The sequence below is a fragment of the Magnolia sinica genome, chromosome 2 (genome assembly GCF_029962835.1).
Source record: "Magnolia sinica isolate HGM2019 chromosome 2, MsV1, whole genome shotgun sequence".
Classification (NCBI taxonomy): Eukaryota; Viridiplantae; Streptophyta; class Magnoliopsida; order Magnoliales; family Magnoliaceae; genus Magnolia; species Magnolia sinica.
Window position 1 is genome coordinate 105,501,935 of NC_080574.1, and position 72,089 is coordinate 105,574,023.

The window sequence follows — 72,089 nt, forward strand, 5'->3', positions numbered from 1 at the left end:
GATCCCACCGTCCTTGCTCGATGGTGTGTGCCCCACATCTGATGGTCCCACTGTCACATGTGCTGACAGTGGATAACACGTATATATGAAGTAAGGTGGGTCCCACGTCCACACACAGATGGACGGTTGGATACAGCACACGCATCATGGTGGGGCCGTACATGGCATGCCAGACCCACATGATATTTATTAATATATAATATCATATTATAAATATATATATACACACACACACACGTGTGAGAGAGGGAGTGAGATGTGGGCTCATTCACGTGTGAGAGAGAGGGAGTGAGATGCTGGGCTCATACACGTGTGAGAGAGAGGGAGTGAGACGCTGGGCGCTGTCAGCGTGATGGTAGGCCCCATGTTTGGATGGTTTTGATGTATACATCATATAGTGGGGCCCACATATGACAGCATCCAGTTGCATGGATGGTTGGACAAAATGCACACATCAGGTGGCCCGTCCAGATCCACGGTCCTGATTCACCTGGGTCTCACATAGGAGTGGCTGCCCACTATATCTTTTAATATAAAATATTATATTTATATAATAACATCGTAATATAATATTATATGCATATGTGAGTGTGCGGGAGGGTGAGGCTATCAGCGCTGTCAACGTCCAGCGCCTCTCTCTGGATGGACAACCTGATGGTAGGCCCCACCTGATGGACGGTCTGGATGTACATCCATCGTGGTAGACCCCACACGCTGTTGTGGTAGGGTCCACGTCCATTCAATGGATGGCTAGGACGTTTACATATATCATGGGGTTTCCAATCGGCACCGTCCAAATGGATGATACTAATGAATTACATACAGCAAAGTGAGCCCCACCATGACAGCGTGGATACAACTCATTCCTCAGGTGGGCCACAAAAATCTAAGAGAGAGAGAAATAAACGATGATGGGGGGACCCTGCCACTATGGGCCCCTCCTTGATACAAAATATACATCAAGATGGGTCCCACCACATGTGGGTCCTCAAATCATCAAAATCAACAAATAAAATCACCCACCTCAAGATCTCTCTTTCCTTCTTCCTCCAATGCATGCTAGAGCTCCAAATGAACAATTTCAACGGTTGGGATCAAACTTGGATGGTGGAGATGGGAGATAGAAGTGGGCCACATAAAGCTTCTCCCATGGAGAGCCATGGACGTGGGTTGCTTGGGAGGAAAAAAATGAGAGAGAGAGATGAGAGAGAGAGGTGTAAGAGAGAGAGAGAGATGGGTGTGATGGGTGAAAAGGTGAGTGATGGGTGTACTTTGTGTAAGAGAGTGTTGACTTAAGGGGTTACTTGGGGATGGGGTGATGTGTACTTGACATGAGGTGTGATTGATGGGATTGATGGGACATGATTTGAAATCTTTCTTGGGTTTGCAAATGCGCGATGTTTTCTCGAACTAAATGCGGGCCCACATCTCTTAGCATGGGTATCGCCTCGACGCGCGAGACATGGCATTGGAACCGCGACGATGGTGCGGTTGCTAGAGTACAAGTCTCAGGTTGAGCCGACTCTGGTTTACAGGACTCGGCTTAGGATTGCATGCAAACATCGAATAAGGGTCGAAGGTAACTGAAATTTGATCGAGAGGATCGCGGGAACCTACGGAACGGTATGGAGTACGATACAACCCACTTGATGGGAAAATAGAAAATATCAACTTAATCTAGAATTTTTTTGGTGGGCCACACTCACCGTCCCTTGCTGTACGTGTGGTGCATGCACACCTTCCATCCCGCCCAAGCCATGGGCCTGTAATGAGGTAGATAAAAATCTCAGGAGGAGCCCACCGTACTGTATCCAGCACGTGGGACGCCCATGGTATGTGTTTAATCCACGCCATCCGTCTATAGGATGTGAGGCCCTGATGTAGTGTTTTGTCCACACCACCCGTGCATGGGACATGGGCCCCACCCAAGATATATGTGTTGACTCTCCACCGTCCAGCAACTGGATGGTGGGACATACCATGATGTATGTATTGCTCCCACACGTCCACCAAAGGACGATGGGACCCACCTTCCTCCACCGTCCATTCACAAGATGTGTTGTGTGGGGTTGCCTTTATGTATGGGTACGATCAGCACCATCCAACAGCTACTGGATGGTGGGGCCCACCTTAGTATATGTGTTGTATATCCCTGCCGTTCGTCCATTTTGTGGGACGTGGGACCCACCCCACACATGTTGCATGTGTGAGGGTGGGGCCCACCACGATGTATACATTCGTACCCCACTGTCCATCCAATTGGTGAGCCTGTCTTAAGGCTTGAGATTAAAAATGAAGTAGATCTGATGATCAAGTGGACCACAATGCAGAAAACAGTGTTGAGTGAACGTCCACCATTGAAACCCTTTTTAGGGTCACGAAAGTTTGGATCAATATGAAATTTATTTTTCCTCTTATTCCCGGTCTTTATGACCTTATGATCAGGTTGGACGGACAATAAAGTGGTGGGCCCTGCAAATTTAAACGGTGAAAATCATTATCTCCACTATTATTTGTGGTATGGTCCAGATCATCTTTTGATATGATTGGCTAATGCTCTATAATGATCTTTAAAAAACAGATGAATGGTGTAGATATAATATAGTGTATGAGTCCCACCTTGATGTGGTGTGCATTAGGCCCGTAAGAGAGACCCATCATGATGTACTTGGGGCCCATGGATGTGGCCCATTATAATGTATATTAGGCCCATCATGATGTATTTTTAGCCCATGTGAGGGGCCCACCTATTTGTATTTTGACCCATGTGATGGGGCCCACCTGCTTTGTATTTAAAGCCCATATGATGAGGCACGACTTAATGTGCTCGAAGGCCCATTGTGATATGTTGGAGGCCCATGGGATGCGGCCCATTGTGATGTTATTTTGGCCCATTAGTGCGGCCCATTGATGCAACCCACTTGATGTGTATGAGGCCCATTAGTGCGGCCCATTGATGCAGCTCACTTGATGTATATGAAGCCCATTGGTGAGACCCATGTGTAGGGCCCACATGTTATGTATGGAGGTCCATGAGCGAGGTCCAATGTGATGCATAAGCTACCTATGAGTGAGGCCCTTAGTGATGTGTATTAGGTCCTTGTGTGAGGCCATAGGCCCATGATAGGTTTGGCTCTATGTGGGCCACTCTTTGGGAGTATTGTTGGTTAAATGTCTATATTGATGGGTAATGATGGTTAAATGTCCTCATTGTGACCTTCCCTTAGGCCAATTGTTGAAGTCGATTCTGAATCCATTCATCGAGGCCGATTCTGATTCCGTTCATCGAGGCCGATTCTGATTGTTGAGGCCGATTATCGATTGTCGAGGTTAAGTATCGAGGCCAATTCCGATTGTCGAGGCCGATTCCGATTGTCGAGGTGATAGTTGAGGCCGATTCTGATTATCGAGGCCGATTGCTAAGTCTGATTCTGATTGTCGAGGCTGATTCCGTTTATCAAGGCTAATTTCTATTGTCGAGGCCGATTTCAATTGTCGAGGCCGATTCCGTTCATCGAGGCCGATTCTGATTGTCGAGGCTGAGTATCGAGGCCAATTCCAATTGTCGAGGCCGATTCCATTCATCGAGGCCGATTCTAATTGTCGAGGCCGATCCCGATTATTGAGGCCGATTCCGATTGTTGAGGCCAAATGTCGAAGTTGATTCTAATTGTCGAGGCCAATTTCGATTAACGAGGCCAATTATGATTGTCGAGGCTGATTGTTGAGGTCGATTCTGATTATCGAGGCCGGATATCGAGGACGATTATCGAGGCTGATCGTCGAGGCCCAATGTGATGTATATGCAGCCCATACTTGAGACCCATTGTGATGTATATTCAGCCTGTGTTTAAGGCCCAATGTGATGTACATGAGGCCTATGTGATGAGGCCCATTGTGGTGCATTTGAGGGCCAGGTGATGGAGCCCATTATGATGTATATTAGGCCTATGTGAGAGGCTCATCGTGATGTGTATTAAGCTCTTGAGTGAGGCCCATGGTGTTGTATATTAGGTTCTTGTGTGAGGCCATGGGTTCACTATATGTTAGGCTCTATCAAGGCTATTACTTGGGGGCAATGTTGGTTAAATGTCCATAATATCGAGGCTGATTGTTGATGCCAATTATTTGTACCGATTATGAGTATGTGACAGTATAGTATCATGATACATACCCATACGCATCATCTACATGTTTGTTATGAGATGTGGTTGACCATTGCATATGTCATTGGGCAGATTGTTATGAGACTCCCTAAAAGGCGGAGATCGTCTCACATTAGCGCACGGTATGCGCAGGATTGATGCATGACTGGATTGTATGACTCATGCATCTTACATTGTATGTTGTGATTACTGTAAGCCCTAGTAACATTAGGGTTGTAGCTTCCACGGCATGTTGTGATGGCCAGATGGGACACCGAAAATCTGTTACTAGCATCGGGCTGCCATAGATGGCCCTGGGTGAAAATCTCTAAAGGACACCCCAATGTCAAGACCGAGTGGATGTATATGAGCGTATGAGGGCCGTATACCAGTAGGCCTCATCTCCCACTATGTCGTGATCGGTTGGGAGGGGGTGTGACCTTACCTACTTGAGTGAGGGGAAAATATCTAGGTTGAGTCTGACCAGCTTGAGGAATGGGTCCACTATCGATGAGCCGGGCCCGATATTGGCAGGCAAATAGTGAGATCTCTTCTACTTACCTAATTGTGCGCTCGGATAGGGGCGACAAACTGGCGTAGAGTGTAATAGACCCTTGTGATAATCCCAAAGATGAAAAGTACTGATATGTAGATTTATTGAGCAGGAGTTGCATACACATTCATTCATTTATTTACTATCCACTCGGGCTGGTGGTGCGCAACTATTTGTTATGTGTACCTTCACAATGGCAAGGATTTTGGTTGGGGCATACGACTAACCTGAGATCAGGAGTTTACCACATTGAGTCTGACTATTCAAATTAAGTATGAGACTGGTTTGGATAGAAGTCCCTTGTGATAGACCCCATAGCCTGCAATACTACGTACTATCATCCCGACTTAACACTCCAACATAGTTATTCTATTCGCATCGCATATTGCATTACATTCACAGCATATGCCATTTTGGATTACTGTGTTTCTGTATTTATATGGTCTAGATACGGCTGATGATATTCGTGAACTCATTAGGAATTGTATATTACATTGCATCCTCGGCTTTTGATATTTGGCTCTTTATGACTCTTCATTTACATAACTGATCTATATTGAGTACTCTGATATTGTTTGACTCATGGAGTTGTCAGAATTTTTGCTTACTCTCATATCGTATGATTCATGATCTTACCAGTATTTTCGATATTATTATGACGTTGTATTTGTATGCTTGGCACTTATCTTGCATACACACTCATACCACCCTCTAAGCGTTCTATAAGCTTATGACGATAGATACGTGTAAGTGATGTTAGGTTGCAGCAGCATGGAGCTTAGAGCATATATTTGACTTCTAGAGCTTTAATTTTGACATATGTATTTCCCTTTTAGCATTGTATTCAAATGTTTATATTAGCGGATATGTGATGATGATGTTGCCTTTGTGATTTGGGTAAACTTGTGGTTATGCTTCCTACGAGATAAATGTACATAAAAAAATTTAAAAATAAAAAAAAAAAAGAAAAAAATCCTCCTTGTAGGATTATAGGATTGGAACTTGACATACGGGCATTGGGATTCGAGAATGGGGTACTGCGGAGGCTGTCGGCACTGGATTTGACGATCGAGATTCCTGTGAATCTGATTTCTGGGTTTGAGACATGACAAAAGATGGTATCAGAGCATAACTTGAGAATACCTGAGGATAACATCACATATCTGCTTATAAGCTACCCTGCAATCTATAATTGTTGAGAATTTAGAATGGTTAGATCCCCGAGTTCGAATAACTCAAAGATTTTCTGATATAGCTCCCTACCGTTGAGATTATGGGGCTGTATAGTATTCCTGTTTCGATCGTTTTTGATCCGAGATCCGAGGATTAGTATCGTTCACCATTCTGTTAAGGAGGCATCTTGGGAGCGCAAGGCTCAGATTAGAGAACACTATCTCCATTTGTTTATAGATTTATTATGCCTTGTACATGTTTATACCGATGAATCTCTACCCTTACGTTGTCCTGTGTGGTAGTAAATTTCTAGGATAAAATTTTTATTAAGAGGGGAGAGCTGTGAGACCCGTATCCTAGCCCGTATCGTTCCTTAGGCTTTCGTGATCCTCCCGGTAGAATTTCGGTGACCCGCAATCTGTTATCGACAGTTGCGCGTGACCTTAAGTTGTATCCTGTCGATCTAAGTCGGCTCGGCTCGAGACTTTTATCATTGCGACCATACCGTCGCTGCGGTTCCGACGCTGCGCCTCGCGCACCGAGGCGATACCCGCGCCAGGAGATGTGGCCTGCATTTAGTTCAAGGAAAACGTCGCGCGATTGCAATCCCAATAGAATGTCCCATCAATTACTTTAATCAAGTACACATCTATCACTTCACATGTCAAGTATAAGCAACCATCCTCTCTCTTATACAAGTACTCCAAAGTTAACTCTCTCCCATACACACGTACACCCATCCATCACTCACCATCCCTCTCTCCCATCACTTCTCTTACATTACTCTCTCTCATCTCTCTCTCATTACTCCGAAGCAACCCCAAGGGAGAGCCAACGTCCATGGCCTCCCAAGGGAGAGAGGAGGCTATCTGTGGCCCACTTCTTATTCCTCTCATCCTAGCCACTTAATTTTCATCTTCAACCATCAAAAGGAAGCCAAGGAGAAGGTCGATCGGTGGGTGATCTATCGTTGATTATCAATTTGATGGCCCACTTGTGATAGGACCCACTTTGATGTATGTGTTGAAATCAAGAGGGGCCCATAGTGGCAGGGTCCCTCCCCTACACCGATTCTCCGCCTCACATCTCTCTCTCTCTAGCTCTCTTTTTCTTTGTTGATGGCCCACCATGACAATGTAGATATTTATTCATGCTGTCCATTTAGTAGACCACACCGCTATCCCAAAGCGGGGCCCACCTTACTGCCATATTCGGGGGCCCACCAATTCTATCCATTTGGGGTGGCCTGGACCATCGGCAAAACACAAATATCACGTTGATCTAAACCTGGAGGGCCACGTGTGTGTGGGACCCACATGTGATGTGAGGGTTTTGTCCAGATCGTCCATCCATGGACCCCACTTTGATATATATATATATATTATCCACACAGTCCAGCATCCAGATCATCCATCCATGGACCCCACTTTGATATATATATTTTATCCACACAGTCTAGCAAGTGGATTGTGTTGCTGGCCATTGTGGGCCTGTATGATCGGTTGGTCATGTAGGTCCATTGGATGATGGGAAAACAGAAAATATCAGCTTGATCTAGAATTTTTTTTAGTGGGCCACACTCACTGTCCTTTGTTGTACGTGTGGTGCATCCACACCTTCCATCTAGCCCAAGCCATGGGCCTGTAATGAGGCAGATAAAAATCTCAGGAGGAGCCCACCGTACTGTATCCAGCACATGGGACCCCCGCCGTATGTGTTTAATCCACGCCATCCGTCTGTAGGATGTGGGGCCTTGATGTAGTGTTTTGTCCACACCGCCCGTGCATGGGACGTGGGCCACACCCAAGATATATGTGTTGAATCTCCACCGTCCAACAACCAGATGGTGAGACCTACCATGATGTATGTATTGCTCCCACACGTCCACCAAAGGACGATGGGACCCACCTTCCTCCACCGTCCATTCACAGGACATGTTGTGTGGGGCTGCCTTTATGTATGGGTACGATCAGCACTGTCTAGTAGCTGCTGGACGGTGGGGCCCACCTTAGTATGTGCTGTATATCCCTGTCGTTCGTCCATTTGGTGGGACGTGGGACCCACTCCACACATGTTACACGTGTGAGGGTGGGGCCCACCTCGATGTATGCATTCGTACCCACACCATCCATCCAATTGGTGAGCTCATCATAAGGCTTGAGATTAAAAATGAAGCAGATCTGATGATCAAGTGGACCACACTGTAGAAAACAGTGTTGAGTGAACGTCCACCATTGAAACCCTTTTTAGGGTCATGGAAGTTTGGATCAATATGAAATTTATCTTTCCTCTTAATCCAGGTCTTTGTGACCCTATGATCAGGTTGGACGGAGAATAAAGTGGAGGGCCCTGCAAATTTAAATGGTGTAAATCATTATCTCCATTGTTATTTGTGGTATGGTCCAGATGATCTTTTGCTATGATTGGGTAATTCTCTATGATGATCTCTTCAAAATAGATGAATGGTGTAGATAGTAGCTGCTGGATTTCATTTGCTAAATGAGAAAAAAAAATGAGAATGATGAATAGGACATGAAGTTTGGGAGATGCCACTTTCCACGGAACATGTCCAACCAGGTAGCCTTTGCTGTCGTAGAAAAGTACATCCAATATTTCTCTATTTTATTAGATGATGCTCTGCAATATATCCTGGAAACTATTTTAGCTATACTAGAGTATTAATATTACATTTAAGATGGTTGCATGCATTTAGTTCTTTAACCTAGAGTATTATTATCTATTGTAGTTCACTAATCAATGTGCTCTGTGTTGTTGATGCAGTTACATCTAAAGCAAAGTCCATGCAAAAAACCCAAATGCATGCATGCACAGAAGCAGCCTCTACTCTTTGTTGAACATGACCTAACCATCTCAATCTATTCTTCTTGAGACTACTCCTAGGCTGTTTTGAATGACCTTGTTCTTAATTCCATCCTTCATATTCTTTCCACGCATCCATCTCAACATCCTTATCTTTGCAACAATCATCCTTGTCTTCACAACAATCAATCTCTACTCATCTTGCTTTCTAACCGTCCTACCCAATTCAGCATGCCTGGTCGAATGATTGTTCTATAAAACTTTCCCTTGAGTTTCATATTGCTTCAAGGCCACCCAATCATTTGGTTGAGGCCTAAATATCGCAGATTGTGTGATCAGGCCCATTTATGGATTCATATTGCAAATTATGCTCACATTAGAGCTATCCAAGGATCCAAATACATATTAGGCCTATCAAACCATCCAAATTGAATATTTGGCCATCCAACCATTTAGATTGAGGAGCTGGAGTACATCAATGATTTATACCAACCTGATTGACCATTTGGATCAGATCAAAGGTCCTGATGGTTATTTAGGGCCAGATCAATGGTCCAATAAGATTGTGGGACCAAAAATAATAGGATGGCACTAACTGAAGGCTGGTTGGACAATGGGACGCAAGTACAACCACTACACTGCTCGACTTTATATACTAACCATATAAGTGAAAAGGGTGTTTTGTATGACCACACAGGCCACTACATTCATGCAATTGTTATAGATACTAATACAAGTTGGAATCTTTAATCTGGTTTCCTTATTTTTAGTTTCTTTCTTGTATTATAACATTATCAAGATAAGGTAAACTATGCAGTTTAAAGTGAGAGCCAATATGAATTAAGCCCCGGTAATTGATGAAAGAAAAGAACAAGGAATTAGGGTCTCTACTCATGGCTTGGTGGTAGACTCACGAGAGTTTCAACACAGAGGTCATGGGTTCGAGTACCCATTCTTTTCCTTTTCTGAGAGATATATCCTTACAAATGGAAAGTAAATGGATGCCATCATAAACATATATTCTAAAAATTGCATTCAACTTTTGACGCTCCCCTTCATGCTAATAAGCATTCCTTTATCATTCAAAGATTCGCTTATGAATGATTGAAAAATTTCCTGCCTGGTGGTAATGTCAGCCTCCATTGCTTCATACCAATAAATGGTCTCACTCAATAAACAAAAAGTAAGACTGAAAAATTTACTTCTTAGAAAATGTCTTGCTCAGTACTTCTGTCACCTTCTTTCTCACTAAATGGCAGATGACCTGACCTTTAATGGTTGGGTTCTTTCATTAAAGATATGTTTTTTGAAGCTGTGTGTGTGATGTTCTGACATTGTAATTAGCACAGAATTAGGCTCGTTGTTCATCTACACCTGCAATTAGCTTCTCCCATGACCATGAGGCCTTAAAACCATTTTACCAACTGCAGAAGGAAACGTGAAATTTCTTCATAAAGAGATTCAGAACGCTGTTGGCGTTCAATGGAGCAGTTGGTGATCTGATTCTTGAGTGTTTCAAGGGGCCATTCAAAGGTTATAAGAAGACAATGTGGATGCTTTCTCTTTTTGGCATTCTTTGGGGAATTTAGAAAGAGAGAAACAACAGGGTGTTTGAGGATAAGTCTGCTCCTAATGTAATTTTGAAGAGAAACATATTGGCAATGATTATTAATTGGGCCTTGGTGAGGCATGATTTCAATGGCTGCTAATTTTGAAGCCTGTTGAGAGATTGGGATGGAGATTTTGGTGATTCTAGCTGATGTTTCTGTCAGTAGCAGGGCCCCTTTCTGTTTTTCTTGTTTTTGTGTTTGCTTCCTTTTATCCAGATTAGTGTAGGGTCAAGTTTTCATATTGTACAAGTTTTCATGTGTTGGATAATGTGTAAAAATTGGAAGTGGGATTACTAGTTCTATTTGATTGATGATGTTTGTATCAATATGCTTTTCATTGATTTATTAAGATTTTCATCAACTTGACATCTTCTTTCTTTTGAGTAAGAGCCAGCCATTCTGCATGTGATAGGTTCTCTCACTATTTCCCCTTCTTCAACCCTTAGTAGCTGTTGTGGGTTGGGATCTATTGTCTGGTAAAACAGAAGCACGAAAGAAGTTAATGCGACTTCTGTGGATAAGTAAATCACAGGTACTAAGGCAGGAAGAGTTTTCTCTGTATGGGAAGCAATCAGATGAGGTATCTTCCTTGTTTTGGACATAACATAGAAATATCAGGATCATTCTGCTACATTGCCTTGGTCTTATTTGTAGTCTGCATAACAATTGGGCTATCACTCACATCTTTTATTGACAAGTATCTTGTGTGGAGCATCTTTGCGATGTTTTATGCTATCAACTAGATGTTGCTTCTTTTGCGGCTTGCTTCAATTCAGGTCGACCATGGAATTCAAAATTTTCATTGCGATTTTCCAGAAAGGAACATAAAGCAGATGAAAATGGGGACGAGCATGCAGACTCTTTTGTTGAAAACTCACTACAAAAAATATAGTTATTAGGGGCGTTTTCATCACAGGTGGCCACAGCAAACCGCTATTGTAGATGAAATGTGGGGCATTTTTAAGTGGCCGCCCGTGTACAAAACGGGCCACCGCCGCTGGTTTCAAAAAAAAAAAAAAAAAACCCAAAAGCCCGTCCTCGAATCCAAAACACCCGCGCGCCCTATCCCCAAATCTCCAAAATGCCCGCGTGCCTAATCCCCAAATCCATCGCACCTTCTTCTTCCACCTTTTTCTACCAAAACCCTTCTCCTCTCTTCTCTCCTCCCCTGCAATAACCTACCGAAAGTCTCTCTCTCTCTCTCTCTCTCTCTCTCTCTCTCTCTCTCTCTCTCTCCAAAGTCTCTCGATCTCCATTTCCCAGTCCAGCCTGTCTTGATCTGCCTTCCAATTCCGTTACTGGTTGACGATGCTGATCATACAGGCTTTGTAACGACCTTGGAAATTTTTGTGCTAATCTTTCCTTAAGTAGTTGTTTTTGGGGTAATTAGCGCTTTACTTGATTGCTTGTGAAATTCGCATCAATCACTTTAAATTGTATCTGCATGGCTCTAAAAGTGAAGATTAGTGAGCGCAACGTAACAATGAAATCTGGGTTCCCTCGCTATATCAAGTTGTTAGGGGGAATTTTTGGGAGATCTGGATCAGACTGGACCGCGCGTCGAAAGTCCGATAGCGATGATCTTAGGCTGTTGCGGTCACCTTGTTGGACTTGGCCATCACCTCGAAAATCAAGTCCAGATGATGTTTTAGGTCGATTTGATTGAGTTCGGAGTGAAGAGTGTGAGAACGGTTGGAAATTTAATAAGCTTTTTATGAAATCGGAGTCGTGTCGCTTGCGGACGATTTTAAGCTATCGACCGTTGGATTTCGACCCAATTTCACCCTCGATCGGGATGGTTGGCCCAGGCATATCCTAGTGCTTGTGGACGATCGAGTTTCCGTGACCGTTGAATTGAGTGTGGTCCGCCACGGTTGATCTACAACCGGGATGAAAACTCAGGCTGACCTAGATCCATGGTCGGTGAGCTTAAGTCCGACCTTTCGTGGTTATAGGCCCACCGGAAGTGCTTCGTTGGATCGAGAAAGGCGTACTTTGGTTATTACCTAAGTATACCTTGACCACGGGGTTATTTCCATCATTTTAAGGCCTATATATAGTCCTTAAACCCTAGCTCTCATTTCCATACGAATTTTCTCTAACCCTAGCTTGGAGAGAGTGGAAAAGAGAGAGTTAGTGAGAGAGATTGGTTGGTGAATCATCTTGATTCTTCCTTGTTCTTCTTCACCTTTGAACCTTTGCTTTGAATCGTTCATCTGACGATTCTGAGTTCTTTGGGGTAAGTTAACCTAACCCTAACCCGTGTTAGAGCTTAGATTAGACTTGGTGTTGTTGTATCTCATTTCTATCCTTATTTTAGGGTATTCTTGCGCCGTTGTCGAAGACAACTCGTCTAAATCAGCTCGGCGGTTCTTTTCTCGCTTAAGGTGCGGACTTTAAGTGTATAGGTTATGGTTTTCAAGGCTTTCAATCCCGAGTTAGTGATTTATTCTTGTTATGGATGAGATTTCACATGTCAAATGTTATGTTTACATTGCTTTCCTGATATGCATGTGCTATATTGAGATTTGTGTATTCTAAGTGTATTTATAAAGTACCGTATACGTATAAAATACGCACTTATGTTTGCCATGATTATTGGTCATGTATGTATGCTAGATGCATGTATGACAACTCCTTGATAAAAGGAATTGTCTAAGTGCATGTATTTCAACATGCGTCATGTATGTTGTTCCATGTTTGCTAAGTGTTTGTAGAAATGCATGAATGACCTAAGTGTAACTGATTACAGTAAATGCTGGCGTTGAGAAGTGATTCTCAATACTTCTATGGATGCGCATGATTTCCCTTATGCATTTACATTCCAAGTTATTTAAATTCAAGCATCTCCTATGCTTACATTTATGTTAAGTTGATATTATTCAGATGTGTATGTAACATGATTTGAGTTATTGTTCCATTATTGTTTTACATTCCATATGAATATCGTAGTAGTGTAAGATGTTTGGGACTATGCCTTAGTCCAAGAAATCGGTAATTGACCCTATATTCGTGGTTGAGATTGCTTTCGCCACGTAGGACGTATTAGACGAACCCGAGCCGTATTAGAGTTGGCGGCAGTGGTTTGGCCACGCGAGTGTTTGCGCACTCTATGTCGTTCAATTCAACGTGCGCTCGTGCTAGTCGAGTTCGTCAACTAACCCGATTGTCAAGTGTATGTTAACCATGTATGGACGCTACTTGCTTGAATCTAGGGTACCGAACTTACCAGTGAAATCCTAATAACCATGGTACCGATCCGCTAAGACTCATGAGCCGGACATGGTGGTATGGGACACCGTGGTCGAGCTGTCGGCCTACTTGGGGTGACGAGCCTCCCCGTAGTGACCGGTGAGCAACTAAACTCGTGAGCCGATTATGGTGGTATGGGACACTATATTCGTGCTGTTGTCGGCCTACATTGATTGGTGACGAGCCCTTTGTAGTGACCTCGAGCATACCCGGATACCGCAAGGAGGTGACGAGCCGATCTGTGGTAGTAAGGGCATGAAAGGCGTGCATTGATTGGTGGCGAGCCCTTTGCTACGACCTCAACTATATGATCGTATGAGATGTCTAGGATTGACGACCCTAGTATGGATCACTTTTTGGATGATGATATGAGGAAGGTATCTTAGCTTCCCAATCCTGATGTATGAATTGGACTAATAACAACTTGGTAATCATATCCATGCACCGCATTTGCATGTGCTTTGTAGATGTGGCGCACTTTGAGGCGATGTCATGCGTAACGTAAGATGAAGACGCCGAGGGTGTACGCGTGAGGGTACGCATCATATTGCATTCATACTGCATTAACAAGAGTACTTAGGATTTATTTAATTGTCTGCTTTATCATTCTTGTTTGATTGAGCTGATAGCATGTTAACCGATTGCCTTATTGTTCCACCGAGTTGATCACTCACTCCCACGTTTCAGGCGGTGTTTCACACCCACCGGACTCTCTTAGGCCACGATGTTGCGAGATGTGGATGCGACGTCGAGGCAGAGCGGGAGCTGGATGACGACCAGTGCCTTCTCTTATATGCAGTTTTGAGACGGGTTCTAGCGAGCCTCGATCCTGTTGCGCGGGATCTATGGGATTACTATTTTGGGAACTGAAATGATGTAACTTGTACTTATAAATTTTGATAAATAACACTTTTACACGATCTGGTTGTATATGTAATTCAGGGACTTACACTTGTACACATATTTTACTATAAGTCTTCCGCTTGCTTTATTCACATATCCCTGAATCATATCTGCGTTTTGGCTTAATCTATCCCATGTTTATGTGCTAATACAGTCAACATACATCATTCATTAATTATGTTGCATAAGTGATGTTTTGGAACTCGGGAGCTGAGTTATGCTCGACCCCCGAATTTCAGGGCGTTACAAGTTGGTATCAGAGCATGATCTGGATTAAACCGGACCTGGGTTATGGTCACACACCGCACGTTGTCACCACTATAGTGTAATTGGGTGCGGGTCTATCATCGCTTTGTGTTTGTGCTCCGTAGTTTCTATCGGCGAAAGTTTCCTGAAAACCTTTGCCGAGATCGAGTCTGTACCCTTACCTGATCACACACAGCGAACCGAAACCTGTTCTAGACCCTCTATTAATGAGTGTAGATGGTCTACCTTCCCATTATTCAGTTTTAAACCTTCCAGAAAGCGCTGTTTGTATCAGATTTCTGGCAGAGTGACCCGATAAGCTTCAAATTACACAAGGGGCCAATCGGGGCATTTTCTGTGGGACCGGGGGAACCACATCATTTGGACCAAGGAGGACCAGGAGGACCTCGCCAAATCGGTGAGGCATCGCCGATATGTCCAGAGACCGGCGATGCCATCGCCGGTTCGGCGAGGGATCGCCGGTCGGCGGGCCGGGCCGACGCGGGCCGATCGTCCATGAGGCTTGTGTGGCCCACCCCTCCACGGTTTTCATTTTAAAACCCTTCCTTTCATCTATTTCCTTCACAAAACCCTCTTCCAAGCTCTCCTTTTCTTCAACAACCTCTCCAAACTCTCTCAAATCTCTCCCAAATCTTCATCTTCCTTCCATTTTCGTGCAAACCCATCACCCCATTCTCAAATCTTCCATTCCATTGCTAATTTCTCCATCTTTCCCTCTCATTTGAGCCCTTTCATTCCCTTTTTGGCTCATAGTGTGTGGAAGCTTCACCATCTTCCTATTTCTCTCTTTCTCTCATTTCTCATGGCCCTCTTTGAGATTGTGACGGCCATCTTTTCCATTTCTTCCCTTCTTTCCTTGATGGGGAAGAAGAGAGCGCCCGTGAATGAAGCCGGGCCGAGCCGCCCAACCCGTGCACGGAGGCCGAGAGGTGTCGCCGCTAGCACGTCCGCCACGCGCGAGTTCCAGACGAAGCGGGACCTCGATCCTCGAGCTCCTGTCAGTAGGACCTTGTTGGCGGAATTGTCGCATGGAGTCTATGAGGGGCGTAGAGTCCTTTTTGAGGCTCATGTTGATCCGCGGCTCTTTGGTGAGTTCTTTTTGTTGGAGCGCCTAGAAGGGGCTGGTTGGGGTCCCTTGTTCGAAGGCGAGTATCGCGCGAATGCTAGCACTGTTCGGGCCTTCTATGCCAACATTCTGGAGCCTTCGCTGGACTGCAGTTCAAGATTTCCTGTGGTAGCGGTCGAGTTGGAATTGTCAATGTTGCTTTGATATCCCGACTCTTGAAGGTGCCACTTGGGGAAGTGCATGCCAGCGAGAAGAATGTGGACAGTGTGCGCGAGAAGGATCGTCGCACCCGATCCTTGTGTGGTCGTCCGAATGGCAGCAGAATAGGAGTCTTTTGGCTTCTCACATGACGGACGACTTCCGTTTGCTTCACCACATCTTTACGTTCAATGTGTATCCCCGGTGGAGCAACCGCAGCGAGTGTACGCGCCTGATGGTAGATTTTCTATATCAGGTGGGGCAGGATGCGAAGTTGTGTGTGCCGACGTACGTCCTGCGTCAGATTATTCTCATCGCTCGTTCGAGTAGACGGACCGAGTCTCTTCCCTTTGGCCGCCTCATTTGCAAGATTGCACATGAGTTTGGCTATAGGCTTGGAGCCGAGAAGCCGGTCCCTGTTCGTCATCTCAACTTGAGGACCCTTAAGGCGATGGAGGTTGGTTCGTCGGCTTGCCTCGAGGGTGAGGCCGGGTCGAGAGTGATGATGAGAGTTATGCTGAAGGCGGTGCGGAGTCTGGGGAAGAAGCAGAGCAAGACGAGGAAGAGATTGAGGCACAGGATTCGAGTGATAGCTCTCCTCCTGTGGTGCCAGAGCAGGGCGCAGAGAAGATTGCCAGAGATTCCCGTCTTACACGGCTTGAAGAAAGGCAAGCTGCTTTACGCCAGGAGATGGTTGATCTTCGAGGCTTGGTTAAGCACAAGAACAAGAAGATGTCCCGGACTTTGAAGTCTATCCTGTGTTGCTTGCAGGATAAGGGTGCTCCGCATCCGTCTCCTGACTCAGACGAGTAGCATCGTCTTGGCCGTCTTTGCTTTGTTTGGTGTTTCTTTCTGTGTGTAGCCGTTGTTGGCTTGTAGTAGGCGTTGTTGTAGTGTGGTAGCGGGTAGTGGTGGTAGTAGTTGGGGGTGTTTGTAGTGTTCGATGGTGTTGTTTTCATGCTGTCCTAGTCGTGATTCATGTATTGCGCTGCACTACTTGTATTGCGGCGATTTTGATTAATGGAATGCATGTTGTTTGTTTTTGGAGTTGTGCTGTTGTGATTGATCATGGAAGTGGATCGATCCGTGTTGATTTGTTAGTCGCACCGCTTTATCACTACGATGTTATTATGGGTATGGATTGGCTCACGAGGATGCGAGTTGAGATTGCTTGTGAAGCGAGATCAGTGATGATCCTTGGACATGAGGGCGAGATTGTTACTTTCCCAGTTCAGGTCAGTTACCCTATTCGTATTGATTTTTATTCTTCTCGGTTGGAGAGTTCGGCCGAGTCGGCGTTGGTTAGTACGCCGGTAGTTCAGGAGTTTGAAGATGTGTTAGAGTCGATTCCTGGATTACCTCCTCAGCGTGAGATTGATTTTGCTATCGATCTTATGCCTGGTGCGGCGCCCATTTCTTTACCCACCTATCGGATGCCTCCGAGTGAAATGGAGGAGTTGAGGAAGCGAGATAGATGGTTTGCTAGAATTGGGTTTTATTCGGCCCGTGTGTCTCCTTGGGGAGCGCTGTTTTGTTTGTGAAGAAGAAGGATGGTTCCTTGCGATTGTGTATTGATTATCGCGAGTTGAATTAAGTACTGTGAAGAATAAGTACCCCTTGCCCGGGATTGATGATCTGTTTGATCGGTTGAAGGGGGCAGTACTTTTCGAAGGTTGATCTGCGATCGGGGTATCATCGATTCTTGCGCGTCGAGGATGGGGGCGTGCGAAGACCGCTTAGGACCGGCCGGTCATTATGAGTTCCTTGTGATGTCGTTCGATGGCGCGCCGGCCGTGTTCATGGATCGATGAACAGGGTGTTTCGGCCGTTTCTGTTTCGATTCGTCATTGTATTTATTGATGACATCTTGATTTATTCGGCGAGCGGCGAGCACGAGGAGCACTTAAGAGCGGTTTTGGGTACTCTTAGGGAGCATCGGCTTTTCGCACAGTTCAAGAAGTGTGATTTCTGGAAAGAGGAAGTCAAGTTCCTGGGACATGTGGTGTCCAGGGAAGGGATAGCTGTCGATCTTGCCAAGGTAGGTAGCAGCCTGGTTCAGTTACTGAGGTGAGGAGTTTTCTTGGCCTTGCAGGATATTATCGACGCTTTATTCGGGACTTCTCGAAGATTGCCAGACCGTTGTCACAGCTGACACGGAAGGATTTGAAGTTTGCTTGGAATGAGAAGGCGGAGTTAGCTTTTCAGGAGCGAAGGACAAGTTGACGTCCGCCCCTGTGCTAGTATTGCCGAGCAAGGGGTTAAGTATATTATTTATACTGACGCCTCTGGCGTTGGTCTGGGTTGTGTCCTTATGCAGAAGGACAGGGTGATTGCTTATGCTTCGCGTCAATTAAGGAAACACGAAGAGAATTACCCTACGCACGACATGGAATTGGCAGCTGTCATCTTCGCATTAAAGCTTTGGAGACATTACCTTTATGGTGAGGAGTTCGAGCTCTTTTGCGACCACAAGAGCCTTAAGTATATTTTCACGCAGCGTGATTTGAATATGAGGCGGCAGATGGATGGAAACATTGAAGGACTTCAAGTTCGATGTTTCTTACCATCCGGGCAAGGCGAACCTTGTGGCAGATGCGTTGAGTCGCAAGAAGGCTATTGAGTTTGCGGCTCCGCTGATGATAGCAGAGTGGGATATGTTGGAGTTCGTGTGCGATTTTGAGTAGAAGCTTACGGTGGTTGAGCCGTATGAGGTTATCGCACAGATTCGTGTACAGCCCGTTATCGACGAGAGGATCGTTGCAGCTCAGGCAGATGATGAGCTTTTGGTGAAGATGAGGTAGCGGGTTGGTACAGATGAGAACTCTGACTGGAGTGTTAGTTCTGATGGGGGCTTACGTTTTCGCGGCCGGTTATGTGTTCCTGACATCCCTGACTTGAGACGTGAGGTTCTCGAGTTAGCCCATAGTTCTAAACTTGCGATGCATCCTGGTAGCACGAAGATGTATCAGGATATGAAGAGATCTTATTGGTGGGACAATATGAAGGTCCAGATTGCTGAATTTGTTTCTCGTTGTCTCATGTGCCAACAGGTCAAGGCAGAGCATCGCCGACCTCCTGGGTTGTTGCAGCTTATGCCCATAGCTGAATGGAAGTGGGATTTCATCTCTATGGATTTTATTTCTGGGTTGCCGAGGACGAGAAAGGGATTTGACTCTATTTGGGTGATCGTCGATCGATTAACGAAGTCGGCGCATTTCTTACCGATCAGAGTCACTTACTCTGCAGACGATTTGGCTAGGTTGTATATCAAGGAGATTGTACGTCTGCATGGAGTTCCCCTTGAGATTGTGTCTGATAGAGACACGCGTTTTACATCTATCTTCTAGACTCGTATCCAGGAAGCAATGGGTGTGAAACTGAAGTTCAGCACCGCGTTTCATCCGCAAACAGATGGGCAGACGGAGCGCGTGAATCAAGTCCTGGAAGATATGTTGCGAGCTTGTGTTTTGGATTTCAAAGACAGTTGGGATGATTGTCTTCGGTGCCGAGTTCGCGTATAATAATAGTTTCCGCGAGTATCGGTATGGCTCCCTTCGAGGCGTTGTATGGTCGCCGTGCGAGCACCACATTGTTGGGCGAAATTGGTGAGCGTAGTTTGCTTGGCCCGAAGTTGTGCAGGTGACTTGAGAGAAGGTTGACATCATTCGACGTCGACTTCTAGCAGGGCAGAGCAGGCAGGTTATGCTGATACTAGGCGTCGACCGCTTGAGTTCGTAGTGGGAGATCATGTTTTTCGAAGGTCTCTCCTATGAAGGGAGTTTTGCGGTTCGGTAAGAAGGAAGCCGACGCCGAGATTTATTGGTCCATTTCAAGTTACGGATCGAGTGGGAGCGGTAGCTTACCGCCTTGCTTTGCCCACACCTCTTGCGGGCGTGCATAACGTATTTCATATCTCTATCTGAAGAAGTACGTTCCTGATCCTTCGCATATTATCGGTTGGGAGCAAGTGCAGTTAAGTGAGGATGCCACTTATGTACTGCAACCGACGCGTATTCTGGATAGAAAGGAGCAGGTACTGCGTAGCAAGGTTATCCCTCTCGTGAAGGTGTTATGGTCGCATCATGGCGTAGAAGAGGCTACTTGGGAATCTGAAGCTGAGGTCAAGAAGACCTACCCTCTGATCCTCGAGGCTTATATGAAGGTATGAATTTCGAGGACGAAATTTTCTTTAAGTGGGGTAGATTGTAACGACCTTGGAAATTTTTGTGCTAATCTTTCCTTAAGTAGTTGTTTTTGGGGTAATTAGCGCTTTACTTGATTGCTTGTGAAATTCGCATCAATCACTTTAAATTGTATCTGCATGGCTCTAAACGTGCAGATTAGTGAGCGCTACGTTACTCGGAAATGGGATCCATCGCTAAATCCGGTTGTTCTGGGGAATTTTTGGAAGATCTGGATCAGACCTGGACGTCGCGTCGAAAGTCCGATAGCAATGATCTTAGGCTGTTGCGGTCACTGTGTTGGGCTTGACCATCACCACAAAAATCAAGTCCATATGATGTTTTAGGTCGATTTGATTGAGTTCGGAGTGAAGAGTGTGAGAACGGTTGGAATTTAATAAGCTTTTATGAAATCCGAGTCGTGTCACCTGCGCGACGATTTTAAGCTATCGACCGTTGGATTCGACCCAATTTCACCCTCGAATCAGGAGGTTGGCCCGGGCATATCCTAGTGCTTGTGGACTTGATAGATTTTGTGACCGTTGAATTGAGTGTGGTCCGCCACGTATGATCTGAAGAGCCGGTCGGTGCGAAAATCGCCTGACCTAGATCCATGGTCGGTGAGCTTAAGTCCGACCTTTCGTGGTTATAGGCCCACCGAAGTGCTTCGTTGGATCGAGAAAGGCGTACTTTGGTTATTACCTAAGTATACCTTGACCATAGGGTTATTTCCATCATTTTAAGGCCTATATATAGTCCTTAAACCCTAGCTCTCATTTCCATACGAATTTTCTCTAACCCTAGCTTGGAGAGAGTGGAAAAGAGAGAGTTAGTGAGAGAGATTGGTTGGTGAATCATCTTGATTCTTCCTTGTTCTTCTTCCCCTTTGAACCTTTGCTTTGAATCGTTCCTCTGAGGATTCTGAGTGCTTTTGGGGTAAGTTAACCTAACCCTAACCTGTGTTCGAGCGTAGATTAGCCTTGGTGTTGTTGTATCTCATTTCTATCGTTATTTTAGGGTATTCTTGCGCCGTGGACGAAGACAACTGTCTAAATCAGTCGGTGTTTCTTTTCTCGCTTAAGGTGCGGACTTTAAGTGTATAGGTTATGGTTTTCAAGGCTTTCAATCCCAATTAGTGATTTATTCTTGTTATGGATGAGATTTCACATGTCAAATGTTATGTTTACATTGCTTTCCTGATATGCATGTGCTATATTGAGATTTGTGTATTCTAAGTGTATTTATAAAGTACCGTATACGTATAAAATACGCACTTATGTTTGCCATGATTATTGGTCATGTATGTATGCTAGATGCATGTATGACAACTCCTTGATAAAAGGAATTGTCTAAGTGCATGTATTTCAACATGCGTCATGTATGTTGTTCCATGTTTGCTAAGTGTTTGTAGAAATGCATGAATGACCTAAGTGTAACTGATTACACTAAATGCAGGCGTTGAGAAGTGATTCTCAATACTTCTATGGATGCGCATGATTTCCCTTATGCATTTACATTCCAAGTTATTTAAATTCAAGCATCTCCTATGCTTACATTTATGTTAAGTTGATATTATTCAGATGTGTATGTAACATGATTTGAGTTATTGTTCCATTACTGTTTTACATTCCATATGAATATCTGTAGTAGTGTAGGATATTTGGGACTATGCCTTAGTCCAGGAAATCGGTAATTGACCCTATATTCGTGGTTGAGATTGCTTTCGCCACGTAGGACGTATTAGACGAACCCGAGCCGTATTAGAGTTGGCGGCAGTGGTTTGGCCACGCGGAGTGTTTGCGCACTCTATGTCGTTCAATTCAACGTGCGCTCGTGCTAGTCGAGTTCGTCAACTAACCCGATTGTCCAGTGTATGTTAACCATGTATGGACGCGCCTGCTTGAAGCTAGGGTACCGAACTTACCAGTGAAATCCTAATAACCATGGTACCGATCCGCTAAGACTCATGAGCCGGACATGGTGGTATGGGACACCGTGGTCGAGCGTCGGCCTACGCCGGGGTGACGAGCCTCCCGTAGTGACCGTGAGCAACTAAACTCGTGAGCCGATTATGGTGGTATGGGACACTATATTCGTCTTTGTCGGCCTACATTGATTGGTGCGAGCCCTTTGTAGTGACCTCGAGCATACCGGATACCGCAAGGAGGTGACGAGCCGATCTGTGGTAGTAAGGGCATGAAAGGCGTGCATTGATTGGTGGCGAGCCCTTTGCTACGACCTCAACTATATGATCGTATGAGATGTCTAGGATTGACGACCCTAGTATGGATCACTGTTTGGATGATGATATGAGGAAGGTATCTTAGCTTCCCAATCGATGTATGAATTGGACTAATAACAACTTGGTAATCATATCCATGCACCGCATTTGCATGTGCTTTGTAGATGTGGCGCACTTTGAGGCGATGTCATGCGTAACGTAAGATGAAGACGGAGGGTGTACGCGTGAGGGCAAGCATCAATGCATCATTGCATTAACAAGAGTACTTAGGATTTATTTAATTGTCCCGCTTTATCATTACTGTTTTTGATAACATGTTAACCCGTGCCTTATTGTTCCACCGAGTTGATCACTCACTCCCACGTTTATGGGGCGGTGTTTCACACCCAGACTCTGTCTTAGGCCCCGATGTTGCAGATGTGGATGCGGCGTCTGAGGCAGAGCGGGAGATGGACGATGATGAGGCTGCTATATGCAGTTTTTTGACGGGTTCTAGCGAGCCTCGGTGTGTTGGCGGGATCTATGGGATTACTATTTTGGGAAAAATGATGTAACTTGTACTTATAAATTTTGATAAATAACACTTTTACACGATCGGTTGTATATGTAATTCGGGGACTTACACTTGTACACATATTTTACTATAAGTCTTCCGCTTGCTTTATTCACATATCCCTGAATCATATCTGCGTTTTGGCTTAATCTATCCCTTTTATGTACTAATACAGTCAACATACATCTCTCATTAATTATGTTGCATAAGTGATGTTTTGGAACTCGGGAGCCGAGTTATGCTCGACCCCCGAATTTCAGGGCGTTCTTGCCGGAACACGCCAGAGTCCGAGAAGGCCCGCAAGAGGAAGTACGTTGATCTCTCGGTTGTGCCCTCCTCGTCATAACACGCCTCTCTCTCTCTCTCTGTGTATCGCCTAATCCACGGAAGCCATAGCTTGAGAAGCCATAGCTGTTGCTGTCTCAACCATTGGAGTTGTGAACAGAGTACTAGTATGTTGCCCTGTTGTTTTTTTTTTTTTTTTTTTTTCCACCATTTGATCTGTATCTATGCTTTGGAATGTATGGATAGGATTTCAAAGGTGTTTTCCTAGTATGTTCTCTCTATATGCACTGTGGACCGTTGTTTCCACTAATGAGATCAAACATTCTCCATTTCCTTTGGTGTTAGAGAATGCATTCATTCAATAACTGCATGTTGTCTAATAGTGTATCCTTCTCTTCTCTGTAACAATAAATCTAAACAAGACATTTCACTAATAATATTATTCATATACTCTCTTCTACTCCTTACATAGGGAGTGCCTTTTTCTTTTCTTTCTTTCTTTCTTAAGTGGTGCTATCATCTTGTTGGTTTTTTCTTTCTTGTCTTTATTCAATGGAGTTATGCCTCTGTGTTGGATTTTTGACCAAGGGTTAAAGTATCGTCTGAAGTATGTATGTATTGCATGAGATGGACATGTTTCATCCATGAATGGCCTGGTTCTGGGGTCACGACCTTGATTTTTAGACTCATGCACTATCAATTTGTTTCTCTTTTCTTTGTTTTTTAATCAATTCTTTGAGAAATTCTAGTTCATGTTTCTCTGACGGATTTTGTAGGATTTCAAATTGTTGTGTGTTCTTCATTGTCCTATGATAGACTAACCATTTATTCTCATCAGTTGTTACTTTATCATATAGCCCTTGGATGTTATACTATCACAAGATCATAACTAGATAGTGGCTTTACTGAAGTATGTACAATATAATTTTCTACCTCTAATCCAGTAATGCTCTATCATACTCATGGGTATTCAAAGGTACCTTGAACTACCTCTGTTTGGACATTTATCATAGAAGTAGCTCATGATCTCAACTTACCTAATGTCTATTTGGGCATTTGTCTAAGGATGGCAAGCACTAAAGAACTTAAAGCTTAGTTCCCAATTTGGCCCAAAGCCTATATTCTGAGAGTAGCTCATGAACTTATATGTATTGGTCAAATGGGGAGCTCTTACTTCTTGAGGAGAACATAAATATGTATTAGTCATGTCCTGGCCATGTTGGAAAACTGGCTGATTACAACGTACAGGACACAACAACATTGCTCAGAGTTGTTGATTGCAACAGATATTCAACCACGGCCATGTTTCATCTAAGAAAGGGGGTCTTTTAGAGGCTACATTTGAATTTTTCTTTTCGTAGCTCAGTTTTTTGGTGAATCTATGTTGAGTGCCTCTATTGGTTTCTTTATTCCTCAGGGAAAGAAAGATTCATGGAGCCCGTATGGACAAGGGCTGAAAGACATGAATTCAAACCTGGATTTAATCTCAAAGTATTTATTCTCAATGATTGGTTTTTGTAATAAGCGTGGATTTTATGTCAATTTTATTCAATATTCTCATGAAAAGCATTTTGTTTCTACAGATCTCTCGATTCTTTCTACAAACACTCTTCAACTTTCATAACCAAGGAGGTGATTCACATTCTTCGTTATTAGTGTAAGTTATTTGTTATGAATGGCTTTACTACTTTGGATGTGGCATGGGCTAGAGATTGTCTATTTATCCATTTTGTTAGAAATCCTTTTTTGTTGGGAGTTAGTTTGGATAGAGTTACAATGGCTAGCCATTGCAAGTTTTAGTTGTGCATGGCACTTTAATAGTTCTAGTCCTTGCATGCTAGAAGTAGATCAGGCCATCAAATCAAGTGGTTCTATGAGGCTCATCTTTCTCCCAAACATGATACATGTTGTAGGGATCTGGACCAATGCATAAGGTGGGCTTCAACATGACGATCACCTGGAAATAAAATCAAGCTAGTCCACTCTTTGAGTAGGCCCCACAACCAAAATCAACGGACAACACTACAACAAAAGGTAGCATTGCCAACGCATTTTTGTCGGTGACCAACATTTACCACCGACGCTATAAGAATCGGGTTTTAAGCAAGGAACTTCTTTTTACCTTTATGGTAAAATGAGTTTCTTTTGTATCTTTATTGGTGTTTTTATTAGTAAGGTTTTATTTTATTTTATTAATTTTTTGGTTGATTTAGGTAAAGGCTTGGATTACCAAAGCTTCAAAGAGTATATCATCAATTTGGAAGGTCTGTGAAAAGAACTTAGGTGAGCCCTTATACCTTTTGGCATTGTTTTAACAACGGTTTGTTTCTGGACTCAAATCATTGTTTTTGGTTAGGTTACAATGCAAGTGATTCTGATTCGGATGAGTTAAAAGGCGATTTGAAATAAAGATCAATAAGATATGTTTTATTTAAATGGAAGAGTCTAGGTGAGTTAAATTTCTTTCAGATCTATCATGGTGTTGAAATTGCTTGACAAATCATGATTACAAATTTTCAAATTTTATATGTTTTAGTTTATGCAAACTCATGGCACAAGGAAGCCATCCCTCGAGTTCTTTGTTCTATCATTTTAATGCAATAATGTCATTTCTTGAGCTCTTTATTCATTTCATTATTTTAAAACAAAAAGAAGGAATGAGGAGAGGAGTTATGTAATATACTCCTCTCAAATCCTTTATTTCTAATGATAATCAGTTACAAGAGAAATTGTATTCAATGCTTGTTACAAGAAATTGTACAGTGCATTTGAGCTAATAACATGACACTCCTTGTGGATGGGCCCCATGGGGTCCATAAAATGTTTTAGTCATGTAAATGGATCCAAGCTAGTAAGAGGGTCATTAGATTTATTTATTTAAGATGTATGGATACAAAACTAAAAAAGCATCACTTTTTTTTTCTTTTTCCATTTCTTCATTAAAACTAATATTCTCAACATTCTTCCCTTTTATGTAAGAGATTTGGTCATCATCACCAAAATACAAGTTTCATAACATGGATGCCTCACACCTAAAAAATCTTCCATTAACAAAAAAAAATCAGTTTGTTTGACTATCAGGTAGGCCACGTGTACCAAAAAAAAGGATGGTGTACACTATAAAAAAATCGGGCATTGTTGGTGCTTGGGGCTAACCTTCTTGGAAAGGTTATATTTATGCATCCTGCTACTCTACATCCTCACATTTACAGCAATGGCCACATCTTTTTAGCAGGGATTTTATAGCTATAAGTGGTCAGCTTCGAACAATAACTTGGCTATGCTTAGGATATTGCTACTTTCAATTCATAAACTCTAGTATGCAATTTGAGTATGGTGTTGTAAAAAACGAAAGTGTAATGTCTCGGAAAAATTTGTACAGAGACCCAAGTACCACCTCAGGCAGAAATCATTAAGGACCAAATCCCTTTAGAAATTAGATGTGGATTAATTAGGTGCTAAACTAGATTATCTGTGAAATTAGCACTAATCACTTTAAATACGATCTGTATGACCCAAAATCTGCAGGATCGCTAACGCTACATTGCCTAAAAACTTAAGATCCATCTCAAAACCCAGTTGCTCTTGGGAGTGCATCGAAACTTCATATCAGACTTAGACCGCGCGTCGAAAGTCCGATTTCCTCAAATCTATATGGTTATGACCGCCTTGCTAGACTTGGCAACCATCTTAGAAATCAAGTCCTAAAGGTATCCAAAAACGCATAACTTGAGGTTGGAGCGAAGTGTGTGAGAAACGCGAATATCTTTAGGAAATGAACTGAAACTTAAATGAATTGAGTCGTTCTCTTGCAGGATGAATCTAAGGAATCAGACCATCAGATTCTGACCCGGTTACACCCTCAGATCAAGGAAAATTTTCAACACATATCAGTGCACTTGTGACCCTGATCGAGTACCGGCAACCGTTGAACTGCAACTAGTCCCCCGCGACCGATCCACTGATTTGATCAGACTGAGATCTTAACCTGACCTAGATCTAATGGCAGGGAGCTTAAGTCCGACTGCATGTAGAAAAGGGGCCTCCAGAATAGCTTCGTTGGACCAAAACGGCCACTCCTTGGCTATAACCTAAGTATACCATGGCCCTCGGGCCATTCTCATCAGTTGTAGGCTTATATAAAGGCCTAAAACCCTCTCTCACCCTTCACATACGAATTTATAACCCTAGGTGAGAGAAGAGAGAAAAGAGAGAGAAAGTGAGAGAGAGAATTGACATTTGTTCCTTGGATTCAATCCCGTCATTCCACGTGCTTAAATACCACTTCTATATCGCTATTCTGGCGATTCTGATTCTGCTCTTAGGTATGAAATCCTAACCCTAACCTATTTTAGGGTTTTAAATAGTGTAAGTTATGAAATAGTTAACCTATTTCATGCTATAGGTGGTCATCGTGCCATAGATAAAGACTTGGCATACAAATTGAGTTCGATACTCGTTTATCGGCGAAAGGTGCGGACTATAAATGTTTAGGTTATGATTTTCAAGGCTTTCAATGTCAGTTAATGATTTATGACTAACTTGAGTGCTATCACATATGCGTAGTTAGGATGTTTCAACATATTACATATATATGTAGGTTAGGCTAGGTTAGGTTATTTCGAATGCATTCTAAGTGTTTGTTAAAATGTTTGAATGAATATGGAATTATGTTTTGTACTTGCTATGATTATTGATTGCTAATACATGATCGTTGTGCGTGTGGAAACTCCCATGTAGGAGAATTTGCTATAACATGTGTTTTAACTGATTTATTACATGTATGTAATATGTGTAGACTAAGTGTTTGATAAAATGCCCGAATGAGAAAATGTTGGTTTTAAATGTATGTAATGAGGGTGTTAAGATAGGATTCTCAATCCCCTTATTTATGGTTACAGTTTCTTTATGTAACCTACCTTACTACTATGTGAATGATGGATGAATTGCCTATGTATTATAACATGTGTAGTATGTGTTATGTTGAAATGCTCAGATAAGATTTATATTCATATTTGGTTGTCACATGCTGGCTTTAGTTGTTACACATGAATGTTAATGTTTGAAGTGTGATTGGGGCTACAATGTTGCCTAGGCAATCGGTAACGGTTTACGATCAGTGGCCGAATTGATTTAGCCACAACAGATACGTTCGACGAATCTGAATCGTACGTCGTTTGACGGTAGTGGTTAGGCCACACGGAATGCTTATGCATTTCATGTTGACTAAGTCAACGTATGCTCGTACTCGTCGAGCTTGTCAAGTAACCCAATTGGCCGGATGTATGTTCACAGTGTATGGATGCTACTGTTTGAATATAAGGTACCAACTTACCAGTGTCAAACCTGTTTAACCTTGGTACATCGATCCGCTAAGACTGATGAGCCAGGTATGGTAGTATGGGACACCGTGGACGTGCTGTTGGCCTACGCTGGGGTGACGAGCCTACCTGTAGTGACCGGTGAGCAACCCAAACTCATGAGCCGAATATGGTGGTGTATGGGACACTGTATTCGAGCTGTCGGACTACGATCAGGTGACGAGCCCGTAGTGACCTAGAGCATACATTAGAAACTATGTTGAGGTGACGAGCCTTTCCATAGTAAACTAGAGTATAAACCAGGCCTACGCTGATGGTGACGAGCCTCTTCGTAGCGACCTGGAAACCATCTATCGTATGTGACTACTAGGATTGAAAACCCTAGATGGATCAACGTTTGGGTTATGATGTAAAGGGAGGTGCCTTAGCTTCCAAATCCTGCTGTATGAATATGTCAAATTAAGAACTTGGCTAACACGACCATAAATCGCATTGCACGGTGCTTTGGCGAGGAAGTGCACAGAGGAAGGGGTGCATGCCACGACTGTAAGAGGAAGATCATAGAGGGAGTGCAGGTGAGGGCATGCATCATTAATACATATCATGTTTGCATTAACCAGAATACTTAGGTATACTTGATTCTATTACTTTATCATTATTGCTTGATTAAATTGATAACATGTTAACCTTTGCCTTATAGCTCCACTAAGTTGATCACTCACTCCCACGATCTGGGACGGTGTTTTAAACACCAACCAGACTCTATCTTAGCTGCAGGTGATGGTGATGCTTATGAGGCAGAGCCGGACTATTACGATGACGAGGAGTTCTCCTATATATAACTCTCTGGCGAGTCCATGTAGACCTGGAGTTGCGCTGACGGGGCTATAGGGTTTTGGATAGAGAACATTACATATTTTGATTTTGTATATTTTGAATTAAACTTACAATTATTTAACCTAGCGACATTCATACTCGGAGGGCTTGCTATTACTTTTGCACAATTTATATACATATCACAGTCTTTCGCTAGCGCACTTTAATTGCCTCTGGAGTATGATATACTGTTTTGGTATAATCCCATTCATGTTTAAGGCACTAATACGGACAACATTTAATCATTATTATCTATGTTACATAAGTGATGCGTTGGAACTCGGGAGTTGAGTCTATGCTCGACCCCCAATTTTTAGGGCATTACAAGTTGGTATCAGAGCACATTTGGATTAAAGTGGACCTGAGTTATGGTCACACGTCACCCACTGATGTACTTTGACTTATGAGGGTGCGATGAACGTAAGAACAATCCTAGGATTTCCAAGTTTCTCCTGTCGATGAAACTGATCATTCATAGATGAAACTGACCATCGTAGTTCACCCTGTAGGCACCTTAACTATGTAAAATGATCCTAATCTCCCTCTAGTCCATCAATTGACAAGTATGGACATCAATTTAGTCAATCCCACATGCAAAACACGCCAAAAGCTTGAATACTCACAAGATGAGGCTCGAACGTGTCTCGAAGGAGTGCGGGGGGCCATATACCAACTTTCGATGGGATCCGAGGTGGGTCTCATGCATATTTGGCATCTCGGGGGGGTGGACACTACCCCCGTGCAGAGCCACCACTGGCCAGACAGACCCCGGGTGGAGATTCCTCCAGATTGGCGGGGCACCGCCCTGCCAGACAGCTCCCGGGTGGAGCATCCGCTCGCCCGGCACGGCCCCCCTAACCGACCAACTGTGGGGCCCTTTCCACATGTGTGGGACCCCTCTCCTCCCTCTAAAAACTCATTTTAGGGTGTTTTTGCAAAATCCCAACCCCCTTCCACTCCATATTCTCTCCTAGACCCCTCAAATCTTTCTTCCTCTCTAACTCATTCCACTAAACCCATCTTCAAGCTTCGAATCTTCTTCCTTCATCATCACTACCTCCCTATTTCTCTTTCCAAGTGATTCAAGCCCCATTACCTCTTTCAATATCCTCTAAAATCTTCTTTCACACCTTCAAGACACCCCTTTTCCTCCATTTTCACACCATCTTCCTTTTCCTTCCCAATTGAGTACACAAACCCATTGGTGTGTCTCAAAACTCCAAACGCCACCAACCCATCCTATTTTCCATGACTTTCTTTGAAGTGGTCACCGCCATCTTCTCCATCTCTACGCTCTTGTCTCTCATAACGAGGAAAAGAGCGGCCCCGGAGCCGGGCCAAGACGACCACGTCGTCTTATGAGGAGGGCGGACGTTGAAGCAAGTACCAGTGCTGAGCAAGAACGGAGGTCCAAGCGGGACCTCGATCCTTAGATTCCGTTGGAGAGATCCCTACTACCAAACATCGAACTTGGTAAGTTTCGCAAATTCAAGGTCGTGTTTGAGGCGCACGTAGATGAGAAGATGTTCGGAACATATCCAGTGATTGACTTCCTTTTGAAAAAGGGGTGGGGGCCCATATTTGAGGGAGAGGAGCCTGCAAGCGCAAACATTATGCGCACTTTTTATGCCCTCATTCCAAATCCGATATATAAGCTCCTCCAGTTTACTATTCCTCTGGGTAGGCGGGAGGTAACGATTGGGTGTTGAGAAGGGATTGGTGCATGCTAGCGAGAAGGATTGCGCTAGTAATCGGGAGAAGAGACTCCACACGCGATTCCTCTGTGGCCATCTTGAGCATTGGAGGAGGGGGACTGGACTCACTTCAACCAAGATGATAAATGACTTCCGTCTGCTCCACAACATATGCACGTATAACGTGTATCCCCGATCAAGTAACCGCACTGAGTGCACGAGGTTCATGGTGGACTTCTTGTTTCGAGTTGGAAAAGGAGACAAAGTATGTCTGCCCACTCTCATCCTGATGCAGATAATCAAAGTGGCAAGGTCCAATAGGGAAAGCACCGCGCTGCCATTCAGCCGACTGATTTGAAAGATCGCCTACCACTATAGCTTCCGACTCGATATGGATGATGTCGCCCCAATCCATATTATCAATGCAAGCACACTTGATAATATGGGGATTGGTGAAAGGCAACGCCGAGGCCGCCTTGGGGAGCAAAGTGATGATACCGAAGAGGAAAGTGATGAGATCGAGGAAAGTGAGGGTGAGGAACAAAGTGGCGAGGAAGAAGAAGGAAGTGGTGAGGATGGCGATGGAGATAACACCAATGGCGAGGAGGAAGGGTAAGAAGAGGAAGAAGTGGAGGCCCAAGGCCCTGATGTGGCCTCTCCTCCTGCTACGCACGAGCGTGACAGTGATCGGGCTACATCAGAAGCCTGCTGGGCTTGAATTAAGGAGGGCCAAGCTGCCCTGCGATAAGAGGTCGGGAAGGTCCGTGCCAAACATGGAGAGACCCAAGCCAAGCTTAAAGAGAACGAGGCCTTCATGAAACAAAAATTCAAGAAGGTGTCTCGCTCCTTGAGGGCAATCCTGTGCTGTGTACAGGACAAGGGTGCACCTCTACCATCGCCGATTCTGACGACTAGTTGTGCATGTAGTCATCTTTTATTTTACCTTATTTTCTTGTTTTCATGTGTAGACTCGATAGGCTTAGTAGTGTGGTAGTTTAGTAGTATGTTTTAGTGTGTGAAGCCTTGGTTGTATTAGCTCACATGCATCTTCTGTCATGATTCATGTAACGCTGTATCTCATGTATTATGATAATTTTGATAAATGACATGCATGAAGTTTCCTTAATCTATGTGTGAATCTTGTGTAATTGAGTTTGTGAGCATGCTGAATCTGACCTGGATTGCACCCTATGTTTTATATAGGGAATGCCACCTAAGGCCACACGGAGTACGGCACGTCTTACTCTTGGTGATTTGATTGACGGGGAACCTCCCCTCAGCGATAGCCATATGGATCCCAGTTTGGGCCCGACTCACGTTGACACTATGCCGGACTCTCAGCTGGCCAGTGGCCCCACTAATGGGCCTACACCTGTTGCACCATTATGACATCATTCTTGGTATGGATTAGCTCACGGAGGTGAAGGGAGAGATCAATTACGATACTAGAGTGGTGACAGCCCATAGACCAGAGGGCACGACTTTTACATTCTCAGTGCAGGTTAATTAGCCCCATCACATTAGTTGTTACACTTCATAACTAGAGGACATTAATGGTCTAGCACTTGAGAACACCCTTGTAGTCCAAGAGTTCTCAGACGTATTTATAAAGATACCTGGATTACTCCCTCAACGCGAGATTGATTTTACCATCGATCTAGTGCCTAGTGCGACACTTATATCTCTTCCAACTTATCACATGCCTCCATGTGAGATGGAGGAGCTAAGGAAACAGATCGATGATCTGTTGGATACGGGCTTCATATGACCAAGTGTGTCTCCTTGAGGAGCACCTATGTTGTTTGTAAAGAAGAATGATGGATCTCTGTGATTGTGGATTGATTATCGCAGGTTGAACTAAGTGACGGTGAAGAACAAGTACCCTTTGCCTAGGATTGATAATCTGTTCGATCAGTTGAGGGGAGCACAGCATTTTTTGAAGGTTAATCTGCAGTCAGGGTACCACTAGTTGCTCATCAGGTAAGAGGATGTACAGAAAATAGCTTTCAGGACCAGTTTTGGGCACTACGAGTTCCTGGTGATGTCGTTTGGACTCACGAATGCATCGACCATGTTCATGGATCTGATGAGCAGGGTGTTTCGACCGTACTTATACCGATTCGTCATTGCATTTATAGATGACATCCTGATATACTCCAAGAGTCGGGAGGAGCACGAGAAACACCTGCGAGCAGTCTTTGATACTCTCAGGAAGAACCAATTTTTTGCACAGTATAAGAAGTGCAACTTCTGGAAAGAAAAAGTCAAGTTCCTGGGACATGTGGTGTCCAAGGAAGGGATGGTTGTGGACCTTGCTAAGGTAGCTGCAATTTAGGACTGGGAGCATCTCGGTTCAGTTACTGAGGTGAGGAGTTTTTTAAGCTTGGCAGGTTACTACCGACGATTCATTCGGAATTTTTCCAAGATAGCCAGACCATTGTCTCAGCTGACTTGGAAAGATCTCAAGTTTGCCTGGAATGAGAAAGTAGAAGCAGCTTTTCAGGAGCTGAAGGACAAGTTGACGTCTACCCCTGTGTTAGTATTACCAGAGTAAGGGGTCAAGTATACTATATACACCGACGCCTCTCGAGTGGGTTTGGGTTGCGTTCTGATATAGAAGGATAAAGTTGTTGCCTATACATTGCGACAGTTGAGGAAACACAAGAAAAAATACCCTACGCACGACCTAGAGTTAGCGGCCGTCATCTTTGCATTGAAGCTCTAGAGACATTACCTCTATGGAGAGGAGTTCAAGCTCTTTTGCGACCACAAGAGCCTCAAGTACATATTCACGTAGAGGGACCTGAATATGAGGCAGCGGCGATGGATAGAAACCTTGAAGGACTTCAAGTTCAAGGTCTCCTACCATCTTGGCAAGGCTAACCTTGTGGCAGATGCGTTGAACCGCAAGAAGGCTATAGCATTTGCGGCTCCACTGATGATAGGCAAGTGAAACATGGTAAATTTTGTGCGAGACTTCGAGCTAAAGATTATTGTTGATGAGCCGCTCAAGAGCGTCGCTCATGTTCATGCGCAACCACTTATTGATGACCGAATCATAGTGGCTCAGGGGGAGGATAAATGGTTAGTGAAGATGAGGAGGCGAGCTAGTGATGAAGAAGACTCTGAGTGGAGAGTTGGTACGGATGGAGCTTACATTATCGTGGCCACCTATGCGTGCCAAATCTTCATGACTTGAGAAAGGAAGTCTTCGAAGCCACTCACAATTTGAGGATAGCGATGCATCTTGGCAGTACGAAGATGTATCGTGATATGAAGAGGTCATACTAGTGGGACAACATGAAGGTCCACATAGTAGATTATGTGTCCCGTTGTCTCACGTGCTAGTAGGTCAAAGCTGAGCATCGCCGACTTCCTGGTCTACTTCAGCCTATGCCTATAGCTAATGGAAGTGGGACTTCATCTTTATGGATTTCATTTCAGGGCTGCCAAAGACAAGGAAGGGACATGATTCCATATGGGTGATCATGGATCGGTTGACGAAATCGGCCCATTTTCTCCCTATCAGAGTTTCGAACTACGCAGACGAGTTGGCCAGGTTGTATATCAAGGAGATTGTGTCTACATGGAGTTCCTCTGGAGATCGTGTCGGATCGAGACACGTGATTCACATCTATCTTCTGAATTCGTATCTAGGAAGCAATGGGTATGAAATTAAAGTTCAGTACCGCATTCCACCCACAGACTGACGGGCAGATGGAACGGGTAAATCAGGTGTTGAAAGATATGCTGCGAACTTGTGTGCTGGATTTCGAAGATAATTAAGATGATTGTCTTCCTTATGCGGAGTTCACGTATAACAACAGTTTTCAGGCGACTATTGACATGGCTCCCTATGAGGCCTTACATGGGCGTCCCTGTCGAGCACCACACTTAGGGCAGAGGTTGGCAAGAAGAGCTTGATTGGCCTAGAGTTAGTTCAGCAACTTCAGAAAAGATCAACATTATCAGGCGTCGACCGCTAGTGTTTGAGGTCGGGGACCATGTATTCTTGAAAGTTTCCCCAATGAAGGGAGTTCTTTGGTTTGACAAGAAGGGGAAACTCACGCTGAGATTTATTGGCCCATTCCAGATACTGGAACGAGTGGGGGTAATAGCGTACTGCCTGACTTTGCCCACACCACTCGTAGGCCTGCACAACTTATTTCATGTGTCGATGTTGAAGAAATATGTTCCTGACCTTTCCCACATTATTAAATGGGAGCAGGTGCAGTTGAGTGAAGATGCTAATTATGTTCTGTGACCGACGCGTATTCTGGATAGGAAGGAGCAGGTATTGCGCAGTAAGGTGATTCCACTAGTGAAGGTACTGTGGACACACCATACTGAGGAGGAGGCTACTTGGGAAACAGAAGCCGAGGTCCGAAAGAACTACCTTCAGATTATCGAGGAGTACGAAAGGGTACTAATTTCGAGGATAAAATTTTCTTTAAGGGGGGTAGATTGTAACGTCTTAAAAAAATTCATATAAAGATCCGAGTACCACCTCAGGCAGAAATCACCAAGGACCAAATCCCTTTAGAAATTAGATGTGGATTAATTAGGTGCTAAACTAGATTATCTATGAAATTAGCACTAATCACTTTAAATACGATCTGTATGACCCAAAATCTGTAGGATCGCTAACGCTACGTTGCTTAAAAACTTAGGATCCATCTCAAAACTCAGTTGCTCTTGGGAGCGCATCAAAACTCCGTATCGGACCTGGACAGCATGTCGAAAGTCTAATTTTTTCAAATCTATACGGTTATAACCACCTAGCTGGACTTGGCAACCATCTCGGAAATCAAGTCCTAAAGGTATCCAGAAATGAATAACTTGAGCTTAGAGCGAAGTGTGTGAGAAACGTAAATATCTTTAGGAAATGAACTGAAACTTAAGTGAATTGAGTTGTTCGCTTGCAGGCCAAATCTAAGGATTTAGATCGTCATATTCTGACCCAATTACACACTCGGATCAGGAAAAATTTCCAACACATGTCAGTGCACTTGTGACCCTGATCGAGTACCGGTGACCGTTGAACTGCAACTGGTCCCCCGCGGCCGATCCACTAATCTGATTGGACCGAGATCTTAAACTGACCTAGATCCAATGACAAGGAGCTTAAGTCCAACCACATATAGAAAAGGGGCCTCCAGAACAGCTTCGTTGGACCGAAACGGCCACTCCTTGGCTATAACCTAAGTATACCATGGCCTTGGGGCCATTCTCATCAGTTCTGGGCTTATATAAAGGCCCAAAACCCTCTCTCACCCTTCACATACGAATTTCTAACCCTAGGTGAGAGAAGAGAAAAAGAAAGATAGAAAAGAGAGAGAAAGTGAGAGAGAGAATTGGCGTTTGTTCCTGTGATTCAATCCCGTCACTCCACGTGCTTAACTACCACTTCTATATCGCTATTCTGATGATTCTGATTTCACTCTTAGGTAAGAGATCCTAACCCTAACCTATTTTAGGGTTTCAAATAGTGTAAGTGATGAAATAGCTAACCTATTTCATGCTATAGGTGGCCATCGTGCCATAGATAAAGACTTAACATACAAACTGAGTTTGATACTCGTTTATCGGCGAAAGGTGTAGACTATAAATATTTAGGTTATGGTTTTCAAGGCTTTCAAAGTTAGTTAATGATTTATGACAGACTTGAGTGCTATTACATATACGTAGTTAGAATGTTTCAACATATTATATATATGTTGGTTAGGCTATTTTGAATGCATTCTAAGTGTTTGTTAAAATGTTTGAATGAATATAGAATTATATTTTATACTTGCTATGATTATTGATTGCTAATACATGATTGTTGTGCTATGTAGGAGGATTTGCTATAACATGTGTTTTAACTGATTTATTACATGTATGTAATATGTGTAGACTAAGTGTTTGATAAAATGCCTGAATGAGAAAATGTTATTTTAAATGTATGTAATGAGGGTGTTGAGATAGGATTCTCAATCCCCTTATCTATGGTTACAGTTTCTTTATATAACCAACCTTACTACTATGTGATTGATGGATGAACTGCCTATGTATTGTAACATGTGTAGTATGTGTTATGTTGAAATGCTCATATAAGATTTATATTTAGATTTAGTTGTCACATGCTAGCTTTAGTTGTTACACGTGAATGTTAATGTTTGAAGTGTGATTAGGGCTACAATGTAGCCCAAGCAATTGGTAATTGTTTATGATCGGTGGCCGAATTGATTTAGCCATGACGGATACGTTCAACGAATCTGAGTCGTACGTCGTTTGACGGCAGTGGTTAGGCCACACGGAATGCTTATGCATTTCATGTTGACCAAGTCAACGTACGCTCGTATTAGTCGAGCTTGTCAAGTAACCCGATTAGCCGGATGTATGTTCACCATGTATGGACGCTACTGTTTGAATTTAAGGTACCAACTTACCAGTGCCAAATCTGTTTAACCTTGGTACCTAGATCTGCTAAGACTCATGAGCTGGGCATGGTGGTATGGGACACCGTGTTCGTGTTGTCGGCCTACGCTGGGGTGACGAGACTCCTCGTAGTAACCAGTGAGCAACCCAAACTCATGAGCCGAATATGGTGGTATATGGGACATTGTATTCAAGCTGTCGGCCTACGATCAGGTGATGAGCCCATAGTGACCTCGAGCATATCCTAGAAACTACGTTGAGGTGACAAGCCTTTCCATAGTAAACTAGAGTATAAACCAGGCCTACGCTGACGGTGATAAGCCACTCTATAGCGACCTGAAAACCATCTATCGTATGTGACTGCTAGGATTGATAACCCTAGATGGATCAATGTTTGGGTTGTGATATAAAGGGAGGTGCCTTAGCTTTCCAATCCTACTATATGAATATGTCTAATTAAGAACTTCGCTAACACGACCATGCATCGCATTGCACAGTGCTTTGGCGAGGAAGTGCACAGAGGAAGGGGTGCATGCTGCGACCATAAGAGGAAGATCATAAAGGGAGTGCAGGCGAGGGCTTGCATCATTAATACATATCATGTTTGCATTAACCAAAGTACTTAGGGATGCTTGATTGTATTGCTTTATCATTACTGCTTGATTGAATTGATAACATGTTAACCTTTGCCTTATAGCTCCACTGAGTTAATCACTCACTCTCACGTTCTGGGACGGTGTTTTAAACACCAACCAGACTCTATCTTAGCTACAGGTGATGGCGATGCTTATGAGGCGAGCCGGACTATTACGATGACGAGGAGGAGTTCTCCTATATGCAACGCTTTGGTGGGTCCATGTAGACCTGGAGTTGCGCTGACGGGGCTTTAGGGTTTTGGATAGAGAACATTACACATTCTAATTTTTTATATTTTGAATTAAACTTGTAATTATTTAACCTAGCAACATTCATACTCGGAGGGCTTGCTATTACTTTTGCACAGTTTATATACATATCACAATCTTCCGTTAGCGTACTTCAATTGCCTTTAGAGTATGATATGTTATTTTGGTATAATCCCATTCATGTTTAAGGCACTAATATAGACAACAATTGAATCATTATTATCTATGTTGCATAAGTGATTCGTTGGAGCTCGGGAGTTGAGTCTATGCTCAACCCCCGATTTTCAGGGCGTTACAGAAAGCAACCTCCACAAGGAGTTGGAGGGTTCTTGATCCGTCTGGATATGATTTTGCATTTGCCTATTCTATTTGCTAAGTCCTTGGCAGTTCTACGAATGCACAAGTTTTTGGCATTCTATACTTGGGCTAGTGGTGAGGAAGTAGCTTTCATATTGGATTCTTCAAAAAAAAAAAAAAAAACCTCCGACTGCAGTTACATTTCTTTTAGGCAATCTTGAAAATAATGTAGTTGCCATTTAGAATCCAGACCCTTAATATCAAACAACCAAAACAATTATACAAGAAGAAAATGTCTGGATTATTCTTTCTGTGCACCTAATAGCAAATTTTTCTTAGTCAGTGTTAGCTTGAAAACATTTCCATTGTTGGAGTGTACATCCAAAAAGCATCCCTAGTAAATAATAATGTGGGCATCCATTTGTTTTTGCTGTGGTTTTATTCATGAACATGTATTGCTTGTGGTAAGTTGTTGTATTGGAGAAAGCTGCACTTTCAGATGAGTATTTTCTGAAGAGGAAGCTTTTTATCTAAACTTGATTTTCTACTATGGCTGAATCTATCGGTATATTCAGGAATTTTTTCTTTACTCTCCTACTTTTGTGGGTATTGTCACTGGTTTGTCTTAACTAGAGCAATGGGATTCCCTACAAAGTTCTTCCCTATTTTGTTTGCAATCCCTTGCATGGCTAGCTACCTATCATGCTGGATCTGCAGTGTAGTGCATATGAGGAATTAAATGCACCTTTTTGTTGTAGCACCATGCATCTATTATCTGAGCTAGGGTCGAACCTGATATGAGGAATTAAATTCAGCTTGTATTTCTAGCACACAAACACTCCCTCAGTATTTCTACTCATTTTTAAAATTTAACTCTTGACTTCTCTATTGTGCACCTCATTGATCAATTGTACAATTTCACAATGTATGTATTGTGGGGAGTTCTAGAATACTTCTTATTGAATGCATGACATTACGGTTTGATATCAAGGATAACCGAAGTCAGCTGATATGAGTGCCAAATACCCAGCATATGCTAAAAAGCTCCCTAAAATATACTGTAACTGTTGGCTTGGCTTCTTTCAATACAAGATTTATTGTTTAAGTACCTAGAATTCTCTCGCCTATTATTTTCTAAGAAAGATTCATCAATGTTTATACAATAGGTACACCTAACATGGAATCCATTGTTTTTTTTTTTTTTTAATTATTTTATCTGCCTCACATTTGGGTTCCTGTCCTATTTTTGAACTTCTAATGGATGGAGTGGATATCCTAGGGACATCAAGGTAGTTCTCTTCTATTTGTTTTCTTTTCTGATTTCTCCCCTTGAAAGTTTTTGCTTTGTCCAACTTCTTCATACATAGTTTCATCTACAGACAGTTGGATTCACTTCTTTCAAAGACGAGAGACTTCTTTGAAAGTGGGGATTATGTTCTTCTAGCAAACATGTATGCAAGTGTTGGCCAATGGAACAAAGTGACAAGAGTGAGAGAGGCAATGAGAAACAGAGGAGTTCAGAAACCAGAGCCAGGTAACATCCTCATCGAGCTATTTTTTTCTTCTTTCGTAGCCTTCTGTAGTTTAGTGTATGGGTTTCCAAAGATGTATGTTCCAAGACCATGAATACATTCAGATTCTATATATTTTCCAAGAAGTGATATTATGTACTTTGCCATGTCTAGAAACTTATTTCTTATGCATATTTAAATTGGTTGAAATGTATGGAAAATTCAACTCCCAAAAATTTGCCACAAAGGACTTGTATTGGACTTGCAGTCTATCAACTCTTCATGAAGGTCAGGAAAAAAATAATATAACCTACCTTTTCCTTGTTCTTTATACCCGGTTCTCTCTATATGTTATCAATGTGCTTTTATGAAGCTGGTTGTATTCTTTGCATTAATATATAATTCTATAAAAAACTGATCATCTACAACCACTTGTATGCAACGACCCTTTCTTCTTCTTCCTCTTGCCCTTTCAGTCCGGTATTATAATATGGGAAAGTATCCGGTGCTTAATGCTTACATTAAAGTTGGTTGTCAAGTACTCTTATCTTGATACACAGCATATGTGGACGCCAAGGCATTCATCTATCCCTAGTGCAGGTGGGCCATTCTCCAACACTCGTAATGGTTTGGATAATCCTATCCACTAATTTTAGGGATTTCTTTTTTCATCAAACTAAAGACTATTTTTCAGTTTTTTTTTTTCTAATCGTCCATTTGTAATCATCAAAAGCCTTCCAATCAGTGCCTAGGATCCAACCAGTGTAATTTGTAACACATTGCCCATTGTCTTTAGGGGCTAGCAGATGAACAGTCTTGATTTCTCAAGTGTTTGCCACATGTAAAGAGATACAAGTGCTTGATTATTAACTTAGATTAAAATAAGCGACACCACTAGCTATAGATGAGAAATTTGTGCAACTGGTTGCGTGTGAGACCTGCTGTGGCATGTGATATCCAACTAACAGTGTTGCCCAACCATGAAGATCTGTGCATGCATGCTCGCATGAGTACAACTTACCTCCTGTTAAAGAGGCATTTGTAGGATGACCTATCTAGGAATGCTTTCTATTCTTTAGGTTGTCATAGTAATGATTATCAGTTGTGCTATTGGCATTTTATTAGTTTTGTATTTTATATACCTAAGATACCTGACTTTGGTTTAGCAAAGCTTGTAGGATGGCCTTTGATGGTTGTTGTCCCAATTGCAAATTCCCAAGCAATGATTGCCCGCTAAGTGAGTTCATTATTTGAGTGCAACTTACCTATTATATATGTATGCAGGTATGCATATGAAATGTAGGGATGTAAGTTGTCATGGTCATGAAGAAAATCATTTTTGACTCATTTCTTCTTGGAAATGAAGTGGAAATGAATAAATCCTCTTTCTACATAGTGAAACTGTGGCCCTATTCTCATCCAAACAATCTGGTTATACATTGCATTGGCAATATTTCTACCTGTAAAAGCCTGGTTTGGGTTGTACCAAAGGTCCAAAACATGTTGTTCCTGAGTTTCACAAACAATCCAATTACCCTTGATTTTGCAGCTAAGCAAACTTCAAGGTGAAAATTTAGGCTGATTTCATAGAGCACAAACTGCTACAGTTTTGTTCTGGTCTAGTAGGTGGTCAATACTCAACTACTATTATATCCTTAGTTCTTTGACTTTGCCTGTGCTCTTGAGTACCATAAGACACCAATGCCCTAGAATTTCAAAGATGACCACCATTCCCTTTCTTCTCAGCTCTTGGTTTGAGCCAATGGGCTGCACATTTTCTAAAGTTTGCATGCAACTCTAACATTTGTTCTTTATGCTACATGATATTCTGCTAGTTGAGATCCACAACTTACTGATTGTAAATGGATCTAACCTGTAAAATGGAAAAAGGAGACGTTGCAAGATTGAGTTAACTGAAGAAGAGAAACTAATCTCATCTTTTATATTAAATTCAATAGGAATTAAAATGCTAGAGTTATTTATCCATCGAAGTAAACCTAGGCCCTGTTTGGATACGAGGAATCTGTGGAAAAGAATTCTTTTTGCAGAAAACTACTGCTGCTTTTTGTTTACACTGTTTGGATTGTAAAAGAGTTTGTGTAGATGTGATTGTGGATGTTCTCTATCAAGTAGCATAATTTTGATATTTAAAACCAATGTGGATGTTTCCAACACAATGAAAATGGCCATTTGGTAATATTTTGCAGATCCAATGCAGTTTGGCTATATTCCCATCATTTTTGTATTTGACAGTATTTCCTTAGTTTCATTTGTTGAGCCTCTTCTTTTACAGGAGAGGCTATCTGAATCAGAAATACATTTTCTTGAGGAACTATTTAGCTTACTTTTTGGTTGCGAGTTCCTTTATACTTTTTTTTTGTAGCATCTTTTTAAGTTTAGAGTCATGAATTCATTATTAGAATATGAGATAACCGTTTCAATTTTCCAGAATTCTGATGAAAACTTTCTGTATGTTGATTAATTTGTGCCATATCTTCAGATTAACCTAGAGACAAAATTGTATAATTCTTTTATAGCAAAAATTAAAATTTTCAGATTCCTAACCTTGTCATGTTTTTGGCTGCCACATGACTGATAAATTGAGTGGAAGTTTTCTCGAGTATATTTCTTTTACAGGAAAAATTAAAATTCTCAGATTCCTAAGCTAGTCATCTTTATTGACTGCCGCATGACTGAAAAATATGAGCAAAAGTTTTCTCGAGGTGTTTTTCTTAACCCCATCTTTTCTTTCATTCTCCTACTTTAGAGGGTGGCCTCCACACTCCACAGTATTTGGAAAGCACCAATCCATAGTCTGCATGGCCCACACTCTATTTGGTTGTAAGTGAAATTGATCTATGTACTTTCATATGACATGATATTTTAGAGGTCAGGCCAATTATCTGTCCTCTCCCATTAACTTTTTCTTCTCTTTGATTCCATGATATATTTTTCTAGTCAGTAGATTGATTATGGATGTATGATGTGTTTCTTATATCCTCAGTCCATCTTAGCAAAGTGAAACAACCCTAAAAGGCAATGTTTTGCTTTGAATGCTAATGGACGCACATCGAAGTTCTCCCTCATGTTCTACACTTCACATAATGAAGTTTTTTTTATTGTGTTCATTGCTTTAAAATAGAAAATGAAGTTCACTTTAGCTGTAAAATAATCCTTCTGCCTACAATAGAAGATATAATGTTGGTGATGATATATGCAAATGGGACTAACTTAATGGCCATATTGAACTGCCTGTTGTTCTCATACGCGGTGACTTGCCTAATGAGTGGATTTGTAACTCAATGGCCGAATGTATGGCTGTGGTGCTAAACAGTCCCATATATTTAAATAGTGGCCAAAGGGACTACTACATTAACAATTTTCCACGAGAAAACAGAGATTTTCAAGTAGAATAGAAGACAACAACACATCCTAAACTGTTAAAGAAGTTCATCATGCCACACATGAAAATTTTGGTGCTTGATATAGGGAAAAGACATAATCAGTCCATTTATTTGCAAAATGATCTGTTATGGGCACAATCACTAAGCAGCTAGTAGATTGTTATATTTGTTGCTTTTCTCAATGATGTCCATTAAAATGTCGCAGGTTTCTCATCTGTTCGCTGAATGGTGTCAGATTTGTGAACTTCCTGGTATGAATGATCATCTTATGCCCATTATATTTCACAATTGCAGCAAAGTGGGCTGCTTAAAGGTGACGATATCACAGATCACTTTTTCTGCATCCTTACGGTAACTTTTCATGCTTATAGTAAAATTATCCAAAGCTACTCGTGCTATATATATTAGAGATATAGAGATGTTTGTTAGTTATGCCAATTGGGCAGTAAATTTAGCACATGATCTCATTAGAAGTAGTTTAACATGATTTTACATGTGCGGACTTGAGAAGTGACCAATCTTGGTTTTACCCTTACTTTGCCAACGTACTTGAATATATTGGTTGCATTTATTCTTCCAGAGATTTGGTTGTTTTTGTTTTGAGAAAATCAAATGAGCCAATGTCTTAAGAGAGTTGAGTTGATGTCCTTTTATTCAGGTTCATTAATTATGAGATTGAGCTTTGGTATGGTTGCAATCACTTAATACTGTCTCCCTTGCAGGTTTCATTGAGAAGTGACCAATCTTGGTTAGTTATGTAAAATATAAATATTGATGAATGGGGCCAGTAGCTGCTACAGTTACAAGTTTTCTGTTGGATGTGGCTTGTAGTTGAGCTCATCGCAGGCTAGGCTGTATGATGTATAAATGAAGTGGGTTTAGAGATAAGTTATTGTGGCCCTTTGTCAGGTGGTGGATGTGTATGGCCTGCTTCACAAGTTCGATCCAAACCACTTAGAAATTCAAAAACTATCTGAACCATTGTGAGCTATCTGTTGAACCACTAAAAAGTTGTACAAACTGCAGTTGAACACATATCAACTATTAGGTTTTACCATAATTACATATGTAAACGCATGTAAATCTATGGACATGGGGATGATATCACAGTTCAAGCTGGTGGTTGAAATTGCAGGGTGAGTTTGATCTCCAGCTTTTTTCCTTTTTTTCTTTTTTCTTTTTTCTTTTCTTTTCTTGAAAGCATTGATTTGTAATGCAGCATTCTCATTTGTTACAGCACACTGTTATACCTCTTCAGCACCTTGTAAGCTTTGGTCTTAACCTTGTTAGCCGAGCTTTTGAATTTTAGGTATGTAAACATGTAACTTAACAAAGCAATGTACCCTAAAATCCATATCTGTAGGATCTGTGCTGGGACTGTGCACATCTGTATCTACAATTTGTCTCCTGTCATCATCATCATCTTAATTTTCTCCAATTCGTGGTTGGGTTTCAATGATATATTAGCAAAAGTTCTATAGTTGGTTGTCCACTGAACATCAACCCTCTCTTTTACTGAACTTGCCACGATAGAGGCTAACATTGACACCACTCACATGCAAGCATGATTCCACCCAATATTAACCCCCAAGCCAACTATCAGATGCACACCCCATAGTTCCAAAAACTCAGTATTGGGGCTGGCCTATGACAGATATAAGGAAGCAAGCATGCAAGCTCAGGACTGTGTCAATTGAAAGAAAGAAAAACTTTGTAAAATCCGGGCACAAGACTAGCCCATTTTTTGGGCCTGGTAACCTGGCCATGCTCTATTCCACAGGTTCAAAATGATAGTTGTGCCTAGCCCATAGCAAGATAGGATAGAAGCCATTAGGCCATCCTGTCCATTGACAGCCCTGGCAATGAAGGAAACAAAAGCTAACCATGAAATGCTAAGAAAAATTCCAAGTTAGATGAAACCAGAATCCAAAATATAAAGATTAGGTTTTCAATAGTAATGTCAACTAAAAAAAAAAAGTAATGGCAAGAAATTGTTCTACACTTTTTTTTGAAAGATGAAAATTTTATTGAAAGAAACAAACAGAAACGAAGCCTACAAGGCAAGAGAGAAAAAACAGCAAGCTATAGGAAACAAGGAAAAACAAAAACTATAAAAAACTGCCCCACGGTAACCAAACCTGGTAAAAACAACATTACGGAGCCTAATCCCAAAATAGAACTAGCACTCTAGAGAACACTCCTGCAGCTGAGACTGAGGAATTCCTAAAGCAGTGATTATTATGTTCCACCAATATAGCCTAAAAGACAGCAAGAAGAATGATATGTCATTTCCTTTTGCCCAAAAACCCAACTTGCCACGACAGAGGCTAACATTATTTGATGCACTATCTTTCTTTCTTTTATTTATTTATTTATTTATGGTGGATGAGATACAAATGATCATTGAATGCAGGACAATAGCTTGGAGTCTCATCAGCATTTCCTGATATTTGGAGGAGGTTGTAGGCTATGCCTTGGCAAGGAATTGGCTATAGTAGAGATTTGTACATTCCTTCATTACTTTGTGACTAAATACAGGTCAGCTACATGATTCTTATGTTACCCTTTCTAAGTTTCAATATGAAATTAGAGTTTGAAGAGGACCTTCTAAACATTAGGTAGGGCTTGTTGTGAACCTTCTTTAGTCCAAAAATTAGGATTATCTACCAAAAACTTCGGTAACATGCCTATATTGAATATCTCCATTAGCCATCTTGTTTTCAACCATTCTCTGATCATATGGATATAATAATTTGATTCATGTAGATCTTTAATTATCTTTCATCCATGTTCATCAGGGTCCACCAGATGGAAGGTCCTGATTGACACACCCAATTTGCAAGGTGTAATGGCTACACCATTTCCGATTCTTCTCACTCTACCTTGTCATCTACGTTGCAGCATTAGTATCCATGACACATTAAAGAATCAAATTTTGCCAATCTATCAATGGCCAACTTATGCTTCAACTGTTTGAGGAATTCTATGATCTGTTGAAGGCTATATCTTGTTATTATTTTACAGAAATTATAAATCTATAATTTGAGAATATTAAGTTTTTAACAGTTCATCCGATAGAGTATATACTAGACGAAATCATCCTTAGAATAGTTTGAGGATTCTTTTGAGGCTTACCCAATTGTTCATGCAGCTAATCACTTTCTGTATGACCTGTAGCTTCTCACTTTCTCTGTAACCTGAGGGAGAGACTCCATTCGTAGGATCTTGTTGGCTAAGTCATCAACCTATAACAAGCTTGGCGTCCTTATGAGTAGGGGAAGAAAATCATGTCCAATGTTGATAATAACATCAAAGGTACACCAAAACTTCCATGGCCTTGTTCATTGTTGCATGTAGTCAGTGGGGAGTCAGGTTGGAGATGAGTTAATTCTTTATGTTCAGGTTGGAATTCAAGGTTCCGCTTTGGTGTCAGTGGGGAGACAGGTTGGAGATGAAATAGATGTTCGAGTGGAAGAAGCTCATCCACGCAATGATGTCCTCTCTCGGAAGGATGTGTAAGGAACTCGAGATGGTATGCTTACCAAGTTTTAACATTGCATGGAGATCGGCCTTGGCTTGCTTCACATCAATGAGGTAAGCAGGACATGTTTCCATTCTCCAGATCTGTTTCATGAAACTGACTCTCTCTCTCTCTCTCTCTCTCTCTCTCACACACACACACACACACACACACACACACACACACACACACTTCTCGTTGCTATTTATGATTTGAGAAATGGCAACAACTTTCTTATCTAATTCCTGGCCCACCGAACGAACCGATTGTTCAAAGTTTGTATCCAGGTCATCTTCATGTGTGGCCTACCATTCTAAGATGTTCCATGGTTGCATGTAAAAGTTCCCATGAAATAATTACATTATGATCTGATTACAATGAGCCTAGGAAGGACGAAATATGTGATGCATGTGCATGGGATCCGGGACGTTGTAAGCGTGATAAGCCCTGGAATCCAGCTCAATTTACCTAGTGGGCCACACGTAGGAAGAAATGGATGGTTAGAATTGCCACCAACTGGTCTACATTTGATCAACGATAGTTGTAACAAGATGAATAATCCAGAATGATGAATCCCATGAATCAGTTGTTCTGTGAAGAGATGGCCTGAGTTGTGTTTGTGCTGTTGAGTCTGTCGCAGTTCAATTGAGATCAAGGTCATCCCAAGCAGGAAGAAATGTCTTGTAGTGGAGAGTGCTTATTCTACTAGTAACCTAGCTGTCTTCAACTCGTACCAGCGTTACATGTCCTCTAACAGTCACATGCTATTTTTTTCTTTTTTCTTTTTTCTTTTTGTTGTTTAAAAATTGTTTCTGTTTTGTAGGAAGATTTATGGCAGGCTGCATTTCTGCTTGGCACAGAGGTCTATTTCAATTCTTTTTTCTTCTTCAATCAGTACATCTACTTTTCAATGTGATATCAAACATTGCTACAGTTCAATATGCCATGTGCATGACTTCAACGGATATTTTTAGTTATGGAATTACTGTAATAGGTTTTGTTACTTTGCTTCTCATCAGTAGATACATGAGAATGCACAAGTATGTGCAACCATATGTGCCTTGGCATACGTAGATATCTATTTCATGGGTGTTTGGGTCATAAGTTGTTTGTGAGTTATAAAAGGGAAGCTCTCATGGGTGATTGGGCTACTTTGATGCGGTTGGGTTGGGGAGTAGTGGACCCTCACCATCCCCTCTATCTTTTTGCTTTTTCTTAGGTACGAATAACATTATTCTTACTATTAAAGAAAGACACTTGCACATGTTGAGTGATGTTATGAGCAGTGTTTAAATTATCAGCGATAATATCGAATTATCGCCGATAATATCAGTATCGCTGGCTCAGCGATACCAAAACCCCATTTATTTGTTTCGGTGCTAGGTTTTGCCGATAATTTTGGTATCGTCGATATTTTCAAAATGTCGCCGAAATTTCACTTTTCCCACAATAAAAAGGGGATGTTGTCAGCAATAAAATCATCAAAATTAAAAATAAAAAGCACAAGAAAATACCTATTTTTCTCCCAGATCTGTTTGAAGATGCGCTTTTTAAGAGCTTCATGGTTGTTGAGTGCAGATCGGTAACCTTTCTGGTAAGATTCAACCCCAAAAAAATCGATTTTTTCGTCGTCTCGATATCTTGTTGGAAAATCGAGGTTTTTTTTTTAAAAATAAAAATAAAAATTGGGATGACGAAGAGGGATTTTTGGGTTGAAAATCCGGAGATTTTGGTGGGAAGGAGAGGAATTTTCGGGGTTTTTATGCATTTTAGGGATCAAATTTCAGATTTAAGGGAACTGGGATTACGTATTGAGTTACTCAATATGCACGCTCTTATTGTACTGATTAAACTCTGTTGGGCTCATGGTGAATGTATGTGGGTAATCCACACCGTCAATTCATTTTTCCATCTCATTTAAGGGTTGAGATCAAAATTTAAGTATATACAAAGCTCAAGTCGTCCATACCACAGGAAATAGTGGGAATAATGATTTCCACCGTTGAAACTTGATAGGCCCCATGATGATGTTTATTTGTCATCCAGCCTATTCATAAGATCACACAAACATGGATGAAGGGAAAACACAAATATAAGTTTGATCCAAAACTTTAGTGGCCCTCTAGAAATTTCAATGGTAGATGTTCAATTCACACTGTTTCAAGTGGTGTGGTCCATTTAAGACTTGGACATTCTTCATTTTTGGGTTCAAGTCCTAAATTTATTTGGTAAAATGGATGGAAGGAGTGGATATAATATATAAATCATGGTGGACCCCACAGAGTTTACTCAGTACGCTTAGTGTACTGAGTTACTATGCGATCTGTTTTCGTTTTAAGGGGCGCAGATTGGATGCTGACAAGGTTAGTAGCTAAATCACTACTGAAGTGACGTCACCAAGCTCTGTGGACCCCACCATGATGCATGTGTTGTATCCATACCGTCCAACCATTTGGAGAGATCGTTTTATGGCATTACAAAGAGAATGAGAATGATCTAAATTTCAAGTGGACCCACCACAGAAAACCAAGGGAGCAATCACACCCACCATTGAAACATTTATAAGGCCCACCGTGATGTATTTTTAAGATCCAACCTATTCATAAGTTAATATAGAGATAGATGAAGTGAAAATAAAAATATCAGCTTGATTGGAAACTACTGTAGCTCCCAAGAAGTTTTGAACGATGGATGTCACTGTCGCCACTATTTTCAATGGTGGGGTCCTCTTGAACTTTAGATCTAACTCATTCACTTCATCCAAGTCTGCATGACCTTATTGATAGGTTGGGTGGTAGAAAAACATCATGGTGGCCCTTAGAATGGTTTCAATGGTGGGTGTCATTATCACTGCAACTTCCTTTGATGTGGTCCACTGGAGCCATGTATCTGCTTCATTTTTTGTATAATATCTTAAAATGATATTAGAAAAGTGATGAACGGTGCAGATAAAATACTTACATCATGGTGGTCCTTGTCCGGGCAGGGGTAGGACGCAATCCGTGTCTGCTTTTTATAAAAATCGAATTGGATACTTTGTACGCAGGGACACAGTTTAGCTAGTGACGTTGGTCGTTGCTCCGTGGGCCAATTATGATCTCTGTCTTTAATTCACACCGTCCATCCATTTTTACACATCATTTTAATGTTAACTGTAATAAAATAGGTAGATCAAAATCTCAGGTGGACCACACCATGGAAAAACAGTAGTGATTGAATTTCTACCATTAAAAACCTCCTAGGGGCTAGGGCCCACTGTAATATTTATTTGACATCTAACCTGTAGATTAAGTCATACAGCCCTAGATGAATGGCATGGATAAACCACATGCATTCACAGTGGGTCCAAAAGTGAAGAATATCCAAAGCGATCAAATGCACCACACCACATGAAACAGTGTGAATTGAACTTATACCGTTGAAAAATTCTTGAGTGTCACGTAATTTTTGTATTGAGCTTATATTTATTTTTTCCCCCTTCATTCATGTCTTTTTTATCTTATTAAAGCTTGGGTGACAAATAGACATCACTGTAGGGATGGGATGCATAGATGCACACAAACCATTAGGCAGTGGCAATGTTATGAAGTACACCAAAATTATCATGTGGCCCACCTGATGATTAAGAATGATGTCTCTGCCTGTTTTGCATGACATTGATCTGATGGTTAGGATTATCCTATTACTCTTATTTTAAATGGCATGTGATGAAGATGATGATAGAAATGGATGATTCAGATCGATTGTTTGATTATCCACACATCCATAATCAACTGCTTGCATCATGGGCCATTGCCCACCTACATCACTTGTGCAAGAGCCGAGTCCACCATTTATGTGGCCTCTCTCAAACACCCCATTGCATGGAGATGAAACGGTAGAACCCGAATGTGGTAGATCCATATCTCTACTTTACAGGTAGCAGCGAGATGTATTGATCGGGGCCGTCCATTTAGTGGGATATATCATGGATGGATATTTTTGAAAAATATCACAGCAATTAGAAAATCTTGTCTATCACATTTCATCATTTAATTGGATGAATGTTTGTCTATTAACTATTTTCATCTCACACCATCGCTTGAAGGCCATCTTTCAGATGGATATGATAACTGGATATTTATAAATTTGGATAAACCAACCATCCAAAGTAAGGAAAACTAGATGGACGGACCAGATTGATTCATTTTCCTGCCACTCGTTCCAATGTTTCCGTAGTAAGATAACCTTGATCTGTAGTTATCAGATAAAGTACATAAATCACCTTAGGCCCATGGAATTTACTCAATACGCAATCTACGGACTCTTTCCTCAATTTTAAGTTACATGAAATTTTGATTTGATTTAACATCATAGCCCTTTAACATTCTTGTAAGCTTGCATTTGTATTATATAAACTCATTTTGACTACTATTTGAGTGTTTTTTTACGACAATGCATGCCTTTTGGCCCCCGTTAAATGGACACTTATTATTTAATGCTCTTTTTTTTTTTTTTTTTTTACAACTTTTTCATTCATGAATATGTAAATATGTATATTTAGGCATGTCCTGAAGTTTCACTAAAAAATTCCACCATTTTCTCCATGTTTCCCCCTTTTTCCCTGCATTTTCAGCTATCAGCGATGACGATATTATATCTTTATCTCCGGCCAGCGAAACATGTAGCGATACCAACAACTCGAACACTGGTTATGAGTTCCTATGTTGTCAACAATATATTTTATCAATTTTCTTTGTTCTTTAGCTGTTACTTTTGCCCTCTTACCAAGTATGATATATCGGTTGCAGTGGCATCAACTAGATTCAGTCTATAAAATCAACTGGGACTTCTCAAATTTAGAGGTTTGTTACATGTCCTTGTGCCTCCATGTTTATATTCTCGAGTGTTCTGCAATTTAGATGTTCTTTTTTTCTTTTAATATTTATTTAATGCTCCACACATGGAGCAAGTGTATGCAATAAGTGTTAATGGACATCTAAGATAGCCAGAAACATTTATATCTGGTGTGGTGTTGTAAATTTGTTTGGTCATTGGATAGAATGCTTTCGAGGAAGGGGGAGAACTTTATGGGAAGAAGGTTTACCTCTTTAGTTGCACAGAACGTGAGTAGCTTCTCTAATTTTTAGTTATTATTCTTCCTAAATCGTAGTTCATGTTAATGGATTGAGCAGTAAACTATTCAATTCATTCCGGAGATGCTACTACAACTTAGACTTTACATGGTTTCTAGCTATTTCCTTTTAAAAAAAAAAAAAAAAAAAAAAAAAAAACTCTATATAATTTTGTATCTTTTGAGTTTAGATCCATATTTTACACTCTAATTGATACATAATGGCTTCTATAATGTCTTTTATCTTCATTATTTGTTGTTTATATTTGTCTTTGGATGGTGCTATTGTAAGAAGTCGATACACATCATGTGCATTCATATGTTTTATATGAAAATTGAAATATTTTTGGATTACTAGTTTTTCCTATTACTTATTCATGTTCTTGTTTTTCTGTTTTTGTAGCTAAATTGGTTTTCTTAAAAAATGGTGAAGGGAAAGTGATGTATCCCTGTTGTGGTGGCGGTATGTTCACTCATTGGCGTTATCTTTTGTGTTACATTTCTCAAGTTAATATAAGGTGTCTCAAATTGATTGTGAAATTCACATGCTAAATCAAATGATCAAGTTTAAAAATTGATTTGCCTAGATTGTTCGGTTCATGCTCAAGTGCTCAACTGCAACTAAAATATTCTGTATTCATTTCTGTGTAACTTGGACCCAAACATAGTGCATTGGTGTTAGGCCAAAGTAGTCAAGTGAGACCAAGGTCATCCCAAGCAGGAACCACTTGGTTAACGGGCCACATTTTCTACTTCACTGGCCATTAAGCAGGCTGAGTTGGCTATGTGCAAGCTTAGCCAATCCATTGCCAACCCTAGTTGCATGGATGGCTTTAACAGCTGAATGTTTGATCCCCATGTGTATGTGGACTGTCTGTTATTTTGAAACAAATACAACACTGCCATGTTTCCCCTTGTGTTTGGAGTTCTTCTAGATATCTAATGATTCTGATTTCAGATTCATCATCAGATATGGAGCTTTACTATGAAGTCGGCATGTTGCAAACATGAGATTGTTATCTAAACAGATCCCAAGAATTGCGAATATGTGATTATTAGTGGGGCCCAACGTAGAATAAAGTTTGACATTGAGGATGCAGAGACATTTGCCCTCCCAGCAAATAAAGGTTGGTGTATTTCTCATGGAAACAATCCATTCATGTCATGACATGTATTCTTCCAAATTTTCAATTTCTGCATGTTGGATATTTCAAAAATTCCATGTCGTAGAGAGAGGCAAGCTTGCAGATCCATTCTATTGCCTCGAGCATCATGAAGAAGAAAGAAGCTGAGCCGTTACTGGTGCGCCTCCAGCGAGTTTCTCATATTAGGCATGCAGATGACTATGCCCTCAACAAGGCTCTACGTGCTCAACTAAGGGTATGTTATTTTGTGTTGGGTTTTCATACGCAGCCTTGTAGAGAATAATTTAAGGGGTCTTACTCTTCAAGAAATGTATAGTTTGCTAAAGTGGAAGATTTACTGGGCCCATAATTTGGTGATCTGAGCCATTCTTCAGATGTGCCTCATTGTGCATAGGGATGTCGAGAAATTTCCCGGATTGGAAGAAACCGACCCTTTGAATTTTGTCCTCTTTTCCCACTGAATGTGGATTCTTGTTGTACTTTTTAACCGTCTATGTGAAAGCTACAGTATTGAAGTGTTAGTATTTATAATCCTTGTCTAAGAAATGGGTATATCTAGTTTTGGATGTATGTTGATTAGACAATTAATTTTCATTATTTTTGAAAAAAATATTCATGACAAACACCGACGGTTTCGGCCGTCGTACTTGACCATCGGAAACGCCGATGCTTTTAGCCGTCAAAAGATGCCAATGGTTTGCTGACGCTCCCTTTCCGACAGACCATCCAACGGCTTTTAACCATTGAGGAAGGTCATTGCTGATGGTTTTTAGCCGTCGGCATTGCCCTGTATTTTTTTTTTTAAGTTCATATTATGAACATCCATAGTAATGGTTCAGGTATAACAGTCGTGTTGAATTGATTTTAGAGAGTTCTAAGCATATACCATGCCCATAGTTAATGGTAGATCAAGAAATTTTATAGATCAAACAACTATAAATAGAAAAAAAAAAGGGCATTCATGAAGTTCCTAAGCATTCATTGTGCCCGGAGTCAACGATAGATCAAAGTAATAATTAAATATGTCTTTAATTCAAGCTATAAACTATGAAATATCCAACATGAAGATCATGAACATGGATCAAAGTGAGAAAGACATTGAAATTGACTACAAGCTTCACCTCTTAGCTCTAGCTAAGAGATTAGACAAATCCTAAATATGATTAAACTAAAACTCCTAAAGAAAAACATGGAAAAACCTAACGAAGAAGAAGGAGCTCCATGGAAGCTCCTACACCATTTGCTATACTCCTCTAACCCTAATTCGTCTTTAGAATTCATTAGAGAACCCAAATATATAGGCTTTGCTCGGCCGGCTTTAGAAATTATCTCAAATTTACGCACATTGTGCACCTTCGATGTCATCAAACATGGCATTTTATGTTATCGAAGGTAGTAGTCCTAATTGGATTCGAATTCAGAAACTCGTGCTTTTTCGTACTACGCAGCCTTTGATGTCATCACCTGATCTTTGATGTCATCGAATAAGTCTTTAATGCAATCCAAAATGGTCCAGATTTGTCCAGTGAGTTGAGCTTAAAAATTAGAAATTCTCCATGTCATCGAACTGGCTTTGATGACATTGAAACTTGCCTTCGTTGGAATAGAAGGGCCTTCGATGGAATCGAACTTTACACCCAATTTTCCAGCAACAAACTTGATTTTTCACTAAAATCTCGATGTGATCGATCGTCCTTCAATGGCATCGAAGTATGTTCAATGTCATTGACAGGTCAAGTTCAGTAGTTCTGAATTTTGTATTTTGCAAATTCAATTTTCTTCTTTCTTCACTTGGTTTTCTTGGATCTCAGACTCTTGAAATATTCAATCTTGGTCTCCAAATATCCAATCCTTGCTTTGGCAATTCTTGAGCATCAAATCCATACTTTTAACATCCTTTTCACCTTATGCTCTCAAAATCACATTGCAAGACAAACGTGCATAAATGTATCGATTAAGCATTATCATGTTCATAAAACCAAGGTACAAATAGGGGGAAATATTTAATATTTGGCACTCAGTACTTAGGAATTATAGTATTTTTATGGGCGCACTGAATGACATAGTGGCCGAAATTTTCATAGATATAATAGACTACATTGGATTTTCTTAGCTTCTTCTTTCCTTTCTCCTTATAGGGATTTGGGAGAGGTGTCGCGGACTTCTATTCTTTGTTGTTCTTCTTTGCCTTATTGTGAGCTTTAGATCATCTCTTGTTATCTTCCTAGTTGTGGTTCTTTGTTGCAAAGGCCTTAGCTAAACTTGACTGAATTGCATTCATTATCCAGGCAAGGAATGATGTATTGCAATTATCTTTTAATTTTCAGTCAATTCGCACCCCACATTCCTAAGGGTGCTTATTATCTGCTCTATCTTGTGGATATGATTCTTAATGAGGCAACTGACTAGTATCTTGTAATCCTGAAACTCTAGTTCCACTGTCCGAACTTTTGCATCTGACTTTTACATATAGGCATTCGCCAGTGCATCCTAGATCCCTTTAGTGGTCTCATACACTTCATACATTGTTATGAGTTATTTGTGCATGGTGCTAATTAGGATATCACGGGTATAATTATTTTGTTTATGCTACTTGTTGTAGCATTTCACTGCAGCCCTATGTTTTCTAGATTTTCATCCTTAGCCACTATAGGTTCCTCTCGAAGCTCATTTAGAGTATGCGAAATATTGTCCTCATCCACAAGGTTTCACATTATGCGGGACTGGTCTTCATAGTTGTTGCCATCAAATTATTGACCTTTGAGTTGTTCAGCAATTAATGCCTTGTTGGCCATCTTCATATTTAATCAAGTACGACTACTTAGCTATGATATAAGTTATTGGCATTAATCATTAACATTTCTTTGTTATTTAAATTTTCAAGGTATAAAAGTGATCAATCCATCTTATATGAGATCTAAAAGTCCACATCCCTGAAGGAGCGATGCAGATTAATCATGTTCTCTAATTTAAGATAAATATGTCACTTTTATCAAAATCTATTTGTATAATATGCAACCTTTCATTTCAGGTTTCATGCATCATTTGGTGAAGGAGACTTAACTCTTACTTAGGTCATGCACAACCTTTATATATATATATATATATATATATATATATATATAGGTTATCCTAGCATAAGTTTTCTATTATCTAATGAAAATGGGGCGTTAATCTAAACATATCAAGCCTAATTAAAAGCACATGCTCTAACCTTATCATAAGATTTAATGGAAACAAGTGCCAAGATATATAGAGAGTCTGATCATCACCATTGATTTTCCTCCATTCATGATGGATTCAATCATCACCTTTAATGATCATCATTGATGATGGATCCTTTCATCAACGTTGATTATCACGGTGGATAATGGTTCCGATCAATAACAGACCTATGATCAACAGTGATTAAACGGACATTGAGAGGGATCTACATTCCATGCATACGTGCATTAATGGACGCACACACATTTTATAATCAAGGGACACATGGGGTTACACATTCAGTTATCTTGTTTCAAAATGTGAGGCCCACCTAACATGATTACAATCATAATATTAATACATCATAATCAAGATTACGAAAATCCAAAAATTTATCATTTTTTGTCCTTTTATTTTAATACATACATCAATCATCGTCAATACAAGAGATCTTTTAGATATCGCTAAAAAACCTCAAGTCACTTACCAACACTTGGCCTAAGTTAGCCACAAATGGCTGATTAAAGGTCTTTAACAAGATACACTTAATCTTGAGGTAAAGTGATTTTGGCTTCTAATTCAGCCCATTTCAATTTGTACATAAATATGGGGCCCATATAGGTTGTCCAAGCACTGGTGGACAGTATATAACGGTCCCCAAATTATTGCACAAATGATAGACATAGATGATATCATAAAAACCATTAGAAAAGTGAACGAAGGGTTAGTGGGCTCGAGCCTTAGTGTTAGGCCCTCATTTTAAGAGAATATGAACAATAATGATCAACATTACATTGTTGTCTATTTATTTCTAATGCTTAGGAATATATTAAGATTTGGACCTCTAACACCAAAAAAAAAAAAAAAAAAAGTAGAGCAAACATCTTTTGTCACACAAGCCTAACAAAATTCAGGCCCAAAAACCATTTATCCAGGCCGATATATAAAACAACCCAAATGTTGTTCTCTCTTTTCTCTTTTTCTTATATAAGTCTTTAATAAAGACATTTACAATTTAAGATGGGCTGAAAGCCCACTCCTATAGACCTAGAACAAGTCAAGCCCACAAATAAGCCCAAAAGCAAGCCCAACATCCTCTCATCTTCTTCTTCTTTTTTAAATCTCTCCCTAGGCTATGGTTTCATCAGAAAAAACAACTTGCAAAGAAGCCTTAATTAACATTTTTGAACTGCACCAAGAGGATTATCAATCCCCTTTTTGTGTCATCTGGACTGCGGCTGTCGCGGCTGTTGCTGGTTGTGGCTTTACAAAGAAGAGAAAGAGGGGCGAAGCCCTCTAAGCTAACGCTCCTACGGCTTCCATGGGCAATAGTAACAATGGTGGTTGAGGCTCAAGGACAAAAGATGAGAGAGAGAGAGAGTAAAAAGTGAGATTAAGATATTATAGGGTTCGCGGTGGGGCTGTTGCTACTCACGGTGGCGCTTATAGATGTTGCCACTGTTGGCGGCAATGGCCCTGCCTTCGGCCGTTGATGGAGAGGGAGATATAGAGATTTTTCCCAATCTATTAGGTTTTATAAATAATAATATAAAACCCATTAAATACAAATAATCTCCCTCTGTAAATATCAACAAAGCCAGATTCCACAATCCCTTTGCCCATTTCATCTCTGTTCAAATTCTCAAAATCTCTTTCTTATCTTTCAATTTCAATTTATCTCTTTTAAACCAAAAAATAAAAAAATAAAAAATAAAAAATAAAAAAAACTCTTCTCAGTGTTTCTGATTCCTCTTTCCTGTACAACGAAATTTTAGGGTTTTAAAAAAACCCTCAAGTTTTCTTTCTCAATGGTAATCCTCATCATAAACCCCCAAATCTCTTTATCATTCAAATTCTCAAAGACTCTTAACTTCACATAAATATTTTAATATTATTCTCTCTTCTTTAATTAATCTCCATACCGCAAAGATATAAAAAAAGAATAAATGACATAAACATAAATTTTTTCTTGTTCCTGATGATCATCGATGAATAATTAAAATAAAGGTACAAAAAAAATATGAATATAATAGAAGGGCCACTGACCTTTCACAATTAGTACACTAAATTGGAGATCCACCATTGAGTCTCTCTGATACCATTAAAAATCAGTGTGGAAGAGTGGGCAGGCAGGATCTGATGGTCTACACAAAATGGGATATTCACAAAAGTCGATGATAGACTGCGGAAGTTTACTGGTCCACTTACCACTATAGGAGCAGATGGATTTGAGCATCCTTCTTATTTTAAGGTAAGGATGGTCCCAGATTATGGTTTATGACTTAAATCATTTAAGGGATAGGCAAGATGGGGATATATAAGGGATACGATAGTTCTCTTTATTTAATCTATAGGCTCTCGTGATTTCATATGATTTTCACGAGAGAACTCTTTCCCCTTTTATAAGATAGTCTCCGAGAGTTTGGATGAGGTTGGAGGTTATTTGGTTTCATCCCATCTTCTTATCCAATCTACATTCAAAGTTTAAGTTTAAATTCATCTTCAAACTTTCGAGTGAAATCATCGATTAAAAAATCAAAGGAAAAATCTTGTGGGACCCATCCACTAGTGATTGCCCACAAATGCGCCACACAGTCCCATGTCCAACAATATAATTACATTCTGAATCAACTCTAACATAAGGATGAATGTGATGAGGTCGGGCTGTAAGACCCAACTTGAGTTCATGTGTGTGCATGTGTGTGTAGGTATGCATTTCGTTCATCTTGGTCCTGCGGTCCTACCGATCGAATTCTAGCGACCCGCGACCCTCGAATAGTGTTTGCGGTTATCCGTAAGTCCGGTCATGTAGGCCTGACTCGGATCGAGCTGAAACCTGTGCCATCTTGTCCGCTTCGTCGTTGCAGTTCCGACGCCGTGTCTTGTGCATCCATCCAACGTGTAAATCATAAGTTGTATGCATTTCGTTGAGAGCCCTTGATCATGATCATGTGGCTCACTTAGGGGTGGTGTGCATGAATTTCTAGGTGGTCCCATCTTTTGGCACAAGTTACAAAACACACTACAAACACACTACCTAAAATCCCATGACCTACACCACCCACTACCCCAAACACCACCCACCCCTAGTCTATGGCCACCTTTTTTACCTCCTTTTTGCTAGCTCATCATAAGACTCTCTAACCAAGCACCTCTTTCCTAGAAAAATTAGATTTTTTCTTCCTAAGAGAGGGAGGGAGAGAGAGAGAGAGAGAGAGAGAGAGAGAGAGAGAGAGAGAGAGAGAGAGAGCATTATGGTTGCTCTTTTCAAGACCCTTATAATGATCATTTTGCTACAACTCCTCCCTCTCCCTTCTCTCCCTCTCATTTCTCCCTTCTCTCTTCTCATTCTCTCTCATTGCTAGAGGTGGGAAGTCCCCCACCAAGCCTCATATTCTAGCCCCTTCTCCTCCTTTTTCCTCTTAATTATCCCTCCATTAGAAGCTCATCTCACCCATCAATCCCCCTTCCTTGAAGCTAGGGGAGCTAGAAGATATAGATCTTGTGGAGAATCCAAGGTGGGTGCTCCCCATTTCATGTACATTCCTTTTTCATGGTGTAGATCCCTTATTTTCTCTCATTTGGGATGTGTAGGACCCACCAATCAATGGTGGAGATCCTACATAATCTCCTAGATGTGGCCAATGGGCCCATCTTGTGCATGCATGTCCATACATGGGGATTCCCTTGACAAACCCCTTTCATGGTGGATTTCTTCTAATTCTTTAGGCATGATGGGTCATCTAGACCCTTGCATCATGGTTGGGATGATATCCCAACCATTGATCTTAAATCCAGACCATACATGATGAAATCCATGTTGTATATTATATATGTATAGTATATGTGGTTGTGATTGTGTTGGGGAAGGCTCAATAGTGGTGGAGCCTTCTCCCTATGGCCGATTGCTTTTCCTTTTCTTACTAAGAGTGCTGATTATGAGTGTGTGTGGCCCATCCTATGGACCAACAAGATCCTAACTATCCATAGAGAGGGGACGTTTTCACAGTCCCTCCCATTGAACGTGTGGCCCCTAAATGCACAAAAAAGGGTGCATGCAAGCTTGTTTTTGGTGATGGGATGGTTTGGATATTTGTGGACCGACTTGGGTGGACCACACCATAAATTCCATGGGTTAAATCCCCATTTAACTTATGTTTACAATTTAATTTTGTGAAGTATATGTTGCTGTCCAGTCTGCTAGACAGATTCTGTACCATTTTGGGGATTAATTTTTGGTCTTTTGGTGAGGACTTTGATGTCATATAATGGATGATTCTTGAAGACATATGTCCCACCTATAAGCCTACCAAATTTCAGCCCCATCTGACCCTGATTGAGGTCCTAAAGGTGTGGCCCAAGTGAGGTGGTTAGTCAGTAATTTCTGCATTATTCCAGCAACATATCAGATTGGAAGTTCTTAAATATAAAATATTTTTTCCACTGGTGGGCCACATCCATGGACCCCACTTTGTATTACACATATGAGGGGACACAAAAATTATTTTTTCCTAATTTTTAAAGGCCATTAATCCACACCATTGGAAGCTCAGATCGGGGCCTGTTAAAAATCTGCCCTAAACAGATTTTCTGGATAGTCTCTGGATAGTCTGTTTTCTTTAAATTAAATAAAATACTTCTACGATTCCAAAAATTCTGAAAATTTACAGAGAGGTGGCCCACCCATATTACGACCCACCTACTAAGTTTCAGGGTCAACGGACCCTTGTACAATTCGTGGTGCGGGCCGGACCAGCCCACCAGGCCTAAACGTCTAGCCATGGTTGGCTGTCCACCCTCCTTGTGGGCCCACCTTGATGTGTTGTGTATCGTCGCCATCCATTTATTTGTGGTCCACGTGGGACGTGGTCCACCTCCCTAAGGATTTGCCCATTTTTGGGACTCACTTTGATGTGTTTTGGGCTGACCGCATAGGCCCATAGGACCGTCCACCTTGGGACGCTCAGGCACATTAAGCTGCTGCTGGACGTCCAATCCAATAGCATGGCCCACCTAATTTATGTGTATCATCCATTCCTTTTACTTGGTGGGACCCATAGAGATGTGTGTGGGTCATCAGTGAGCAAAATACTTAGCCTATATTTATTATTGCTGGACTCTAGCATGCCCAAGAGCAGGTGGGCTGGAAATTCAGCAATAGGCCCAAACTGGCTGCCCTTAATGGCATGTTTTGGGGCAGCAGGGCCCACCAAATTTAAGGATGTTCATGCACATAATCTTGACATCCCCTGATGTGACTTTGGGCTTAATTAGTGCACATTTGAGGCCCACCCTAGTTGGGTTTTATTAGATCTATGTTCATAGTTTTGGTTGGACTTTGTAGGCCCATTTATCTTGGAATCTTCTAGTTAGGTCCCTTGACCTTTGGGCCTGGATTTTACCACTTATTGTGATGGGTTTATGGGCCATGATATGCAAGTAGTTGGGCCTTTGGTTGCCTAGCAAAATAACCTTGTACTTGGGCCAAGTTGTGAGGCCCAACTCACTTGGATAAAGCATAGAAATTGCCCATATGGTTGGATTACCGGGCTGCCCACTAGGCCCACCACAATATATGAATTTGTGAGCTTTATGGTTAGGCCCAAACCTTGCTTAAGGGCCCACTATATTGCCTTTGAGTTGGGCTTTAAGTATAACCCACTAGGCCATGGATTGCCTTAGGCCTTAGGCCTTGCTTTATATTTAAGTAGGGGTGGGCTACCTTTTGGGACCCAGTTAAGGTTGGATGTCCTTCTTGGTGGCCTTATGGTAGGCCCATGGGTTACTATGAGTGGTTTAAGGCCTACCATAGGCCCTCTTTAGGACCACTTATTCCCTTAGGCATATTTATTGTCCTCCTTAGCTTTGTGGGCTACCTCAAAGTATTGGGCCCCCATTAGAGGTTTGTTCCTAAGATTTAATTGTCTAAGTACCTAGACTTGATTCCCTCTCATTGGGAAGAAGAAGTATGTTCTAAGTCATCATCTTCGTATGACACACCCTCATGATCCATATGCATCATTGAGTGATTGGATTGCATTTGTGTGTGTGGTCATTAGGTTGACATGATAGAGGGATGGAGTTTTCTCCTTTTGTGCACATTGTTTGCTTGGAGCTAGTTCATGATTGGTATGCATGACTCATGCATCTGGCATCGCATCTCATGGATATTGTTGCCTCTACTTCATCAGGGCCCTGCCTCCACAGGGGTATTCGTGGATGGTCGTATGTAGACACCGGAAATGTTACTTGAGCATATAGGGTGCATAGAATGCCCATGGGTGAAATTTCAAAACTTCCATGGTACCAAGGATCTGCCCCAATGCCGTGACTGAGTGGAAACTATGAGCGCACGAGGGCCTTACACCGTTAAGCCATGAATCCCACTATTGTGTAGTCGGTTGGGATTGGGTGTGGCCTTATCCGCCTATGAGGGAGGACATTGATAGGCTTAGTTTGACCAACTTATGAATGAGTCTACTACCGTCGAGCCTCATTAGTGATTGACTATCCACGGGCAGGTAGTGAGGTCTCCTACGCTCATTTGACTGTGTGGGTCTATAAAGCGGCAGTCATCCTATAGTGTACTAGACCCCGGTAGATTCCTTATGATGGAACTGTATTGACTTGTGGATTAGATATGAGGACTAGCATCACTTCACATCGCATTTGCATCGGCTATATAAACCCTTTATGCATCGTCTTGGTATGGTGCCCAGTACTCATTGCATTGTATTCATGACAAGCCTCGGCAAGGCTAGTGATATTAACATTGATCATGTTTCCCTTCTTGTATCTCCTATTATTCTTCTGCGCATCATTATCACACACTTCCACCACCCTCTAAGCTTCTATAAGCTTATGCACGATTGATGCGTGCAGGAGATCCTAGGTCAGCGTCGTAGTGGCAGAGCTTGGATAGGAGTTGAGCCGAGTACCCCAGTGTTGCAGATCTTTTTCCTTCTTCTTTTGTCATCAGATGTATTTCCTTTCAGCTATGTACTTGAAAAGTTCAAACTTAGTAGATTTTGTAATGTGCCCCTTTGTTATTTTCAAGGTTTGCTTGTTGTGATCATGGGTATGCTCGCATTGGAATGAATATATGGTTATGAAAATCCTCCTTGTAAGATCCCATGATCGGAATCTGCCTCAGGAGCTAAGAATGGGGTACTACGGAGGATGTTGCGGCCAGAACTAGCTATCGAGTTCCTTGTAAGTCTAGTTACCGAGTCTGGGGCGTGACACTCACCGTCTTCCTCAAGGATAACTACCCTGAATTTATGAAGCTTCTCTGGACTCCTCACAAAGACATATTGAATCCACGAGAAAAAAGCAAGGAAATTAGAAAAAAAATTATATAAAATTCATAATTTGATTGATAAATGAAATAAACAAGTCTACAACCCTTTAAATAGGGATACCAAGCCTTGGAAGAAGTTTTGGAATTAAACTACAACTAAAACTCCCTAAAATTCGTAACTTACTATTAAGAGTAAATTTACTATTTTGAATAAGCGTCCTATGTGGCTTAACCATGTTATTCTCCTAATTAGTATAAACACTTTTTTATGTTGGAAACAACTCCTAAAGCTCAAAGGATAAAACGTTATAATTAAACTAAAACTTACTATAAATAGTAAAAATGGAAATAAACTTGATTTTCAATTGTCGATCTGATGGAATCTTGCAAATTTGGCTTGGGAAACTAGGTATTGCCAGGTTGGGTAAAGTAGCTCGTCCTATCCTAAAATCATATATGGTACGTCGAGTAACTCATTCCAGTTTGCGAGATATGTTTGTTTTGAGGTTGCGACGGTCTTGATGACTTCTTTCTCCGATCGGGCCTTCTCTGATCCATCTTAGACATGAAATTGTTCGCAAACCACTCTACATCAATCCCCTTCACTTCAAAAGAACTCGTTCTCGAGTTATCGTCCTGCTTCGGTTCTTGATAATCGGTCAGGTGCGCCGTAACGATACTTAAATCAAAAGTTATGATTAATTTATGATCCACCTTCTTTTGGTCCAACCATGCTAGGAATGTATCTGTGACATGTTCTACATCAGACCCCTCCAGTTGAAAATAAAAATAAAAATTCATCCTTGAGTTAATCAAGGGACTTACCTCATGATTCTCGGATAACTTCTGACGCCAATGTTTATTAGTCATTTTCTTGTACTTGGCATTAGGCTCTTAAGTTGACACAATACATGTACTCATGTTCTCCTTAACTTGGCTAGTATAGATCAGTTCCTTTACTTGGGCTTACAAAATGTCACATTCTTCTTGATAGTGTGGGTAATTAGGCAAACTTGCCCCTGAGACAAGATCAATGTGGTTTTGTATATCTCGTATGGGAGGCAATTTATTAGGAAGTTCATTGAGCACAATCACCTTAAACTCCTGCAACATTAGTTTTAAATCCTCTAGAATGTTCACAAGCTTCATATATTTTTTCTTTTCAACTAATGCATCTACATCTCTTGTTTCCTCATATTGTTTAACGAAATCATGTTTGGGTATGAGAGATTGTTCCTCAACTTTAGAAGTCTTGGGTTGGTTCTCTGTTCCCATAGGGACGAGGCCAATCTTTCTACCATCTTTAATAATATAAATACGTTATCCCAACCTATATATGTAGCATCAATATTATCATGCCATTGTCGACCAAGTAACATATGATAAGCTTCCATGTTAACTACGTCACAAAGTACTTGATCCTTATAATTTTTATTAATTGAAAACGAGACAATGTATTGTTCAGTTACCTTTGTTTTGTTGACCTCCATGATCCATCCAATCGTGTATGGAGATGAGTGCCTTTCTGTTTTCAATTGCAGCTTTTCCACCATTGTTTTCGACACAAGATTCTCGCTGCTCCTGACATCGATGATCACATTATAAACTTTTTGGTTTACAGTGCACCTTGTTCAAAAGATGTTGTGCCACTATAAATCTATCTCTACCTTTAACATGTAGAAAAGATTATTCAGAATCAAAGTGGTGGCCTGCGATTCACCATCATTGGATGATGCTCTACGGAAATCGGTGTTGTGTCGTATAGCGACCATGGGCAAAATTAGCACATCCGCAATACGGTTGAGGATTGTTTGCAGCCCTTATATGGTCAACTGACTCTCCCGGTAGAAAGCTTCCATTCTTTCCAAAAGATAACGAATCCCTGGATCACCATCTACAGAATTTTGGTTCATACCTTCATTATTTGTCATCGACCCAAGGGGAGTCCTCGCTCTGATACTAATTGACACAGGGATGAATGTGATGAGGTTGATTACCGTCTTTCTCAAGGATAACTACTTTGAATCCAAGTAGCTTCTCTGGACTCCTCACAGAGACTTCTCGAATCCACGAGAAAAAAAAGCAAGGAAAATAGAAAATAAATTCTATAAAAATCATAATTTGATTGATAGGTGAAATAAAGAAGTCTACAACCCTTTAAATAGGGATACCAAGCCTTGGAAGAAGTTTCAAAATTAAACTACAACTAAAACTCCCTAAAATTCATAACTTACTATAAACAGTAAATTTACTATTTATAGTAAGTGTCTTATGTGGCTTAGCCACGTTATTCTCTTAATTTTTCTAAACACTTTTTATGTTAGACACAACTCCTAAAACTCAAAGGATAAAGAGTTATAATCAAACTAAAACTTACTATAAATAGTAAAAATGGAAATACAATTGATTTTTGACTGTCGATCTAATGGAATCTCGCAAATTCAGCGTGGCAACTTGGCATAGCTAGGTTGGTTGGATAAAGTAGCTTGTCTTACCCAAAATCATATATGGTACGTCGAGTAACTCATTCCGATTTGCGAGATATGCATGTTTTAAGTTTTTGACGATATTGATGACTTTTGCCTCCAATCGAGCCTTCTCTTATCATCTTGGACATGAAAGTAAATGCCTAGATTTTATATTTTTAAATAAAGCTTAATAATAAATGTACTTAATTTGGCAAGTAAATGAATGATGTCTTGAGTATACTCTTATGATGATAGCCTTTTGAATTGTTGATGTACACCACAACTAGGTGATTGGGTCAAGTACACCCATTACCAAAGATTTGGAGCCTGACAACATACCATAAATGAAAACACTTGTCAAAGGAGGCTCCACACGTTTGACACACCAGAGGAGAGAGAAAGACTCACTTTGAAGACACATAAGCGTTTCAGGCGTACATACCAACCCCCATAACAGGTTATATATACAATCAATGAAACAGTTAAAAATTGATAGAAAAAATTGTTAAATCAAGATGTAATTTTCCATCGTAAAAAATTATGATCAAGTAACTTTTTGCATGCCAGATGAACCCTAAATAATTTTTAGTTTAGTGTTTCTTCATTTGACATCAAATCCATCCCACGAGTTTACCACAACACCAAGATCACAGTACACAAATCTACACAAATCAATCAGGCCAATCCAATCACCATGTTGCCCATGCATGAATTTGAAGTTTTTGGGCTATGGTGGTCCGTTGTTGTTTTTTTTATGGTGCAGCCTACTTAATAATCGTATTAAACTAATTTTTACACTTAGTGATCATAATTGTGATAGGTTGGATGTAATAAAGAAACCATGTACGCCCTACTATAGTTTGACTTTGCCACTCATACATTGCTGAGATTTGATTAAAAAAGTAATTGATGATTGCATGATACTTTTGACTCTTGCTTGCATCTTTCTTTGCAGGCAATTTTGTCATTAAAAAAAAAAAAAAAAAAAAGTTGTAATATTTAATTCTTTAAATGTGGAGAAATTATTATTAGGTGGGGGACGTTAGAGATTTTAATCATTAACCAGGTTGGTCATGAAAATAATAAATATTTAACAAGAAGTCAAGTCCAATCGGTTGGATCATAAGTTATGCTCAGACAACTTCCAACATTTCAGTTGCAAGCAACATGCATCCAAGCTGTTCAATATGTTGGCCCTACCATGAGGATCACCTAATGCAAAAATCAACCACATTCACTCAGTGAGAGCACCATAATTGTATCAATGGCTAGATATTGTTTATATGGTGTGGCCCACTTGATAAATAGAAGGGTCTGATTTTTGCAGCAGGTGATCTTCATAGTGGAGAAAACCTATGGGAAGGGTTGGATGTTCCATTCAATTAATAGGTTGGATGTTAACCACTGTGTAGACCGTAACTTGCAGTCCAACTGAGTGGACTTGAGACCCCTGATATTTAATGCTGTGGCCTTATTATTTTCCAGAACATAAGTGAAATAACCATTATTTTCAATCCAATATGATATCGATTCTCCTATGATTAAATAGCTTTGATTTATTTGAGTATTTAATACTAAAAAGGATTAGTTACTATTAGAATATGAACATTGCACATGGGATGAATGGCTGTAGTAGAACCTTACAGCCTAACTGTACTTTGCTTGATCTGGCTCGCCAATGTTAGTAATGCTGCGGTCTTGTCAGAAGTTCTATGAAACGCTGTCTGCACCTTAAAAGATGCCAAACGTATACCTTGACTGCTGGGACCATTGACCTGATAGGCCACTATTTGGATGGTCCATAGGATTGGATAATCCTGACCATCCGAATTTAGTGCATTTCTCTGAATGTATCGAGATCATTGTTAAGTTTTTTTTAATTATTTTTTAAATAACAAGATCGTTGGTCATTTCATGAATCTACTGACCATTTTGCAGGCTACTAAATAGACGGTCATATACTATGATCGACTTTCTTTTCGATGTCTGGCCCACCCAAGTTATATGCCATCAAATGAAGGTCTCCAGTCGACAACGTGCCTATGTCTACCTTTAAACCCGTTTGTTGCGGACCTGAATCTTGTCCAGCACTACCTAAGTGGGGACCATCATGTTGTACATGTAAAATCCAACCTGCCCATCAGGTGAGAATAATTACTTTCATGGACATACAGAGGATAAACCCAAGTAAAAACTCGTATGATCTACAACAATGAAAACAATGTAAAATTTCTCCCAAAACTACAAGTTCCCAGGGTGTGGCCCACATAAGTTTTGTATCAGGCCCAATTTTTCTCTCCTCTTCATCCCAGTGAATTACACCGGAATAGCGGGTTGGTGAAAGACAAAAACCATTACGGCCCAACACATAAATCCATGTTTGGAATCCCATCCTTGTTGTTCCACGTAGCGTAGCCCATATGAGCTGTGGATCTAGCTGATTTTTCATTTGTGACCTAACAATGAGTATGAAATCCGATAGACGGAATGGATTTCATATCTACGGCGGTGGCCCCACCTAAGTAGGAGTTTTTCATATTGCATGAAACAGATGTTCTAGAGGATTTCAGTCCACATGGTGTGCACTTCGTGGATACTCCATTAGGTATTGAAAACAGAGACTGTGACAAATCTTGTGCTTGTCAGTGTCTTGCTGAGGAATTTGAAGCGATAAACTTTATACCACGACACAATATGATGGTTGGTATGCATGAACTAAAAAGGAAAACACTAGTTGCCCAACCACTGGTAGGCAAAGCAGACGTATTATTAATCGTTCCAAGTGACACATGTGAGCGATGGTTTTTATAAACAAGTATAGAGGAAGTGGCATGTGCCATGCACTTAGAGAGGAAAGTAAAGCCATTAATAGGAGACATTTTCAGAGGGGAGATTGAAAAGAGGAGGAAAAGGAGCATGCTACTGTCCAAAAAGGGAAGGAAAAAAGCTAGTAAAATCCAACGCGCTTGTTTAACGGGTAAATCCACTCTGTCGATTTAAAAATACCTAGATTTTAAAATTTTCATAAATATCTTTGTACATCTCAAAAATCTCATTTAATGTTCCAAAAATCTCAAGGCCTAGACTTTGCTAAAACTAATTGGATGTGCAAAAATGTTTATTTGCTCATGGTGTTGTATATTGTAGAGATATACAATTTTAAATATTCATCAGGCCTATTCACCTATTTGGTTGCTTATTTTCTTGCGCACACGTATGTCAAGTCCACTATATTATCTCTACTCCATCCAACCTGCTCATTAAGGGAGCCCTACCATGACGATGGAATGATCCAAAAATCTGACAATCCTGTTATTATGTTTACCTTTTCATGGAAAACAGTTAACAAGTACTCAGAACCTCTAAATTCCCATGGTATACCACATGAGAGCCGAATCGTCCCAACCTTCTTAGAATTAGTTCATATCCTACAAGGATTTGATGAACCGATCCCTTTTTCTTGACAAAAATCCTCTTTCACACCCAGGTAGACCTACGGTGCAAAACACCCACTCTCCCACTCTTCGTGAGCTGACAACGTTGTAATTGTAACATCCAGGTTTATCCTCAATTCTAGGCCTTGGGTGAAAAAATCATACAAATTGAGTGCTCAAGCATTCCACGCCACAGGGAACAATCGGGATGGGATGACAACCATAGGTTTGTGTCTGGGGCTACCTGTGAACGCGCTCCCTTGACTCACGTGCGGTGCAATGCTGCACGTGGTGGAAGAATGCCTTTCATTGGATGTTGTTATTGTTATTGTGTAGTTGATCCCTTGAGGTTGCAACGACAGCTCTCGCATATGAGTTTTTAGCTCGATGTACAATACCTTTTGAAGGTGGCGAGAATAATATTTTTGAAATGGTTGGAGTCATTACTAGCCAATTTGGAGAGGTAACAGTTCACGGCAGAGCTGTAATCTTACATAGTAAGGCCGAAGAATTGGGAAAATCCTTTGACCTGAATGACTCGTGTGATTGGCCTGCAATCTTGAAGATCTGGATAAGGGTCTCAGTTACGACAGAATAAGGAGTTATATGCCTTCTCTCACCAACACTTGAGTGCAGTCTCTACTTAAAAGGACATGCAATTTTTAGAAAAATCATATATTTGCAAGAAATGTTAGTCATATGGTCATGTTGCACATAACCCTACAAGAGGGTCAGGCGGGCAAAAGAAAAGTAAACAGATCTTAGCCTTGCTTCATAGGGCCAAAATCTCAGGCAAGCAAATAAAATAAAATATATAGAAAAAATAAAATATCCTAACCTTGATTCACTGAGCTGAGGCCCTGAGTAGGTGAACAAAATAGAAATAAATAAGAAAATGTAGTAAAAGAAAAAAAATATATCTTTAGCAAAAAGGGAATGTGTGAACTAGACCGCATTTCGAGCTTTATTGAAACGTGAGAAAGTGAAAAGGGGAATCAAACACCATTTTCTTGAAGAAAAAAAAGAAGAAGAGATAATCAGACGTCCATAATCTCATTTCTACTCATGACTTGATTGTCTAACTTTGATGAATTGGATTGTTGTGGTTGATTGAAGCAGAACCTTAGTAGAAATATGGTAGTTGTAGAGCATCCTAGGTGGTAGAGTCTTTTCGTCGCTACGGAATGGAAGCCAAAGAATTTGAAGAAAACCATCGGCTATTATCTTCTGCCATTTCCACCTCTCCCAGACAAGGGACGGGTGTTGTTTAAATAGGCTAGGAAACCATCGGCTCGCGAGGGGCTGATGAACACTTGGCAACAACTTTTCATGCAGGAGGACATGTGTTAAAAACAGGCCATGTAGGGTGCCACGTGAGCGTTAGCGGATGAACAACTATCAGTCTGCCCTTTTAGTTGTGTTTCATAAGAGGAGTGTTTACATATGCCCCTCTTTGACAGAGGTTGTTGGCAATCGAATGCCAAAGCAAGTGGACACCCCCACTACCTATGTAACATCCTAAATTTTCGCTATTTTGGATTTCTAAAAAACTCTTAAAATTCTTTCGCTATAATTAGCTCATGTTTTCACTGACTGACCCTTAATGCTCGAGGTAAGCTTATACGTGGGTGATACTAGTAAAGAACTGTACAAATCAAATTGATCAACCGTGGAAAGCAAACGAATCCACCCGATCACTTAAACATCGACTCTAGCCACATGATTTCTTCATCCAGGGCCCAAATCTAACCGACCTATCACTGATTAATTAAGACAACTATAACTAAATAAAAACCCACCTAAAGCCATGACAACTAGGGGTCAGATCTTAATTAACAAACTAAATCAACACAATTACTCCTCTAGCCTAAAAACCAACTGTTTAGAGTGATTAAGACCGAATCACCTTTTTCACTCATTACGAATAGGCCACACAATAAACTTGGGTAATCGACACCCTAATCATCACGCACAAGAAATCTCACTATGTAATTCATTCTATAAATGCCCTAATTATCTAAACAAGCTATATATCGCTAGTTAGTTGGCCACTAAGCTTGAGACTAAAGAAAGACATTCTTCTTATTGGGCTTGATGTCCATTGTGGGACATCGAGTCGAGGTTGTGTCTTAAATTGCTCAACTTAGACCTATAAGCCAAGTACATAAGATGTGTGAATGCCTTAGGTAAAAACCTAGAATTTAAGTGAAACTAGTCCCTTTGCTCTTT

The 72,089-nt window shown here is 41.0% G+C and overlaps 1 protein-coding gene across 7 annotated transcripts; it reads left to right on the forward strand.

Moving 5' to 3' along the window:
* The first annotated feature begins 8,417 nt into the window (after nucleotides 1-8,417).
* LOC131237346 (protein HEAT INTOLERANT 4-like) lies at nucleotides 8,418-54,051 on the forward strand. Of its 7 annotated transcripts, none has more exons than XM_058235054.1 (9): nucleotides 8,418-10,833; nucleotides 46,854-46,991; nucleotides 47,079-47,270; nucleotides 48,020-48,058; nucleotides 51,987-52,040; nucleotides 52,238-52,301; nucleotides 52,713-52,772; nucleotides 53,280-53,436; nucleotides 53,540-54,051. In XM_058235054.1, exons 3-8 carry the CDS (start codon nucleotides 47,235-47,237, stop codon nucleotides 53,318-53,320), a joined length of 294 nt encoding a protein of 97 aa, XP_058091037.1. In that variant the 5' UTR covers nucleotides 8,418-10,833; nucleotides 46,854-46,991; nucleotides 47,079-47,234; the 3' UTR covers nucleotides 53,321-53,436; nucleotides 53,540-54,051. The 7 variants fall into 7 exon arrangements, 5 of the variants coding, with proteins under 5 accessions (XP_058091037.1, XP_058091035.1, XP_058091034.1 ...); XM_058235052.1 differs by lacking the exon at nucleotides 8,418-10,833 and adding an exon at nucleotides 46,384-46,519; XM_058235051.1 differs by lacking the exon at nucleotides 8,418-10,833 and having other exon boundaries at nucleotides 46,384-46,991.
* The last annotated feature ends 18,038 nt before the right edge of the window (nucleotides 54,052-72,089 follow it).

Bases quoted from the DNA above. Each gene is read 5' to 3' on its own strand.
- LOC131237346 (XM_058235054.1), top strand. From the start codon at position 47,235: ATGGAGATCGGCCTTGGCTTGCTTCACATCAATGAG. The intron at 48,059-51,986 runs GTCTATTTCAAT...TATCGGTTGCAG, and splicing joins CATTTCTGCTTGGCACAGAG to TGGCATCAACTAGATTCAGT. The intron at 52,773-53,279 runs GTATGTTCACTC...ATTCATCATCAG, and splicing joins GTATCCCTGTTGTGGTGGCG to ATATGGAGCTTTACTATGAA.